The sequence below is a fragment of the Zea mays genome, chromosome 9 (assembly GCF_902167145.1).
Source record: "Zea mays cultivar B73 chromosome 9, Zm-B73-REFERENCE-NAM-5.0, whole genome shotgun sequence".
NCBI lineage: Eukaryota > Viridiplantae > Streptophyta > Magnoliopsida > Poales > Poaceae > Zea > Zea mays.
This window is the reverse complement of record NC_050104.1, coordinates 20,050,416-20,121,668: the sequence shown is the minus strand read 5'-3', so window position 1 is coordinate 20,121,668 and position 71,253 is coordinate 20,050,416. Positions and strand designations below refer to the sequence as shown.

At 45.2% G+C, this 71,253-nt stretch overlaps 4 protein-coding genes across 4 annotated transcripts; 3 read left to right on the top strand and 1 right to left on the bottom strand.

Moving 5' to 3' along the window:
- The first annotated feature begins 40,103 nt into the window (after window positions 1-40,103).
- LOC100501088 (Lipase-like) lies at window positions 40,104-42,271 on the top strand. Its single transcript, NM_001398821.1, has 3 exons — window positions 40,104-40,641; window positions 40,807-41,229; window positions 41,885-42,271. The coding sequence occupies exons 1-3, from the start codon at window positions 40,182-40,184 to the stop codon at window positions 42,100-42,102; spliced, it is 1,101 nt and encodes a 366-aa protein (NP_001385750.1). The 5' UTR covers window positions 40,104-40,181; the 3' UTR covers window positions 42,103-42,271.
- Window positions 42,272-42,855: 584 nt separating this feature from the next.
- Window positions 42,856-49,975, bottom strand: LOC100285906 (beta-1,3-galactosyltransferase 6). The gene is made up of 7 exons (NM_001158795.2): window positions 49,362-49,975; window positions 47,919-48,071; window positions 47,764-47,846; window positions 47,562-47,661; window positions 44,961-45,074; window positions 44,085-44,227; window positions 42,856-43,268 (listed from the first exon to the last, which is right to left on the bottom strand). Exons 1-7 carry the CDS (start codon window positions 49,760-49,762, stop codon window positions 43,168-43,170), a joined length of 1,095 nt encoding a protein of 364 aa, NP_001152267.1. The 5' UTR covers window positions 49,763-49,975; the 3' UTR covers window positions 42,856-43,167.
- A 2,587-nt stretch (window positions 49,976-52,562) lies between these two features.
- On the top strand, window positions 52,563-53,425 carry LOC103638063 (UPF0369 protein C6orf57 homolog). Its single transcript, NM_001328212.1, has one exon. The coding sequence runs from the start codon at window positions 52,678-52,680 to the stop codon at window positions 53,029-53,031; it is 354 nt and encodes a 117-aa protein (NP_001315141.1). The 5' UTR covers window positions 52,563-52,677; the 3' UTR covers window positions 53,032-53,425.
- A 4,239-nt stretch (window positions 53,426-57,664) lies between these two features.
- LOC100281457 (uncharacterized) lies at window positions 57,665-64,335 on the top strand. The gene is made up of 19 exons (NM_001154375.2): window positions 57,665-57,895; window positions 58,159-58,222; window positions 58,463-58,552; window positions 59,185-59,241; window positions 59,433-59,481; window positions 59,560-59,636; window positions 60,305-60,344; window positions 60,430-60,524; window positions 61,233-61,400; window positions 61,489-61,599; window positions 61,688-61,775; window positions 62,105-62,171; window positions 62,399-62,474; window positions 62,587-62,704; window positions 62,829-63,074; window positions 63,166-63,305; window positions 63,588-63,770; window positions 63,868-63,987; window positions 64,154-64,335. The coding sequence occupies exons 1-19, from the start codon at window positions 57,771-57,773 to the stop codon at window positions 64,187-64,189; spliced, it is 1,950 nt and encodes a 649-aa protein (NP_001147847.1). The 5' UTR covers window positions 57,665-57,770; the 3' UTR covers window positions 64,190-64,335.
- Window positions 64,336-71,253: the final 6,918 nt, after the last annotated feature.

Below are 71,253 nucleotides of genomic sequence, written 5' to 3'. Positions count from 1 at the left end.
TTAGGATTGTGTCTGTTCCTTAGGATGAAAGAGCATCACAGGGAACTTTGCAGTAAGATCCCACCATTGCTCCAAATGAAAATATCCTTGCAGGTAGAAGCCATCCTTTCTCGAGTTAAATTAAGGACAACCTCTAACCACAAGATCTAAGCAAGGCTAAGCATTTTTGTAAATCATATTTTGATACTTCACAGAAGTATCTATAAAGGTATGGATATCAAGGAAAGCAATGCATCAAAGGGTTTCAAGCAATTCCTATAAACCTAATGCACATTTCACTAGACTTAAAGTGTGCGAAAATTATTTAAAAACACAAGGAAAGGGGTTGCATGCACCGGGGCTTGCCTTTGTTAGTAGGTGAGTCAGGCTCGGACTCACAGATGTCGAAGTAGAGCCAAGTCCTTGCCTGAGATTCCAAAGGTGGTGATGTCTTCTCTTGAGTCACTTCACTCTCTTCTTCGTTTTCTAAATATAACCATATAGGTATATATATAAGAATGAATGCCATGTCATGCTCATGAGAATGCAAAGATAACATAAACTTATTATTTATGTCTTGAATACAACTTGCCTTCACAGAGTTCCGGGAACTTAGGGTTTCCGGAGTCGGTAAAGGAGTTCATAGGGCAGGGGGGTTTTAGGTTCTAGTTATCAAACAATGTTCAAATCAAACCAAACTCTACCTATGGCTTCTAAATAATGTGAAAAGCTCACATAAAAAGTTTGGGTAATTTTGGGATTATTATCTATTTTCTAAAAATCCAGAACTGTTAGTTTAAGCTATTTTAAATGCCTCAAAATTTCTTATTTCCCCTAAAAATCACAAACTTATTTTTATTAAATACTATGGAAAATAAGAAGCCTAGGAAAATTGGTCTCATATTTTTAGGATTTTCCTACCATTTTCTACACTTTTTCAAAGTTCTGCTGAAAAAGAAAAAGAAAAACCCTAAACAGTACTGGGCCACTTTAGCCCAGGCGGCCCAGCAACACAGGGAATAAGGAAGCGCCCGCGCCCGCGGGGAAATTTCTCAGAAAGGCCCTTGGGGTTTTAACTAACTGGAGATGTGTTTGGTTACTGTTGTACCGTGTCGCTGACAACTTGCAGATAAGGCCCTCGATTTCTATCTCTTCTCCAAGGAGCTCCCCGACCGTGGCGCGCTCAAGAACGATGATCCTGCTGCTCGGTCCGGCTAAGATCAGTAGTGGCTGCCTGATTTAACTACTGGGTGAGTGTTACGGGCGTGAGACAACCCTAGAACGAGTTTCAATTATGTAGCTACGGCCTTGGGTTTAGCCTAACCACGGTGGCGGAATAATACCGACGCGAGTTCATGTGTTCTGGTTGATTGATTGTGACTAAGTAAAAAGGGTCGGGCCGATGAGCATCAGTAGCGCATATAAATACTGGAACATGAATTAAACGAGCAGGAGCAGACCTGGGACGAGCTGTCCACGGAGCGCGGAGGATCCAAGCTCGCGGGTAACAGAAAAGGGGAAAATTGAAGCTGCAACGGTCTCGGTTGGAATTGGGAGGCAAGTTTAAGGCTACACGTCCGTAAAGGAGTATAGTTTCACCATGCACTATCAATTTTGGGAACGGTGGAGGGAATTTCGCGAATTTGGGCTTCTACTGAGCTTTACTGGTGGAGATGAAAGCACCTTGCCGTGACTCTGTGCTCAATTTATAGGCACGACGCCCAGGCTAGCTACCCGTGGTCACGAAACACGTCGCCAACGCATGACGACCACGTAGTAAAGGGGCACAGTGAGGTAGAATTGAGACGCGAGTGACAGCACGGCGAACTGCGCTGAGTCACGGCGGCCGTCGGTGAGTAACTCCGGCAGGGCTCGGGCGGTGGCGCCACGTAAGGGTTGTCCTGCCCCGACGTTATCCACCCCAATACTGTGCACGAACTCGGGCGGCGATCAACGTCGGCGAGGTGAGCTGGCATTCTAATCTTCTCAGCTACTGTTCCATGGCGATTGTTCTTCAGTCGCCAAAACCGACCATCTTCACCCATCTTGATCTCCGGATTTTTATTAGAAACAGAGCAATATCCTTTACTAAGATTTGTTCACCATGTATCAGCCTACAAACTAGCTATAGGATTCATGGGCTAAAACCGAATGGATTCAAAAATATGGCGCCTCAAACTTGGCCTCACCACACTGAGACCATTTCTAACCTAAGGTTCAGTTTCAGTTTTCTAATCCGGTTCTGACAGAGCAACTTTGCATCACTGGTTCTTTAATTTCTGTTCAATAACCTAGAAAGATGACTGTACCAAATTTATAGCTTGATAAACCGGCTACAGGTTTGTCACAGCCGCCATGGGCAGATTCGTACTGTATCATAGTTGAATCCATGCTCAAAGTCTCAGTGGTTGCACTGTTTGTCTGAAAATTCAGAACTTAAACAGCCTGACAGTCAAGTTTAGAGCTTAATTATCTTTGGATTTTTCTTAACAAATGAGCTCACAACCTTAAGCAAAGTTGTTCTCCTATGATTGAGCTACAAACTTGATGTGGTAGCCTAGGGCAAAATCTCCTTTGTTTAGAAGTTACAAGGTCACAAAGATGAGCACAATACACTGAAATTAGACTTAGTCAAAAGGGTATAAATGAGACTCTTTTGCAAATAAGTCCAAAACTCAGGGTTTGGCTCACAAGTCCACATATTTGTGAACCAAATGACTTAAAATACTTATTTGGTTTGGTTTTTGCACTTTAACCCAAAAGTGGGCTAATTTTGCACATAAGCCCCTAGGGTTTGGTTTCAAGGTTTTCCAGGGTTCCAATTAGGGTTTTTGGTACCCCAGGGGTATAAATGTGACTCAACTCTATTTTTGAGGTCATTTTATAACTTTTACCCTAAAGCTTTTAGGTTTTCTCGACTTGGGTTAAGTTTTACCCTTTTAACCACTATTTAGGGTTAAGTCCTTTAACCAGGGTTCTATTTGCAAAAACATTAAAACAATACAACTTGTTTGAATTTTTGCCTAGTGAATGCACTCTAGGTGTATCAAACATATGCAATGCCAATGCTTATGATGCCATGCTCAAGTTTTAGTTACAGTAACACCAGGGGTGTTACAGGCAATAAGAGTACATGAGATGAACTTGGAATAAGTTACCCTCTCATCGGAGTGCAGTGGAAGTCTTTCATGGTCCAAGTCCACCTTTTCCCTTTCAAACCTCCTTTGAGACTAAAACACGCAAACTCAAGCACATGGTTAGTCTCAAAAGGGTCAAGTTGTAACACATCTCCCCCTAAACATGTGCATCACTTTGCAACGGACTTGTGAGGTCCAGGGAGTGTTTGTACAACTTGAGCACCATAACTGAAGCAACAAAATGCATAAGGAACATGATCAAATGCATAAACACATGTATGCTATAAATCAATCCAAGTTCCGCGAATCTAAGACATTTAGCTCACTACGCAACCTGGAAAAGGTCTTCTCATCTAGAGGCTTGGTAAAGATATCGGCTAGCTGGTTCTCGGTGCTAACATGAAACACTTCGATATCTCCCTTTTGCTGGTGGTCTCTCAAAAAGTGATGCCGGATGTCTATGTGCTTTGTGCGGCTGTGTTCAACAGGATTTTCCGCCATGCGGATAGCACTCTCATTATCACATAGGAGTGGGACTTTGCTCAGATTGTAGCCAAAGTCCCTGAGGGTTTGCCTCATCCAAAGTAGTTGTGCGCAACACTGTCCTGCGGCAACATACTCGGCCTCAGCGGTGGATAGGGCAACAGATGTTTGTTTCTTAGAATTCCATGACACCAGGGACCTTCCTAAGAATTGGCACGTCCCCGATGTACTCTTCCTATCGACCTTACATCCAGCATAGTCGGAATCTGAATATCCAATCAAGTCAAAGGTAGACCCCTTTGGATACCAGAGCCCGAAGCAAGGCGTAGCAACTAAATATCTAAGGATTCGCTTCACCGTCACTAAGTGACACTCCTTAGGATCGGATTGAAATCTAGCACACATGCATACGCTAAGCATAATATCCGGTCTACTAGCACATAAGTAAAGTAACGACCCTATCATTGACCGGTATGCCTTTTGATCAACGGACTTACCTCCTTTGTTGAGGTCGGTGTGTCCGTCGGTCCCCATCGGAGTCTTTGCGGGCTTGGCGTCCTTCATCCCAAACCGCTTCAGCAAGTCTTGCGTGTACTTCGTTTGAGAGATGAAGGTGCCATCCTTGAGTTGCTTCACTTGGAACCCAAGGAAGTAGTTCAACTCGCCCATCATTGACATCTCGAATTTCTGCGTCATCACCCTGCTAAACTCTTCACAAGACTTTTTATTAGTAGAACCAAATATTATGTCATCGACATAAATTTGGCACACAAAAAGATCACCGTCACAAGTCTTAGTGAAAAGAGTTGGATCGGCTTTCCCAACCTTGAAAACATTAGCAATTAGAAAGTCTCTAAGGCATTCATACCATGCTCTTGGAGCTTGCTTAAGTCCATAGAGCGCCTTAGAGAGCTTACACACGTGGTCGGGGTACCGTTCATCCTCGAAGCCAGGGGGTTGCTCCACGTACACCTCCTCCTTGATTGGCCCGTTGAGGAAAGCGCTCTTCACATCCATTTGGAACAACCTGAAAGAATGGTGAGCGGCATATGCTAGCAAAATACGAATGGACTCTAGCCTAGCCACAGGAGCAAAAGTCTCCTCAAAGTCCAAACCTGCGACTTGGGCATAACCTTTTGCCACAAGTCGAGCCTTGTTACCACCCCGTGCTCATCCTGTTTGTTGCGGAACACCCACTTGGTTCCCACAACATTTTGCTTGGGACGAGGCACTAGTGTCCAAACTTCATTGCACTTGAAGTTGTTGAGTTCCTCCTGCATGGCCAACACCCAGTCCGGATCTAGCAAGGCCTCTTCTACCCTGAAAGGCTCAATAGAAGAGACAAAGGAGTAATGCTCACAAAAATTAACTAATCGAGATCGAGTAGTTACTCCCTTGCTAATATCACCAAGAATTTGATCGACGGGATGATCCCTTTGAATCATCGCTCGAACTTGGGTTGGAGGTGCCGGTTGAGTTTCTTCCTCCATCATATGATCATCTTGTGCTCCCCCTCGATCACACGCCTCCTGTTGATGAACCTGTTCATCGTCTTGAGTTGGGGGATGCACCATAGTTGAGGAAGAAGGTTGATCTTGCTCCTTTTGTTCCTAGGGTCGTACATCACCAATCGCCATGGTTCGTATAGCGGCCGTCGGAACATCTTCTTCATCTACATCATCAAGATCAACAACTTGCTCTCTTGGAGAGCCATTAGTCTCATCAAATACAACGTCGCTAGAGGCTTCAACCAAACCCGATGATTTGTTGAAGACCCTATACGCCTTTGTATTTGAGTCATAACCTAACAAAAACCCTTCTACAGCTTTGGGAGCAAACTTAGAATTTCTACCCTTCTTCACTAGAATGTAGCATTTGCTCCCAAATACACGAAAGTAAGATACATTGGGTTTGTTACCGGTTAGTAGCTCATACGACGTCTTCTTGAGGAGGCGATGTAGGTAAACCCTGTTGATGGCATGGCAAGCCGTGTTTACGGCTTCCGACCAAAAGCACTCGGGGGTCTTGAACTCTCCAAGCATCGTCCTCGCCATATCGATGAGCGTCATGTTCTTCCTCTCTACCACACCATTTGGCTGTGGTGTGTAGGGAGCGGAGAACTCGTGCTTGATCTCCTCCTCCTCAAGAAACTCCTCCACTTGAAGATTCTTGAATTCGGACCCGTTGTCGCTCCTTATCTTTTTTACCTTGAGCTCAAACTCATTTTGAGCTCTCCTGAGGAAGCGCTTGAGGGTCCCTTGGGTTTCAGACTTATCCTGCAAAAAGAACACCCAAGTGAAGCGGGAAAAGTCATCAACAATAACTAGACCATACTTACTTCCTCCTATGCTCAGATAGGCGACGGGTCCGAAGAGGTCCATATGCAGCAGCTCCAGAGGTCTTGAAGTGGTCATCACATTCTTGCTGTGATGTGCTCCTCCCACTTGTTTACCTGCTTGACAGGCTGCACAAGGTCTATCTTTTTCGAATTGCACGTTAGTCAAACCTATCACGTGTTCTCCCTTTAAAAGCTTGTGAAGGTTCTTCATCCCCACATGTGCTAAGCGGCGATGCCACAGCCAGCCCATGTTAGTCTTAGCGATTAAGCATGCATCTAGACCGGCCTCCTCTTTTGCAAAATCAACTAAATAAAGTTTATCGTCTAGTACACCCTTAAATGCTAGTGAACCATCACTTCTTCTAAAGACAGACACATCTACATTTGTAAATAGACAATTATATCCCATATTACATAATTGACTGACAGATAGTAGATTATATCCAAGAGACTCAACTAAAAACACATTAGAGATAGTGTGCTCATTGGATATTGCAATCTTGCCTGAACCTTTCACCTTGCCTTGGTTCCCATCACCGAATATGATTGAATCTTGGGAATCCTTATTCTTGACGTAGGAGGTGAACATCTTCTTCTCCCCCGTCATATGGTTTGTGCATCCGCTGTCGATAATCCAACTTGAGCCCCCGGATGCATAAACCTGCAAGGCAAATTTAGGCTTGGGTCTTAGGTACCCAACTCTTGTTGGGTCCTACAATGTTAGTCACAATTTCCTTAGGGACCCAAATGCAAGCTTTATCACCCTTGCATTTTGCCCCTAATTTCCTAGCAACTATCTTCCTATCCTTTCTATAAATAGCAAAGGAAGCATTTAAAGCATGATAAATTGTAGAGGGACCATTTATAACTTTTCTAGGAACATGAACAATATTCTTCTTAGGCATATGATGAATATTTTTCCTAGGCATACCTCTACCATGCATATAGGAAGAACTGGAAGCATACATAGCATAAGAGTCATAGGCATGTGAAAAAGTATTACAACTCCTATGAGACTGTCTTCTATCATTGTACATAAAAGCATGGTTCTTTTTAGTACTACTTGCCATAGGGGCCTTCCCTTTCTCCTTGGCGGAGATGGGAGCCTTATGGCTTGTTAAGTTCTTGGCTTCCCTCTTGAAGCCAAGCCCATCCTTAATTGAGGAGTGTCTACCAATCGTGTAGGCATCCCTAGCAAATTTTAGTTTATCAAAATCACTTTTGCTAGCCTTAAGTTGGGCATTAAGACTAGCCATTTCATCATTTAACTTTGCAATAGAAGCTATGTGTTCACTACAAGCATCAATATCAAAGTCTTTACATCTATTGCAAATACCAACATTTTCTACACAAGTTGTTGATTTACTAGCTATTTCTATCTTAGCATTCAAATCATCATTAATGCTCCTTAAGCTAGAAATCGTCTCATGGCAAGAAGATAATTCACAAGAAATCATTTCGTTTCTTTTAACTTCTAAAGCATGAGATTTTTGTGCTTCTACAAATTTGTCATGTTCTTCATACAACAAATCTTCTTGTTTTTCTAAAAGCCTATTCTTATCATTCAAGGCATCAATTAATTCATTAATTTTATCTACCTTGGTTCTATCTAGGCCCTTAAATAAACATGAATAATCTATTTCATCCTCATCACTAGATTCGTCCTCACTTGAAGAAGCATAAGTAGAGTTTCGACTACATACCTTCTTCTCCCTTGCCATAAGGCATGTGTGACGCTCGTTGGGGAAGAGGGATGACTTGTTGAAGGCGGTGGCGGCGAGTCCTTCATTGTCGGAGTCGGAGGAGGAGCTGAAAGGGAATTAGGCTTACACCTAGTCCCTAATTAATTTTGGTGGTTGAATTGACCAACACAAATAATTGGACTAACTAATTTGCCCAAGTGTATAGATTATACAGGTGTAAAAGGTTCACACTCAGCCAATAAAAAGACCAAGTTCTGGATTCAACAAAGGAGCAAAGGGGCAACCGAAGGCACCCCTGGTCTGGCGCACCGGACTGTCCGGTGTGCCACCGGACATGTCCGGTGCACCAGGGGGACTCAGAATCAATCTCGCCACCTTCGGGAATTCCCAGAGGCGACTCGGCTATAATTCACCGGACTGTCCGGTGTACACCGGACAGTGTCCGGTGCGCCAAGGGAAGTCGGCCTCAGGAACTCGCCAGCTTCGGGAAACTCCAACGGCTAGTTCGCTATAATTCACCGGACAAGGAACAGTGCATGTCCGGTGTGCACCGGACACCCAGGCGGGCCCACAAGTCAGAAGCTCCAACGGTCAGAATCCAACGGCAGTGATGACGTGGCAGGGGGCACCGGACTGTCCGGTGTGCACCGGACTGTCCGGTGCGCCATCGAACAGACAGCCTCCCAACGGCCACTTTTGGTGGTTGGGGCTATAAATACCCCAACCACCCCACCATTCATTGCATCCAAGTTTTCCACTTCCCAACTACTACAAGAGCTCTAGCATTCAATTCTAGACACACCAAAGAGATCAAATCCTCTCCAATTCCACACACAAAACCCTAGTGACTAGAGAGAGTGATTTGCTTGTGTTCTTTCGAGCTCTTGCGCTTGGATTGCTTTCTTCTTTCTTGATCCTTTCTTTGCGATCAAACTCACTTGTAATTGAAGCAAGAGACACCAATCTTGTGGTGGTCCTTGGGGGAACTTTGTGTTCCAAGTGATTAAGAAGAGAAAGCTCACTCAATCCGTGGATCGTTTGAGAGAGGGAAGGGTTGAAAGAGACTCGGCCTTTGTGGCCTCCTCAACGGGGAGTAGGTTTGCAAGAACCGAACCTCGGTAAAACAAATCTCCGTGTCTCACTTACTTATTCGCTTGGGATTTGTTTTGCGCCCTCTCTTGCGGACTCGTTTCTTATTACTAACGCTAACCCCGGCTTGTAGTTGTGTTTATATTTGTAAATTTCAGTTTCGCCCTATTCACCCCCCCCCTCTAGGCGACTATCAATTGGTATCAAAGCCCGGTGCTTCATTAGAGCCTAACCACTCGAAGTGATGTCGGGAGATCATGCCAAGAAGGAGATGGAGACCGGCGAAAAGCCCACTACAAGCCACGGGAACACTTCATCGGAAGAGTCCCGCACCAAGAGGAAGGAGAAGAAGAAGGACTCCTCCAAACGGAAGGAGAAAAAGTCTTCCTCTTCTCACCACAAAGAGAAGAAGGAAAAGTCTTCTTCCCACAAGCCGTATCGAAAAGGCGACAAGCACAAGAGGATGAGGAAGGTGGTCTACTACGAGACCGACACCTCATCAACATCAACCTCCGACTCCGATGCGCCCTCCGTCACTTCTAAGCGCCAAGAGCGCAAGAAGTATAGTAAGATCCCCCTACGCTACCCTCGCATTTCCAAACATACACCTTTACTTTCCGTCCCATTAGGCAAACCACCAACTTTTGATGGTGAAGATTACGCTAGGTGGAGCGATTTAATGCGATTTCATCTAACCTCGCTCCACAAAAGTATATGGGATGTTGTTGAGTTTGGTGCACAGGTACCGACCGTAGGGATGAGAACTATGATGAGGATGAGGTGGCCCAAATCGAGCACTTCAACTCTCAAGCAACAACAATACTCCTCGCCTCTCTAAGTAGAGAGGAGTATAACAAAGTACAAGGGTTGAAGAGCGCCAAGGAGATTTGGGATGTGCTCAAAACCGCGCACGAGGGAGACGAGCTCACCAAGATCACCAAGCGGGAAACGATCGAGGGAGAGCTCGGTCGGTTCCGGCTTCGCAAAGGGGAGGAGCCACAACACATGTACAACCGGCTCAAGACATTGGTGAATCAAGTGCGCAACCTCGGGAGCGTAAAGTGGGATGACCACGAGATGGTTAAGGTTATTCTAAGATCCCTTATTTTCCTTAACCCTACTCAAGTTCAATTAATCCGTGGTAATCCTAGATATACTAAAATGACCCTCGAGGAAGTTATCGGGAATTTTGTAAGTTTTGAGTGCATGATCGAAGGCTCGAGGAAGATCAACGAGCTTGATGATGCCACCACATCCGAAGCTCAACCCGTTGCATTCAAGGCAACGGAGGAGAAGAAGGAGGAGTCTACACCAAGTCGACAACCAATAGACGCCTCCAAGCTCGACAATGAGGAAATGGCGCTCGTCATCAAGAGCTTCCGCCAAATCCTCAAGCAAAGGAAGGGGAAGGACTACAAGTCCCGCTCCAAGAAGGTTTGCTACAAATGTGGTAAGCCCGGTCATTTTATTGCTAAATGTCCCATATCTAGTGACAGTGACCGAGGCGACGACAAGAAGGGGAGAAGAAAGGAGAAGAAGAGGTACTACAAGAAGAAGGGCGGCGATGCCCATATTTGTCGGGAGTGGGATTCTGATGAAAGCTCAAGCGACTCCTCCGACGACGAGGACGCCGCCAACATCGCCGTCACCAAGGGACTCCTCTTCCCCAACGTCGGCCACAAGTGCCTCATGGCAAAGGACGGCAAACGGAAGAAGGTTAAATCCAACTCCTCCACTAAATATGAATCTTCTAGTGATGATAATGCTAGTGATGAGGAGGATAATTTGCGTTCCCTTTTTGCCAACCTTAACATAGCTCAAAAGGAAAAATTAAATGAATTGGTTAGTGCTATTCATGAAAAGGATGACCTTTTGGATTCCCAAGAGGATTGTCTAATTAAAGAAAACAAAAAAAACATGTTAAGGTTAAAAAGGCTTATGCTCTTGAAATTGAGAAATGTGAAAAATTATCTAGTGAGCTAAGCACTTGCCGTGAGATGATTAACAACCTTAGAAATGAAAATGCTAGTTTAAATGCTAAGGTTGATTCTCATGTTTGTAATGTTTCAATTCCCAATCCTAGAGATAATAATGATGATTTGCTTGCTAGGATTGAAGAATTAAACATTTCTCTTGCTAGCCTTAGAATAGAGAATGAAAATTTGATTGCTAAGGCTAAAGATTTTAATGTTTGCAAAGTTACAATTGCCGATCTTAGAGATAAAAATGATATTCTTCATGCTAAGATTGTTGAACTTAATTCCTGCAAACCGTCTACATCTACTATTGAGCATGTGTCTATTTGTGATAGATGTAGAGATATTGATGTTAATGATATTCATGATCACATGGCTTTAATTAAACAACAAAATGATCATATCGCAAAACTAGATGCTAAAATTGCCGAGCACAACTTAGAAAATGAGAAATTTAAATTTGCTCGTAGCATGCTTTATAATGGGAGACGCCCTGGCATTAAGGATGGCATTGGCTTCCAAAGGGGAGACAATGTCAAAATTAATGCCCCTCCTAAGAACTTGTCTAACTTTGTTAAGGGCAAGGCTCCCATGCCTCAGGATAACGAGGGCTACATTTTGTACCCTGTCGGCTATCCTGAGAGCAAAATTAGGAAAATTCATTCTAGGAAGTCTCACTCTGGCCCTAATCATGCTTTTATGTATAAGGGTGAGACATCTAGCTCTAGGCAACCAACCCGTGCCAAGTTGCCTAGAAAGAAAACTCCTAATGCATCAAATGAACATAACATTTCATTCAAGACTTTTGATGCATCATATGTTTTGACTAACAAATACGGCAAGGTCGTTGCCAAGTTTGTTGGGGGCAAACACAAGGGCTCCAAGACTTGTGTTTGGGTACCCAAAGTTCTTGTGTCTAATGCCAAAGGACCCAAAACCGTTTGGGTACCTAAAGTCAAGAACTAAAATTGTTTTGTAGGTTTATGCATCCGGGGGCTCAAGTTGGATACTCGACAGCGAGTGCACAAACCACATGACCGGGGAGAAAAGGATGTTCTCCTCATATGAGAAAAACCAAGATCCCCAACGAGCTATCACATTCGGGGATGGAAATCAAGGTTTGGTCAAAGGACTTGGTAAAATTGCTATATCTCCTGACCATTCTATTTCCAATGTTTTTCTTGTTGATTCCTTAGATTACAACTTGCTTTCTGTTTCCCAATTATGTCAAATGGGCTACAACTGTCTTTTTACTGATGTAGGTGTCACTGTCTTTAGAAGAAGTGATGACTCAATAGCATTTAAGGGTGTGTTAGAGGGTCAGCTATACTTAGTAGATTTTGATAGAGCTGAACTCGACACATGCTTAATTGCTAAGACTAACATGGGTTGGCTCTGGCACCGCCGACTAGCCCATGTTGGGATGAAGAATCTTCATAAGCTTCTAAAGGGAGAACACATTTTAGGATTAACAAATGTTCATTTTGAGAAAGACAGGATTTGTAGCGCATGTCAGGCAAGGAAGCAAGTTGGAGTCCATCATCCACACAAGAACATTATGACAACCGACAGGCCGCTTGAGCTTCTCCACATGGATCTATTCGGCCCGATTGCTTACATAAGCATCGGCGGGAGTAAGTATTGTCTTGTAATAGTGGATGATTATTCTCGCTTCACTTGGGTATTCTTTTTACAGGAAAAATCTCAAACCCAAGAGACCTTAAAGGGATTCTTGAGACGGGCTCAAAATGAGTTCGGCTTAAGGATCAAGAAAATAAGAAGCGACAACGGGACGGAGTTCAAGAACTGTCAAATCGAAGGCTTCCTTGAGGAGGAGGGCATCAAGCATGAGTTCTCCTCTCCCTACACGCCACAACAAAATGGTGTAGTCGAGAGGAAGAATCGAACTCTATTGGACATGGCAAGAACCATGCTTGATGAGTACAAGACACCGGATCGGTTTTGGGCCGAAGCGGTCAACACCGCCTGCTACGCCATCAACCGGTTATATCTTCACCGAATCCTCAAGAAGACATCCTATGAACTCCTAATCGGTAAAAAGCCCAACATTTCATACTTTAGAGTTTTTGGTAGCAAATTGTGACACCCGGCTTTAAGGAACAAAGCCAGGTGCATCTCATACATGCGCCAAGAAGACAACATATATAATAACAGAGTGTATAGAGATAAATGTCATAAAACATCAGAGCATTTATTACATAGCGGAAGACTTATTACAAAATAAAAGAATAAACATAAAACGAACTAAGGATCGTCGGCGCCAATGTCAACTGAGAAACGCCACCTAGATCAGATCATACTCCTCGCCTTGTGGCTCCTCCTGAACCACCTGCTCTTCTCCTGTGGGGGGGTGTGAGACAGCAAGGGTGAGCTCACATACGTTCATCGCTCAACAAGTCGTGGGGAATAATGTGACATGAACTCACCAAAGGTGGGAGCTCATGGAGTGTAAGGCTTATCAAAGACAATGGTTAAAGCTGAGCATTGCTTTTAAGTAGTTGGTCAAAATTTTATTAGCAATTACTAAGTGTAAGTAAATACCAAACCTTAAATAAAGTAATAGAACAAATTAATAATAAACCCATGCATATGCAAATGACAAAATTGAATTTAAGTTCCATAATTTAAACATCAGAGAGTCCTGAGCTGCTCATGACCGTGAGCTCGGCTAGTATACCAGTTTTACACTCTGCAGAGGTTGTACCCTTTACCCACAAGTCATGCTACCCATCTGCCAAGGGGTCGCGAATCCCATACACCTCTACCTAGGAAGCGCGGCAGGGCAACACTACGAGGCCTTTACAAAGTTCCACTAGCTTCCGAAAACCCGCTACAGTTTATAGGAAGTTCCAATGCAGGGTTCCTGGCTGACCGCCATCGCAGCAAAATCAACCAGGGACCTCCCTACATTGACCACTCCCCTACTGCCCTTGCCCCTTTCGGGTAAGGTAGTCTTCCACTAGCTTTCCTAATTAGTCAGCCAAGGGCGTCCCATTAAACCCTTGTGGTGGCACGTGGTTCTCAAGTTAAGCTCTATGTTCCAATTAACATTAATGATCTCAACATGAACATAAATAGAATAACAAAAAGAATTGGAACATAGAGGTAATAAATGATTATCCCAAAACCATGTAAAGCAATAGCATAACTACCCATATGATTCAGGGGTAAACAAGGTAATGAGATAAACAATCTAGGGTAACCTATTGGGTCCCATCAAAATTAACCTATGCATGGATAAGTGATATTAAGGAACATTATTAGGTAAAAAGTGATCAAGGGCACAACTTGCCTTCAATGAGCTCCTGCTCAGCTACTTCGATCTGCTGGTCACCAGGATCCACAATAGCTTGCTCGTCTACTCGCATCAACACAATACATACATGGTATAACAGAAATTAACATTACACCAAACATGTAAATAAAATACACAATAATATTCTACACATTAAAATAAAATCCTAGGAACAGGAATCATAATTTTTGGAGTTATAGATTTTAAGTTATGAGTTTCCAAAGGCTTTATGTGCTTAAAATAGGATTAAGTGAGAAATAAATTTTCTTACTGTTTTCATGACATAACAGAGACTCTAAGTGATAAAGAATAAAATTACAAAATTTTAGAAACTGGAATGGAGTGATTTGGACTAGAGATGAATTCTCTACGAATTTTATAAGTTCTAGCAATTCTTTTTCTCATTAAAATCATTTTCAGATTTTATTTAACCATTTCTTATGAAATCTGGACTGGGCACACTATTACCAGAAAGATCAGGGGGTTCGGGGCAAGATGCCACAGACTCATACTACAGTCCATAACGGACGGCGGGTTGATTCCTATGAAGTTCAGGAGCTTTTCTGAATAACGTGCTTGCGAAGGGGTACGGGTGGTTCTCGTCCGCCCGATTAGAAATCTAGGGTCCCGATTAACTCACTAGGATGACTGTCGTGCCTAAACCGAGACCGTCGATCCCCGGATTGACGACTGAAAGCAAATCTCCCAGGGAACCGATGGATCTACAGCCTACGGTCGAGATCAAATTGCCCAAGTAATGTGCCAGAGTGCCAGACTCAATCACACCCATTCATTCCCAAACCGATGGTGGATAACCCTTTCTTCCTCCCGGTCTTCTGAGCGGCCAAGGGCAGAGTTCCACGGCGGCGCTCACCGGCGAGCACACCATTGAAAACCGATCCCGGCCCACATGCGTCGTATTCCTCCCTAGAAGGTGCTATATGGAGAACAGGTCATGGCTAATCGATCCTGCAAGCCTCTACTATGTTTATTGGTCCGGGGAATCGCATCCACATGAGGGGACGACCTGGCGGCCAGGCGCCATACCGACGGGCAATCGCCCGGTATCCGCATACCAATTCAACCCCCAATTCCGCTCTGATTGAAGCCGAGAAGGTCACAAGGGGGAATGAGAGAGTCCTTACAGGTGATTGATTGGCTCCGAGGGTAGCACACGAGGAGCGCGGTTTCCCGGCGGCGGACCCGCGCCGACGAAGAAATTGATGTCCTTCCGCAGTCGATTTTGATTCATTGACGCCACACCCAGCTTCCTTGTGCGCTGGCGAGCACCACTAACCCACTCACGAGGCCCCGCCGCCAGCAATTTCCCGGATTGACGATCAACGCCCACGCTCACCACTCCCTCACGCGCGGACCCTGATAATTGGTATCTCCGCCAAGCTGGGGCTTCCGGTCACGGCGCCCGAATTTATGCCCCTATGGCGCTCAGAAAGAGAACCTGTGTTCCCCCCGGAAGTGGCGGCGAGGTTGTTGCCCACACCCCGGCCGTTGCGGGCGCGAGCACTCCATCGGAACGGCACAGGAGAGCTCGTCCAGCTCTGGTTTAGTCCGACCAGTGGGGACCACTGACCAGCGTCACGCGCACCCAGCACACCTAACATCGAGGCCCCACATATCGGCGACTTCGGTAGAGAGTAAGGCGCACCACGGGCGAGCCGCCGAACAGTGGTCCCAAGCTGTCAGTGTCTGTTTCTGTGGTGGGCTGCACATGTAGAGGTTAGATGGGCCAGTTGCTTGAAATTCGGCCCATGCGGCTGAGTTGGGTTTTCTTTTGATTTTCTTTTTCTTCTATGTTTTATTTTATTCCTAACTAATTTGAATTTGAATTTCACCATTGAGTCAAGTATACAAATTCAAGCTCCTAGTGGAGGAATGATATATTTTTATTTACTTATTTTTATCCACAAAATTCTTATTTTCTTCTCTTTTCTAACTTCTACAATTCTTTTTTTTTGGATTTTAAATTCCACTTTGGATTTTAATATATTTCTTGTCACATTTATTATTTTATTTTGTCACAATGTGCACACAAAAGAAAACTCAGCATGATGCAATGATTTATCTTTGGGTATTTCTTGTTAATTATGTATTTGTGTAAGTAATATGTTCACATGAAATGATAAACATGGGTGACACATATAGATGCAAAGTAGTATAATTTCTCTTCTTAGACTTTTCTTACAAAGTGGGTGTTACAAATCCTACCCCCCTTAAAAATAATCTCGTCCTCGAGATTTAAGAAGATATAGGGAAAAGATGAGGAAAATCTATGCGAAGCTCTTCTTCTCTTTCCCAAGTTGCTTCATCTTCTCCATGGTGACTCCATTGCACTTTGCACATCTTTATCACCATATTTCTTGTAACACGAGTCAATGTATCAAGAATCTTGACAGGATACTCCGTGTAAGTCAAATCACCCTGAACACTGAGCTCTTCCATTGGTAACTGTTCCACAGGGACATGAAGACACTTTTTAAGTCGAGATACGTGAAATACATTATGCACATCAGATAGATTATCAGGAAGCTCGAGTTGATAGGCCATCTCTCCAACTTGCCTAAAAACTCAGAATGGTCTAATAAAGCGAGGGGACAATTTGCCCTTAACTTTGAATCTCCTCATTCCACGAAGTGGTGACACCTTGAGATACACATAATCTCCTTCTTCGAATTCCAGTGGCCTCCTTCTATTGTCAGCATAACTCTTTTGCCTGGTTTGAGCCACCCTCAAATTCTCTCGAATTATACGAACTTGCTCTTCTGCTTCTTGAATCAATTCAGGCCCAAAGAATTGTCTTTCTCCAGTCTGATCCCAATACAAAGGAGTCCTGCACTTCCTCCCATATAAAGCTTCAAAAGGTGACATCTTCAGACTGGCCTGATAACTATTATTATATGAGAACTCAGCATAAGGTAAACTCTTATCCCAACTTCCTCCATGCTGAAGGGCACAAGCTCTCAACATATCTTCCAATACTTGATTAGTCCTTTCAGTCTGTCCATCAGTCTGAGGGTGATAAGTCGTACTGAAATTCAACTTCGTACTCATGTTCTCATGAAAGCTTCTCCAAAATCTTGAGGTAAACTGCGAACCTCGATCAGACACGATCTTCTTTGGTACTCCATGTAGACACACAATCCGAGCCATATATAACTCTGCTAGCTGTGAACCTTTATAAGTAGTCTTGACAGGAATAAAGTGAGCCACTTTAGTCAATCTATCCACAATCACCCATATAGCATCATATCCTTTCTGGGTGCGAGGCAATCCAGTAATAAAATCCATACCAATCTCTTCCCATTTCCACTCGGGTATCTTCAGTGGATGCAGTAGTCCAGCTGGCCTATGGTGTTCAGCCTTAACTCTTTGACATACATCACACATAGCCACATGTGCAGCTACATCTCTTTTCAATCCATACCACCAATACTTCCGCTTCAAATCCTGATACATCTTAGTACTACCAGGATGAATAGAGTAATCCGAATCATGGGCCTCCTTTAAAATAGTCTCTCGAAGGCTTTTAATATCAGGAACACACATCCTGTCCTTGAACCATATAGTGCCTTGCTCATCTTCCGTAAATTCCGGAACTCGACCTTCAGTAATCAGATCCTTAATCTCTTTTATTTTAGCATCCTCAAGTTGACCTTTGCGGATTTCTTGCTCCAAGGTAGGTTCCACATCAATAGTGACTCCTTCAGTATGAGCAACTATCCCCAGGTTAAGTCTCCTGAAATCCTCAACAATCTCATCGGGTAGCTGGGCAACAATAGCTAAATGAACATGCTCCTTGCGACTCAAGGCATCTGCAACCAAATTTGCCTTGCCCGGGTGATAGTGAATCTCCAAATCATAATCCTTAATAAGCTCCAACCAACGGCGTTGCCTAAGGTTGAGATCCTTCTGAGTGGATATGTACTCCAAACTCTTATGATCCGTATATACTTGGCACTTAGTCCCCATAATATAATGTCTCCAAATCTTAAGAGCATGCACAACTGCTGCTAGTTCCAAGTCGTGAGTGGGGTAGTTCAATTCATGTTTCCGCAAATGACGGGATGCATAGGCGATCACATGTCCTTCTTGCATGAGCACACATCTCAATCCTTGGCCACATGCATCACAATAGATATCAAATCCTTTCTGTAAGTCTGGCATTACCAATACTGGTGGTGACATCAATCTTTTCTTCAATTGATCAAAGATATCTTGGCACTTCTCGTCCCACTTAAATTCTTTTCCTTTCTCCAAAAGTGAAGTCATAGGCTTAGCAATCTTAGAAAATCCTTCAATAAATCTCCGATAATATCCTGCTAATCCCAAGAAACTCCGAATCTCGGTAACTGTAGTGGGTACTCTCCACTCCATTATCTCCTTAACTTTAGCAGGATCCACTGAAATTCCTCCATTAGAAATAATATGACCAAGAAATGGCACTTCGCCAATCCAAAACTCGCATTTGCTAAACTTGGCGTAGAGTTGATTGTCTCGTAGCTTCTGTAGCACCAATCTCAGATGTTCCTCATGGTCACTTTCACTCTTAGAATAGATAAGAATATCGTCGATGAACACCACGACGAATCTGTCCAAGTACTCCATAAACACCTTGTTCATCAAGTTCATAAAATAAGCGGGTGTATTGGTTAATCCAAACGACATAACAGTGAACTCATATAATCCATATCGAGTCGAGAATGTTGTCTTAGGAATATCCGATGGTCTAATCTACATTTGATGGTAACCTGATCGGAGATCAGTCTTCAAGAATACCCTTGCATCTCTCATCTGATCAAATAAATCCTCAATGCGGGGTAACGGATACTTGTTCTTCACGATAACATCATTAAGGGACCTATAATCCACACACATCCTTTGCGATCCATCCTTCTTCTGTACAAATAGTACCAGTGCTCCCCAAGGTGAGTAACTCGGACGAATGTACCCAGCCTCTTGTAACTCAGTTAACTGTTTCTTAAGTTCCTTCAACTCTTCTACAGACATCCTGTATGGCCGTTTAGAAATAGGGGCAGTCCCGGGTAATAGATCAATAACAAACTCAACTTCTCTATCAGGTGGCATCCCTGGTAACTCCTCTGGAAAGACATCCGGAAAGTCTCTAACCACACGGATGTTGTCACCAACAAACTTCTCATCTACTAAGAATGCTGCTAGTTTGGTGGCGGTAGTTACTGCAATTCCAACTTCAAATATTTCTCCTTTGGAACTGGTGAGTTCTATGGTTCCCTTAGCACAGTGTATAAACTGTCTTTGCCTTTCTTAACCACGATATACCAAGGATCACGTCTATAGTGCTCTCTTCTAACACTATAGGGGTAGGCCATCTGGGTTAGGAACACAGGGTAAGAAAGAAAGGATTGTAGACAAGGCAGGTGATTACGAATTATGTTACTTTGGGGGATTCATTAGCTAAGTGTGTTGCCTACTAAGGCTAATTCATTACCTTATAGTGGTACATGCTAAGATGCCCAACTATAATGTTTCAATCAATCAAAGAAGCAAATCAAGCATTTATCATCAGAACAATCAACCAACATTTTTTTAAAAAATAGAGAAAATAGTTTTAGTTTTTGTCATAGGTCTCCTATCTCTTAAAAAGATCACAAATGTAGGATTCCCAGGTGTGAAATCCATCTTGTCTCAGAGTAGAAAAGATAAGATTAATCAGAGTAGAGTAGCAGAAGGTGAGACAAGATCAAGATGAGATAAGTATAGAATGAGTCAGAGTAAGGTAAGTAGGTAGGGGTTTTGTCCATTTCTATCTAGGTTTCGTCCTACAGTCAACATTTCCTCTGATACCACTTCTGTGACACCCGGCTTTAAGGAACAAAGCCAGGTGCATCTCATACATGCGCCAAGAAGACAACATATATAATAACAGAGTGTATAGAGATAAATGTCATAAAACATCAGAGCATTTATTACATAGCGGAAGACTTATTACAAAATAAAAGAATAAACATAAAACGAACTAAGGATCGTCGGCGCCAATGTCAACTGAGAAACGCCACCTAGATCAGATCATACTCCTCGCCTTGTGGCTCCTCCTGAACCACCTGCTCTTCTCCTGTGGGGGGGTGTGAGACAGCAAGGGTGAGCTCACATACGTTCATCGCTCAACAAGTCGTGGGGAATAATGTGACATGAACTCACCAAAGGTGGGAGCTCATGGAGTGTAAGGCTTATCAAAGACAATGGTTAAAGCTGAGCATTGATTTTAAGTAGTTGGTCAAAATTTTATTAGCAATTACTAAGTGTAAGTAAATACCAAACCTTAAATAAAGTAATAGAACAAATTAATAATAAACCCATGCATATGCAAATGACAAAATTGAATTTAAGTTCCATAATTTAAACATCAGAGAGTCCTGAGCTGCTCATGACCGTGAGCTCGGCTAGTATACCAGTTTTACACTCTGCAGAGGTTGTACCCTTTACCCACAAGTCATGCTACCCATCTGCCAAGGGGTCGCGAATCCCATACACCTCTACCTAGGAAGCGCGGCAGGGCAACACTACGAGGCCTTTACAAAGTTCCACTAGCTTCCGAAAACCCGCTACAGTTTATAGGAAGTTCCAATGCAGGGTTCCTGGCTGACCGCCATCGCAGCAAAATCAACCAGGGACCTCCCTACACTGACCACTCCCCTACTGCCCTTGCCCCTTTCGGGTAAGGTAGTCTTCCACTAGCTTTCCTAATTAGTCAGCCAAGGGCGTCCCATTAAACCCTTGTGGTGGCATGTGGTTCTCAAGTTAAGCTCTATGTTCCAATTAACATTAATGATCTCAACATGAACATAAATAGAATAACAAAAAGAATTGGAACATAGAGGTAATAAATGATTATCCCAAAACCATGTAAAGCAATAGCATAACTACCCATATGATTCAGGGGTAAACAAGGTAATGAGATAAACAATCTAGGGTAACCTATTGGGTCCCATCAAAATTAACCTATGCATGGATAAGTGATATTAAGGAACATTATTAGGTAAAAAGTGATCAAGGGCACAACTTGCCTTCAATGAGCTCCTGCTCAGCTACTTCGATCTGCTGGTCACCAGGATCCACAATAGCTTGCTCGTCTACTCGCATCAACACAATACATACATGGTATAACAGAAATTAACATTACACCAAACATGTAAATAAAATACACAATAATATTCTACACATTAAAATAAAATCCTAGGAACAGGAATCATAATTTTTGGAGTTATAGATTTTAAGTTATGAGTTTCCAAAGGCTTTATGTGCTTAAAATAGGATTAAGTGAGAAATAAATTTTCTTACTGTTTTCATGACATAACAAAGACTCTAAGTGATAAAGAATAAAATTACAAAATTTTAGAAACTGGAATGGAGTGATTTGGACTAGAGATGAATTCTCTACGAATTTTATAAGTTCTAGCAATTCTTTTTCTCATTAAAATCATTTTCAGATTTTATTTAACCATTTCTTATGAAATCTGGACTGGGCACACTATTACCAGAAAGATCAGGGGGTTCGGGGCAAGATGCCACAGACTCATACTACAGTCCATAACGGACGGCGGGTTGATTCCTATGAAGTTCAGGAGCTTTTCTGAATAACGTGCTTGCGAAGGGGTACGGGTGGTTCTCGTCCGCCCGATTAGAAATCTAGGGTCCCGATTAACTCACTAGGATGACTGTCGTGCCTAAACCGAGACCGTCGATCCCCGGATTGACGACTGAAAGCAAATCTCCCAGGGAACCGATGGATCTACAGCCTACGGTCGAGATCAAATTGCCCAAGTAATGTGCCAGAGTGCCAGACTCAATCACACCCATTCATTCCCAAACCGATGGTGGATAACCCTTTCTTCCTCCCGGTCTTCTGAGCGGCCAAGGGCAGAGTTCCACGGCGGCGCTCACCGGCGAGCACACCATTGAAAACCGATCTCGGCCCACATGCGTCGTATTCCTCCCTAGAAGGTGCTATATGGAGAACAGGTCATGGCTAATCGATCCTGCAAGCCTCTACTATGTTTATTGGTCCGGGGAATCGCATCCACATGAGGGGACGACCTGGCGGCCAGGCGCCATACCGACGGGCAATCGCCCGGTATCCGCATACCAATTCAACCCCCAATTCCGCTCTGATTGAAGCCGAGAAGGTCACGAGGGGGAATGAGAGAGTCCTTACAGGTGATTGATTGGCTCCGAGGGTAGCACACGAGGAGCGCGGTTTCCCGGCGGCGGACCCGCGCCGACGAAGAAATTGATGTCCTTCCGCAGTCGATTTTGATTCATTGACGCCACACCCAGCTTCCTTGTGCGCTGGCGAGCACCACTAACCCACTCACGAGGCCCCGCCGCCAGCAATTTCCCGGATTGACGATCAACGCCCACGCTCACCACTCCCTCACGCGCGGACCCTGATAATTGGTATCTCCGCCAAGCTGGGGCTTCCGGTCACGGCGCCCGAATTTATGCCCCTATGGCGCTCAGAAAGAGAACCTGTGTTCCCCCCGGAAGTGGCGGCGAGGTTGTTGCCCACACCCCGGCCGTTGCGGGCGCGAGCACTCCATCGGAACGGCACAGGAGAGCTCGTCCAGCTCTGGTTTAGTCCGACCAGTGGGGACCACTGACCAGCGTCACGCGCACCCAGCACACCTGACATCGAGGCCCCACATATCGGCGACTTCGGTAGAGAGTAAGGCGCACCACGGGCGAGCCGCCGAACAGTGGTCCCAAGCTGTCAGTGTCTGTTTCTGTGGTGGGCTGCACATGTAGAGGTTAGATGGGCCAGTTGCTTGAAATTCGGCCCATGCGGCTGAGTTGGGTTTTCTTTTGATTTTCTTTTTCTTCTATGTTTTATTTTATTCCTAACTAATTTGAATTTGAATTTCACCATTGAGTCAAGTATACAAATTCAAGCTCCTAGTGGAGGAATGATATATTTTTATTTACTTATTTTTATCCACAAAATTCTTATTTTCTTCTCTTTTCTAACTTCTACAATTCTTTTTTTTTGGATTTTAAATTCCACTTTGGATTTTAATATATTTCTTGTCACATTTATTATTTTATTTTGTCACAATGTGCACACAAAAGAAAACTCAGCATGATGCAATGATTTATCTTTGGGTATTTCTTGTTAATTATGTATTTGTGTAAGTAATGTGTTCACATGAAATGATAAACATGGGTGACACATATAGATGCAAAGTAGTATAATTTCTCTTCTTAGACTTTTCTTACAAAGTGGGTGTTACACAAATGCTTTATTCTTGTTAAAAGAGGTAGAAAATCTAAATTTGCTCCTAAAATTGTAGAAGGCTTTTTACTTGGTTATGACTCAAACACAAGGGCATATAGGGTCTTTAACAAGTCCACTGGACTAGTTGAAGTCTCATGTGACGTTGTGTTTGATGAAACTAACGGCTCTCAAGTAGAGCAAGTTGATCTTGATGAGATAGGTAATGAAGAGGCTCCATGCATAGCACTAAGGAACATGTCCATTGGGGATGTGTGTCCTAAGGAATCCGAAGAGCCTCCAAGTGCACAAGATCAACCATCCTCCACCACGCAAGCATCTCCACCAACTCAAAATGAGGATGAGGCTCAAGTTGATAAAGGGCAAAGTCAAGAAGATGAGCCACCTCAAGATAATGGCAATGATCAAGGGGGAGATGCAAATGATCAAGAAAAGGAGGATGAGGAAGAACCAAGGCCGCCACACCCAAGAGTCCACCAAGCAATCCAACGAGATCACCCCGTCGACACCATCCTCGGCGACATTCATAAGGGGGTAACTACTAGATCTCGAGTTGCTCATTTTTGTGAACATTACTCTTTTGTTTCCTCTATTGAGCCACACAAGGTAGAGGAAGCTCTCCAAGATTCGGATTGGGTGGTGGCGATGCAAGAGGAGCTCAACAACTTCACTAGAAATGAGGTATGGCATTTGGTTCCACGTCCTAACCAAAATGTTGTAGGAACCAAATGGGTCTTCCGCAACAAGCAAGATGAGCATGGTGTGGTGACAAGGAACAAAGCACGACTTGTGGCCAAGGGATACTCCCAAGTCGAAGGTTTGGATTTCGGTGAAACCTATGCACCCGTAGCTAGGCTTGAGTCAATTCGCATATTATTGGCCTATGCTACTTACCATGGCTTTAAGCTTTATCAAATGGACGTGAAAAGTGCCTTCCTCAACGGACCAATCAAGGAAGAGGTCTATGTTGAGCAACCTCCCGGCTTTGAAGACAGTGAGTATCCTAACCATGTCTATAGGCTCTCTAAGGCACTTTATGGGCTTAAGCAAGCCCCAAGAGCATGGTATGAATGCCTTAGAGATTTCCTTATTGCAAATGGTTTCAAAGTCGGAAAGGCCGATCCTACATCCTTTACTAAAACTCTTGAAAATGACTTGTTTGTATGCCAAATCTATGTCGATGATATTATATTTGGGTCTACTAACGAGTCTACATGTGAAGAATTTAGTAGGATCATGACACAGAAATTCGAGATGTCTATGATGGGGGAGTTGAAGTATTTCTTAGGATTTCAAGTGAAGCAACTCCAAGAAGGCACCTTCATTAGCCAAACAAAGTACACTCAAGACATTCTTGCTAAGTTTGGGATGAAGGATGCCAAACCTATCAAGACACCCATGGGAACTAATGGGCATCTCGACCTCGACACGGGAGGTAAGTCCGTGGATCAAAAGGTATACCGGTCGATGATAGGTTCCTTACTCTATTTATGTGCCTCTCGACCGGACATTATGCTTTCCGTGTGCATGTGTGCAAGATTCCAATCCGACCCTAAGGATTCCCACCTTACGGCCGTAAAACGAATCTTGAGATATTTGGCTTATACTCCTAAGTTTGGGCTTTGGTACCCTCGGGGATCCACATTTGATTTAATTGGTTATTCGGATGCCGATTGGGCGGGGTGTAAGATTAATAGGAAGAGCACATCGGGGACTTGCCAGTTCTTGGGAAGATCCTTGGTGTCTTAGGCTTCAAAGAAGCAAAATTCGGTCGCTCTTTCTACCGCCGAAGCCGAGTACATTACCGCAGGCCATTGTTGCGCCCAATTGCTTTGGATGAGGCAAACCCTGCGGGACTACGGTTACAAATTAACCAAAGTCCCTTTGCTATGTGATAATGAGAGTGCAATCAAAATGGCCGACAATCCCGTCGAGCATAGCCGCACTAAGCACATAGCCATCCGGTATCATTTTCTTAGGGATCACCAACAAAAGGGAGATATCGAGATTTCTTACATTAGCACTAAAGATCAATTAGCCGATATCTTTACCAAGCCTCTTGATGAACAAACCTTTACCAAACTTAGGCATGAGCTCAATATTCTTGATTCTCGCAACTTCTTTTGCTAGATTGCACACATAGCTCCTTTATACTTTTGATCATATATGCTATGACTAATGTGTTTTCAAGTCTATTTTAAACCAAGTCATAGGTATATTGAAAGGGAATTGGAGTCTTCGGCGAAGACAAAGGCTTCCACTCCGTAACTCATCCTTCGCCGTCGCTCCAAGCTTTTCTCCATCTTTAGGGGGAGAGTTCAAAGCAAAAGGACTTCGTCTTTGGGGGAGAAAGTAAGCCCAAAGCAAGAGGACTTCGTCTTTGGTATAATCTTCACTCATTCATTTATGTCCAAAGGAGGAGAAAGGAATTCTATGGGCTCTAATGATTCCGTTTTTGGCGATTCATGCCAAAGGGGGAGAAAGTATGAGCCCAAAGCAAAAGGACCGCACCACCACCAATTTCAAAAACTTAGTGCTTTCCAAAAGTATTTATCAATTGGTATCCTTTTGTGTTCAAAAGAGGGAGAAAGTAGTATTTCAAAAATGATATATCAAAACCCTCTTGAACACTAAGAGGAGGATTTCTTTTAGGGAGAGTTTTGTTTAGTCAAAGGAAAAGCATTTGAAACAGGGGGAGAAAAATTTCAAATCTTGAAAATGCTTTGCAAAATCCTATTCATTGACCTTTGACCATTTGCAAAAGAACTTTGAAAAGGATTTACAAAAGAGTTTGCAAAAACAAAACATGTGGTGCAAGCGTGGTCCAAAATGTTATATAAGAAAGAAACAGTCCATGCATATCTTGTAAGTATTTATATTGGCTCAATTCTAAGCAACCTTTACACTTACATTATGCAAACTAGTTCAATTATGCACTTCTATATTTGCTTTGGTTTGTGTTGGCATCAATCACCAAAAAGGGGGAGATTGAAAGGGAATTAGGCTTACACCTAGTCCCTAATTAATTTTGGTGGTTGAATTGACCAACATAAATAATTGGACTAACTAGTTTGCCCAAGTGTATAGATTATACAGGTGTAAAAGGTTCACACTCAGCCAATAAAAAGACCAAGTTTTGGATTCAACAAAGGAGCAAAGGGGCAACCGAAGGCACCCCTGGTCTGGCGCACCGGACTGTCCGGTGTGCCACCGGACATGTCCGGTGCACCAGGGGGACTCAGAATCAATCTCGCCACCTTCGGGAATTCCCAGAGGCGACTCGGCTATAATTCACCGGACTGTCCGGTGTACACCGGACAGTGTCCGGTGCGCCAAGGGAAGTCGGCCTCAGGAACTCGCCAGCTTCGGGAAACTCCAACGGCTAGTTCGCTATAATTCACCGGACAAGGAACAGTGCATGTCCGGTGTGCACCGGACACCCAGGCGGGCCCACAAGTCAGAAGCTCCAACGGTCAGAATCCAACGGCAGTGATGACGTGGCAGGGGGCACCGGACTGTCCGGTGTGCACCGGACTGTCCGGTGCGCCATTGAACAGACAGCCTCCCAACGGCCACTTTTGGTGGTTGGGGCTATAAATACCCCAACCACCCCACCATTCATTGCATCCAAGTTTTCCACTTCCCAACTACTACAAGAGCTCTAGCATTCAATTCTAGACACACCAAAGAGATCAAATCCTCTCCAATTCCACACACAAAACCCTAGTGACTAGAGAGAGTGATTTGCTTGTGTTCTTTCGAGCTCTTGCGCTTGGATTGCTTTCTTCTTTCTTGATCCTTTCTTTGCGATCAAACTCACTTGTAATTGAAGCAAGAGACACCAATCTTGTGGTGGTCCTTGGGGGAACTTTGTGTTCCAAGTGATTAAGAAGAGAAAGCTCACTCGATCCGTGGATCGTTTGAGAGAGGGAAGGGTTGAAAGAGACCCGGCCTTTGTGGCCTCCTCAACGGGGAGTAGGTTTGCAAGAACCGAACCTCGGTAAAACAAATCTCCGTGTCTCACTTACTTATTCGCTTGGGATTTGTTTTGCGCCCTCTCTTGCGGACTCGTTTCTTATTACTAACGCTAACCCCGGCTTGTAGTTGTGTTTATATTTGTAAATTTCAGTTTCGCCCTATTCACCCCCCCCTCTAGGCGACTATCAGGAGCAATCCGAGTCCCACTCTTTTCCTAGATGTGCCTCGCCCTTGGCCTTCTTGTAATTTTTCTTCTTTTCCCTCTTGCTCCCGTGTTCCTGGTCACTTTCATTATCGGGACAGTTAGCAATAAAATGACCAATCTTACCGCATTTGAAGCATGAGCGCTTCCCTTTGGCTTTGGTCTTGCTTGGCTGTCCCTTGCGACCCTTAAGCGCCGTCTTGAATCTCTTGATGATGAGGGCCATTTCTTCATCATTAAGTCCGGCGACCTCAATTTGTGCTACCTTGCTGGGTAACGCCTCCTTGCTCCTTGTTGGCTTGAGAGCAACGGGTTGAGGCTCATTGATTGGACCGTTTAGAGCGTCGTCCACGTACCTCGCTTCCTTGATCATCATTCGCCCGCTTACGAATTTTCCAAGGATTTCTTCGGGCGACATTTTGGTGTACCTGGGATTCTCACGAATGTTATTCACCAAATGAGGATCAAGAACGGTAAAGGACCTTAGCATCAATCGGACGACGTCGTGATCCGTCCATCGCGTGCTTCCGTAGCTCCTTATTTTGTTGATAAGGGTCTTGAGCCGGTTGTATGTTTGTGTCGGCTCCTCGCCCCTTATCATCGCGAATCGTCTGAGTTCGCCTTCCACCAACTCCATCTTGGTGAGCATTGTGACATCATTCCCCTCATGAGAGATCTTGAGGGTGTCCCAAATTTGCTTGGCGTTATCCAAGCCGCTCACTTTGTGGTATTCATCCCTGCACAAGGAAGCTAGAAGAACAGTAGTAGCTTGTGCATTTTTATGAATTTGCTCATTTATAAACATGGGACTATCACTACTATCAAAATGCATTCCAGTCTCAACTATCTCCCATATACTAGGATGGAGAGAGAACAAGTGACTACGCATTTTGTGACTCTAAAATCCGTAGTCCTCTCCATCAAAATGAGGAGGTTTACCAAGTGGAATAGATAATAAATGAGCATTTGTATTTTGAGGAATACGAGAGTAATCAAAAGAAAAGTTCGAATTGACCGTTTTCTTTTTCTCGTAGTCGTCGTCGTCCTTTTGGGAAGAGGAAGATTCGTCGCTGTCGTAGTAGACGATCTCCTTGATGCGCCTTGTCTTTTTCTTCTTCTTCCCGTCTTTGCGCTTGTGGCTCGAGCCCGAGTCGGTAGGCTTGTCATCCTTCGTCTCATTGAAGATAGACTCCTTCTCGTTGTTGACCACCATCCCCTTTCCCTTAGGATCCATCTCTTCGTGCGATTAGTCCCTTCTTGAAGAGAACGGCTCCGATACCAATTGAGAGCACCTAGAGGGGGTGAATAGGTGATCCTGTGAAACTTGAAAACTTAAGCCACGAAACTTGGTTAATCGTTAGCACAATAATTGCCAAGTGGCTAGAGAGGAGTCAAAACACAATAACCACAATAAATCAATCACAGAGATGGCACGGTGGTTATCCCGTGGTTCGGCCAAGACCAATGCTTGCCTACTCCACGTTGTGGCGTCCCAACGGACGAGGGTTGCAATCAACCCCTCTCAAGCGGTCCAAAGACCCACTTGAATACCACAGTGTTTTGCTTGCTTTTTCTCAATCCCGTTTGCGAGGAATCTCCACAACTTGGAGCCTCTCGCCCTTACACTTTTGATGTTCACAAAGAAGCACAGAGTAAGGGAGGGATGAGCAACGCACACAAGACTCAAGAATCAGAGCAACAACACGCACACAAATCGCAACAAGAGCTCACAACACAACTCAAGGAGTTCACTACTCAACTAGAGCTCTAATTGCTATCGCAAAGAATCAAAGGCGCGGAATCGATGTCTTGGTGCTTAGGAATGTTGTAGGAATGCTTGGTGTTCTCCTCCATGCGCCTAGGGGTCCCTTTTATAGCCCCAAGGAAGCTAGGAGCCGTTGAGAGCAATCTGGGAAGGCAATTCTTGCCTTCTGCCGTCTGGCGCACCGGACAGTCCGGTGCACACCGGACACTGTCCGGTGCCAGATTTCTTTCCTTAACAGACGCAGCCGACCGTTGCCAGACTTGGAGCCGTTGGCGCACCGGACATGTCCGGTGCACACCGGACAGCCCGGTGCCCCCTTCTAGCCGTTGGCTCGGCCACGTGTCCCGCGCAGATCGCGCGGCTGACCGTTGGCCCGGCCGACAGTTGGCTCACCGGACAGTCCGGTGAATTATAGTCGTACGTCGCCGGTGAATTCCCGAGAGCGGCCACTTCGCTCGATCCAGCCTGGCGCACCGGACACTGTCCGGTGCACCACCGGACAGTCCGGTGCTCCCAGACTGAGCAGATTCTTGGCTGCTCGAGCCAAGACATTTCCAATTGGATTTTTCCTGTTTCCAGCACTTAGACACAATACATTAGTCCATAAAACAATGTACTAAGTCTGAGAAACATACCTTTATCCTTGCTTTGTACTTTGTCCACCATTTTACATTTAAGCACTTGTGTTGAACACTAAATCACCAAAATACTTAGACATGGCCTAAGGGCACATTTCCCTTTCAGTTACTCCCTTGCTTATGTCACCCAGAATCTGGTCGACGGGATGATCCCTTTGAATCATCGCTCGAACTTGAGTTGGAGGTGCCGGTTGTGCTTCTTCCTCCATTACTTGATCATCTTTTGCTCCCCCTTGATCACACGCCTCCTGTTCATCATCTTGAGATGGGGGTTGCACCATTGTTGAGGAAGAAGGTTGATCTTGCTCCTTTTGTTCATGTGGTCGTACATCACCAATCACCATGGTTCGTATAGCGGCCGTCGGAACATCTTCTTCATCTACATCATCAAGATCAACAACTTGCTCTCTTGGAGAGCCATTAGTCTCATCAAATACAACGTCGCTAGAAACTTCAACCAAACCCGATGATTTGTTGAAGACCCTATACGCCTTTGTATTTGAATCATAACCTAACAAAAACCCTTCTACAGCTTTGGGAGCAAACTTAGAATTTCTACCCTTCTTCACTAGAATGTAGCATTTGCTCCCAAATACACGAAAGTAAGATACATTGGGTTTGTTACCGGTTAGAAGCTCATACGACGTCTTCTTGAGGAGGCGGTGAAGGTAGACCCTGTTGATGGCGTGGCAAGCCGTGTTCACGGCTTCCGACCAAAAACGCTCGGGGGTCTTGAATTCTCCAAGCATCGTCCTCGCCATATCGATTAGCGTCTTGTTCTTCCTCTCTACCGCACCATTTTGTTGTGGTGTGTAAGGAGCGGAGAACTCGTGCTTGATCCCTTCCTCCTCAAGGTACTCTTCCACTTGAAGATTCTTGAACTCGGACCCGTTGTCGCTCCTTATCTTCTTCACCTTGAGCTCAAACTCATTTTGAGCTCTCCTTAGGAAGCGCTTGAGGGTCCCTTGGGTCTCAGACTTATCCTGCAAAAAGAATACCCAAGTGAAGCGGGAAAAGTCATCCACAATAACTAAACCATACTTACTTCCCCCTATGCTTAGATAGGCGACGGGTCCGAAGAGGTCCATATGTAGCAGTTCCAGGGGCCTTGATGTGGTCATCACATTCTTGCTGTGATGTGCTCCTCCCACCTGTTTACCTGCTTGACATGCTGCACAAGGTCTATCTTTTTCGAATTGCACGTTAGTTAAACCTATTACATGTTCTCCCTTTAAAAGCTTGTGAAGGTTCTTCATCCCCACATGTGCTAAGCGGCGATGCCACAGCCAGCCCATGCTAGTCTTAGCTATTAAGCATGCATCTAGACCGGCCTCCTCTTTTGCAAAATCAACTAAATAAAGTTTGCCGTCTAATACACCCTTAAAAGCTAGTGAACCATCACTTCTTCTAAAGACAGACACATCTACATTAGTGAATAGACAATTATATCCCATATTGCATAATTGACTAACAGATAACAAATTATATCCAAGAGACTCAACTAAAAACACATTAGATATAGAGTGCTCATTCGATATTGCAATTTTGCCTAATCCTTTCACCTTACCTTGATTCCCATCACCGAATATAATTGAATCTTGGGGATCCTTGTTCTTGACGTAGGAGGTAAACATCTTCTTCTCCCCCGTCATATGGTTTGTGCATCCGCTGTCGATAATCCAGCTTGAACCCCCGGATGCATAAACCTGCAGGGCAAATTTAGGCTTGGGACTTAGGTACCCAACTCTTGTTGGGTCCTACAAGGTTAGTCACAATTGTCTTAGGGACCCAAATGCAAGTTTTATCTCCCTTGCATTTTGCCCCTAATTTCCTAGCAATCACCTTTCTATCCTTTCTACAAATTGCAAATGAAGCATCACAAGCATGATAAATTGTAGAAGGTTCATTAACTTTCCTAGGAATATTGACAACATTTCTCCTAGGCATATGATGAACAACATTTCTTCTAAACACATTTCTACCATGCATATAGGAAGAACTAGAAGCAAACATGGCATGAGAGTCAAAAGCATTATAAGCATTACAACTCCTATCATCATGAACATTTCTAGAAAATTTTCTATCATGGTACTTGAAGGCATGGTTCTTTTTAGCATTACTCGCCATAGGGGTCTTCCCCTTCTCCTTTGTGGAGATGGAAGCCTTATGGCTTGTTAAGTTCTTGACTTCCCTCTTGAAGCCAAGACCATCCTTAATTGAGGGGTGTCTACCAATTGTGTAGGCATCCCTTGCAAATTTTAATTTGTCAAATTCACTTTTGCTAGTCTTAAGTTGGGCATTAAGACTAGCAACTTCATCATTTAATTTTGCAATAGAGGCTATGTGTTCACTACAAGCATCAATATCAAAATCTTTACACCTATTGCAAATAACATCATTTTTTACACAAGATGTTGATTTACTAGTTATTTTTAACTTAGCATTCAAATCATCATTTATGCTCTTTAAGCTAGAAATAGAATCATGGCATGTAGACAACTCACAAGCAAGCATTTCATTCCTCTTAATTTCTAATGCAAGGGATTTTTGTGCCTCTACAAATTTATCATGTTCTTCATACAAAAGATCCTCTTGCTTTTCTAGAAGCCTATTCTTATCATTTAAAGCATCAATCAATTCATTAATCTTGTCAATCTTAGATCTATCTAAGCCCTTAAATAAGCATGAATAGTCTATTTCATCATCATCACTAGACTCATCCTCACTTGAAGAAGCATAAGTAGAGTTTCGAGTACTTACTTTCTTCTCCTTAGCCATGAGGCATGTGTGATGCTCGTTGGGAAAGAGAGATGACTTGTTGAAGGCGGTGGCGGCGAGTCCTTCGTTGTCGGAGTCGGACGTGGAGCAGTCCGAATCCCACTCCTTTCCAATATGTGCCTCGCCCTTTGCCTTCTTGTAATTCTTCTTCTTTTCCCATTTTCCACTCTTCTTTTCCTGGTCACTATCATTATCGGGACAATTAGCGATAAAGTGACCAATCTTACCGCACTTGAAGCATGAGCGCTTCCCCTTCGTCTTGGTCTTGTTTGAATGCTCCTTGCGACCTCTTAGCGTCGTCTTGAAGCGCTTGATGATGAGGGCCATTTCTTCATCATTAAGTCCGGCCGCCTCAATTTGCGCCACCTTGCTCGGTAACGCCTCCTTGCTTCTCGTTGCTTTGAGAGCGATAGTTTGAGGCTCTTGGATTGGGCCATTCAATGCATCATCCACGTATCTAGCCTCCTTGATCATCATCCGCCCGCTTACGAACTTTCCAAGTATCTCTTCGGGCGTCATCTTGGTGTACCTAGGATTCTCACGAATATTGTTCACAAGATGAGGATCAAGAACAGTGAAGGACCTTAGCATTAGGCGGACGACGTCGTGGTCCGTCCATCGCGTGCTTCCATAGCTTCTTATCTTGTTGACAAGGCTCTTTAGCCGGTTGTACGTTTGAGTTGGCTCTTCTCCCCTTATCATAGTGAATCTTCCGAGTTCGCCTTCCACCAACTCCATCTTGGTGAGCATTGTGACATCATTCCCCTCATGAGAGATCTTGAGGGTGTCCCAAATTTGCTTGGCGTTATCCAAGCCGCTCACTTTGTGGTATTCATCCCTGCACAAGGAAGCTAGAAGGACAGTAGTAGCTTGTGCATTTTTATGAATTTGCTCATTGATAAACATGGGACTATCACTACTATCAAAATGCATTCCATTCTCAACTATCTCCCATATGCTTGGATGGAGAGAGAACAAATGACTACGCATTTTGTGACTCCAAAATCTGTAGTCCTCTCCATCAAAATGAGGAGGTTTACCAAGTGGAATAGACAATAAATGAACATTTGTATTTTGAGGAATACGAGAGTAATCAAAAGAAAAGTTCGAATTGACCGTTTTCTTTTTCTCGTAGTCGTCGTCGTCCTTTTGGGAAGAGGAAGATTTGTCGCTGTCGTAGTAGACGATTTCCTTGATGCGCCTTGTCTTCTTCTTCTTCCCGTCCTTGCGCTTGTAGCTCGAGCCCGAGACGGTAGGCTTGTCATCCTTCGGCTCGTTGAAGATAGACTCCTTCTCGTTGTTGTTGACCACCATCCCCTTTCCCTTAGGATCCATCTCTTCGGGCGATTAGTCCCTTCTTGAAGAGAACGGCTCCGATACCAATTGAGAGCACCTAGAGGGGGGGTGAATAGGTGATCCTATAAAACTTTAAACTTAAGCCACAAAAACTTTGTTAGGCGTTAGCACAATAATTGCCAAGTGGCTAGAGAGGAGTCAAAAACACAATAACCACAAGAAATCAATCACAGAGATGGCACGGTGGTTATCCCGTGGTTCGGCCAAGTACAAAACTTGCCTACTCCACGTTGTGGCGTCCCAACGGACGAGAGTTGCACTCAACTCCTCTCAAGTGATCCAATGATCAACTTGAATACCACAGTGTTTTGCTTTTCTTTTCTTATCCCATTTGCGAGGAATCTCCACAACTTGGAGTCTCTCGCCCTTACACTTTTGATGTTCACAAGAATCACGGAGTAAGGGAGGGATGAGCAACTCACACAAGACTCAAAAATCAGAGCAACAACACGCACACAAGTCGCAACAAGAGCTCGCAACACAACTCAATGAGTTCACAACTCCACAAGAGCTCTATATGCTATCACAAAGAAACAAATGCGCGGAATCGATGTCTTGGTGCTTAGGAATGTTGTGAGTATGCTTGGTGTGCTCCTCCATGCGCCTAGGGGTCCCTTTTATAGCCCCAAGGCAGCTAGGAGCCGTTGAGAGCATTCCAGGAAGGCAAATCTTGCCTTCTGTCGCCTGGCGCACCGGACAGTCTGGTGCACACCGGACACTGTCCGGTGCCAGATTTCTTTCCTTAAATGGCGAAGCCGACCGTTGGCAGACTTGGAGCCGTTGGCGCACCGGACATGTCCGGTGCACACCGGACAGTCCGGTGCCCCCTTCTAGCCGTTGGCTCGGCCACGTGTCCCGCGCAGATCGCGCGGCCGACCGTTGGCCTGACCAACCGTTGGCTCACCGGACAGTCCGGTGCACACCGGACAGTCCGGTGAATTATAGTCGTACGTCGCCGGTGAATTCCCGAGAGCGGCCACTTCGCTCGAACCAGCCTGGCGCACCGGACACTATCCGGTGCACCACCGGACAGTCCGGTGCTCCCGGACTGAGCAGAGTCTTGGCTGCTCGAGCCAAGACAATTCCAATTCGATTTTTCCTGTTTCCAGCACTTAGACACAACACATTAGTCCATAAAATAATGCACTAAGTCTAGAAACATACCTTTTGACATGATTTGCACTTTGTCCACCACATTGCATAGATCAACACAAAAGCACTTGTGTTGGCATTCAATCACCAAAATACTTGGAAATGGCCCAAGGGCACATTTCCCTTTCAAACACTCCTATACCGAGTGGAGTTCTCTGGTAATAAAGGCTCTCCATCTGTTAGAGTAATCTTTTTAGCGGGAACCATTGGTGTAAAAACAACACTAGCATCAAGCATATTAGTCCGGAAAAGAAGATCATGAATGTACTTGTGTTGTGTTAAGGTGAGATCGTCGATATGATGATGTACTTCAACACCCAAAAAAATAGCTCAGCGGTCCAAGAAATCATCTCTAAGTTGCCGAATCAAGCGATCAATGGCTAAAGAAGAGGAACTAATGATGATTACATCGTCAACATTTATAAGAAAACGGATCTTAATGCCACCTTTGTTAAAAAGAAACAGAGATATATCTGTTTTTGAGGCCGAAAACCCTAGGGCAAGTAATGTTGTGCTTAGGCGAGAGAACCATTCACGGGGACCTTGTTTGAGGCCATACAGTGACATATCAAACTTGCAAATATACTCTGGACGAGCGGAATCCTCAAAACCAGGTGGTTGCTTCATATATACGTCTTCATCAAGAAAATCATGAAGGAAGGAATTTTGAATATCGATTTGTTGAATAACCCAGCCATAAGAGACAACCAATGATAAAAGAAGTTGAATTACAGTGAGCTTTACAACCGGACTGAAGGTGTCATCATAATCCACACCATATTGTTGTTTGAATCCTCTAGCAACCAGTCGAGCCTTATAGCAACCAACCGAGCCATCAGTTTCTTGCTTTATTTCGAAGATCCATTTGCAATCGACCACGTTCAAACCAGGTCGATGAGGAACAAGGTGCCAAGTAGCAGTTTTAATGAGAGCACAATACTCATCATTCATAGCCTGTCTTCAAAGAGGATCATTAAGAGCAACAATGTGAGAAGTATGTATTGATTAAACCTTTAGCTCTGATACTGTATCAAATTGCATTTATCAATTAATTCAGCCCAAAAGCTTAAATTTATAGAAAAAAAATTGGATAATTCAGTTGTATTATATTTTAACGGTAGCTGTGCCAGTGCCAGTCCGCATCGTCGCCGGCCTTTCCTAGCTTGCGGGCTCGGGCCTCGGGGTTCACAATAGTCTGGCCGCCGCGGGCGCGCGCGGGGAGAGGATAACGATGGGCTGAGTGCGCTGGCGTCGGCGTCGGCGTCGCGCTCGACAGCAACGCGGGACCGAACGGAAGCGCGCGCAGTGCCGTGCGGAGCAAGCCTCTTGTGCCGCCGCCGCCTCCGCCTCCGCCTTCTGGCTCTGGCTGGCTGGCTGCTGTGGCTACCCAGATATGCATGCCCAGCCCAGCCCAGCCCAGCCGTATGCCGCTAGCTAGCTCGCTGCTGCCGGGCGCCGGCGGCGAATCGGACGCTGCTAGCTCTTCATCCGTCGTCGTCGTAACTCGTCCGGAAGCTAGCTAGCGGGAGAGCGCGAGTGTTCGACCGATGCTGCTGCTGGTGGTGAAAGCAACAGGACGATGCCGCCACGCACGCGCGCGCGGGCTTGCGTTAAGTGCGTGTCGCTGTCTCACACAGCTAAGATGGCTTGCGACTTGGGTGTGATGTTGCCCGTCCCTCTCGTCGTCTCCTTCCGTTAATTGTGGGCTAATTGCACGTTAGTTGCCGCGCGCTGTCATCTCGTCTCCAGCGCGGTTAATAATTAAGCTAAGTAAATATAAGGCTGCCTATTTTCAGTCTATATTGTATCTTGACACAATGTTCAAAACGACTGTCGTGTCATATCAACTTACGTGTTGATAACTATCCCAATATATGATACATATATACCATAGATGAGAGTATTAAATGCTAGTATATATGAGAGTATGATGATGTGGGTCATCACTTGGATCGTTACAATTTCAACACGTATATATGGTTCCCATGTCGAAGTAGTATCTTCCTCAAAATACATCATTTATTCTTCTCTTTTTTTTCTCTCTCTTAATTCTCTTGCCACATCATAAAAAATGTCTATATAGCATGTATTAAATATGTACGATACCGTAAATTGGTTAGTGTAGCCTAATCGGCCAAAGTCGTCGAGCGTCGTTCCACGGAATATACTAGGAGAGAGAAGAAGAGTAGAAGAGACGATATGATGGTGGCGTTAGGATTAGTGGGTCGATCATATATAGTGCAATGATGATTTGATTTTGATCGATGAAGGGAGTAGTGGAAACTAGCTACTAGCTAGGCTAGGGCTAGGCTAGGTTCGTTTTCGCGGCATCAATGCATGGTACGTACCATGCAATATACTAGTAATCTTGTTGCATGGGCCAAGCACTTTGGGCAGCGAATTGGCACCGGATAACGTGCATGGCCAACAAAAGTTTTAGTTATTTGTCCGCATCCATTCCGTCTACAGCTACTACCACACACGTACACTCAACTCAGAGGAGCGATCTAGCTCCCTAGCTAGCTAATTTCCGTCGTGAATGATCTTGTGTGTGTGTGTGTCTATATATATATATATAATATCTAGTTTTAAATATTTTCATTCTCTATTTGGCTAGCTCTCTTGGGAGTTAAATGTCAAAAAAAAAGAGAGAGAGAATTTCCATGTCGTGACTGCACAGTAGTAGTACGAGTGGATGCATGCATGTGGTGGTGGTGGTAGATATAGTGGTGAATTAAGTTGTTGCACGGTGGGCTTATCTTTAATCGACTGATCGAGACAGAAAGCCTGCTAGCTAATATATATAGTACGTGCACGGCCGTCGTCTGTGCATCGATCGATCACCTTGTTAATAAAGTGTGTAACCACTAGAGTATGTTGCATATATATCTCTAGCTGCTAGGCCCTAACATAGTAACAATAGAACCTACTATTTGCTGGTGGTGCATGCTGGTCACGCACGCACGCATGCACTTGCACCTGTTCCGCAGCATCTCGGAAGTGCATGGTCCGGCCGGTCGGTTAATTTGGGCCTGCTTTTCTCTCATCTCTGGGAGAGCACACGGACACAACACAAAAGAATGCGCTGATGCGTAGTAGTAGTACGCTAGTGCGGATCCCTCTACATCTACATGCATATGCTTCAATCAAGGTCAAGGCAGCGACACAACGGCAGGTTTGAGTTTAATGGTGGTGATCATCGTGGTGCAGGGCCCCTAGCCTCCTCCCATCACCAATCTCCATCGGGTTAGGTTTGTTGTGTGTGTGTGTGTTGCCGTGTTGGCACCCACTGGCATAACAGTGCTCGAGTTTAAGGCACGCCCTCCTGTACATGCACGAACGTCCACGGTCCACCTATACTGTAACGTGCTCCTCTGTTTTGGACTAATCTGGAAACACTTGCGATGCAAGCATGCATCGACAAGGAAATTAATTAATTAATTAATTAATTATTAGAGCAGGGCGCAACAACGCTCGATTCCCAGCGTGCCCACGTCGTCCATATTATTTTCTAACGTAGGATGCAGATCCATATTATTTTCTAACGTAGGAAAAACTATAAGTACCAGCACTGGTTAGGACTCAGAATCACACATGTATATATTCAGGATTCAAACATCATCTATACGACGACTACGATCGAATTACAAGTTCGAATTGTTGTGCTAAGGGAGACAGTTTTTGTAGTCCACCGCCGTACGCTGGTGCTACGACCCGCCGGAGCAGACAACTCGTGTCAGTTTCGTGGAACCGGCCGGCCGGGGCGGAATCAAGCAAGGGGTGGTAGAAGAACAGCAGCATCGGTACCGTACCATATGCCGGCAGGCTGCAGACGCAACCTGCTGCTCATGTACATTTTCCCATGCACGCGACGCGACGCGACGCGACACCACCACAGCTAGCGTATAGTTGGTGCAGGTTCCCTTTTGAAAGTTAGGGCGAAGGAGGCGCGACGAGTGCCGCCGGGTCACCCACGTCTGCTACCAATTCTAGATGACCCCTGCCCTGCCCTGAGAGACTGAAAGCAGCATCTACTACTACTACTACCAGCCCAAAGTAGGTGCGGGCCGAGTCTTCTCGTCAGAGAAGCAAAGGAGAGGAGCAAATCCACCGGCTGCTTAATCGCGGGATTAGCAGGCCGGATGGAAGAAAACTCACGTCGTTCGCCCGCCTGATTATTGGTTGGGCCCCTAGCAGCTTCCTTCCTCGCACGGAACCGCCCATCATTGCCCACCCGAAAGGCGGCGATCACATGGAAGTCGCTGGTGTGGTGTCGTGTGTGTGTGTGTGATGTGTGCCGTGTGGATCGCAAAGCGGCCGAAGAAAAAGGACGGCAAACAGCGCACGGAACGAATGCGCTCGTCCTCGCCGGAGCGCGCAGCCGGTGCCGGTGCCGGGGCAAAGGCAACCACCGGACGGCCATCGGGTCAGCCGCGCTGCGTGACTGCGTGTCTGCGTCTGCTTGCTTGCTTGCTTGTTTGTTACTACTATACGTATTGTTCAATGGAATGAGTGAATGACGACATGTGGTTAGCCAGGTTGACAGCGGACGGTGGAGATGGTGGTGTAACGGCCGAATCACGCCCGGCGCGTGACCCTGCACCGTTGGATAGCGATCGGGTCGGGTGGGTGACGGAGTGGTCTGGTCTGCCATGGGAGCACGGGACCCCAGGTCAGGTCCGGATGGTCGCCGCCCGGCCCGGCCCGGCCCGGATGAGATACCGGCGGCGCAAAAGGCGAGGCGCGCAGCGCGCGCTGGTGTACATGCAAATACTCCGTGTGTTGTGTCTGCGCTAGGCAGACGGGCGCGACGCAAAAAGCTTTGTTCTCAGCGGAAGGGCCTCAGCCTCACGGGGGCGAGGCCGCGAGGCGAGGCTATAAAACGCTGCCCCACCCAAGCCAACCGCCTCGTCGTTCCATCCAGCTCTCCCAGCGCGCTGCTCGACTCGACTCGACTTCCTCTGCAACGCGTGTCCGGTGTAGGCTGAGAGAGTGAGTGAGAGGCGAGATGAGGAGCGGGCGGCTGGCGGTGGCGGTGGCGGTGGCTCTGGCGTGGGCGTTCGCGGCGTCGGCGGCGGCGGCGGCGCAGAAGTACAATGCCATCTTCAACTTCGGCGACTCCATCACCGACACCGGGAACCTCTGCACCAACGGGAGGCCGTCGCAGATCACCTTCACGCAGCCGCCCTACGGCGAGACCTACTTCGGCACGCCGACGTGCCGCTGCAGCGACGGCCGCGTCATCCCGGACTTCCTCTGCTCCAGGTTCGGCCTGCCGTTCCTGCCGCCGTCCAAGTCCACGACGGCCGACTTCAAGAAGGGCGCTAACATGGCCATCACCGGCGCCACGGCCATGGACGCGCCCTTCTTCCGCTCGCTCGGCCTCTCCGACAAGATCTGGAACAACGGGCCCATCAGCTTCCAGCTGCAGTGGTTCCAGCAGGTCACCTCCGCCGTGTGCGGGCAGGGTGAGTGAGTAGGAGTACACTACACCCCCATCCCATCCCATCCCATGCGTGCCAGGACGAATGAAAATACTAGCCTGTCTGTCTCTCTCTCTCCTGCCATCATCTCTCTGCTAGCCTCTGTTCCCTCACTGACGACCATCAACCATCATCATCACCCGCACGCAGACTGCAAGAGCTACCTGGCCAACTCGCTGTTCGTGTTCGGCGAGTTCGGGGGCAACGACTACAACGCCATGCTGTTCGGCAACTACAACGCGGACCAGGCCAGCACGTACACGCCGCAGATCGTGAGCGCCATCGCGGCCGGCGTGGAGAAGCTGCTGGCCATGGGCGCCACGGACGTGGTGGTGCCGGGGGTGCTCCCCATCGGCTGCTTCCCCATCTACCTCACCGTCTACGGCACCTCCAACAGCGCCGACTACGACGCGCTCGGCTGCCTCAAGAAGTTCAACGACCTCTCCACCAACCACAACGCCCAGTTGCAGGCCCAGATCTCCGCCCTCCAGGCCAAGTACAAGTCGGCGCGCATCATGTACGCCGACTTCTACTCCGCCGTCTACGACATGGTCAAGAACCCCGGCAGCTACGGTACGTCTACATGAACATCTCCCTCCTCGTCCATGACCTCGTGAGCAGTAGACTGTAGACGGAACGCTAGCTAGCTCGTCCAGGCGGCTACGGTACCTCGAGCAAGTGCCGGCTTGGCGGGTACTGCCCGGCGCTCAGAGGCGAGGCCGTCAGCCCGTCACGTGTGTAAACCAGTCGAGGCCGCAGGCGCAGCATGCATGGCGTACCATGTGCACGACATGGTTCAGTCGGGCCTGCAGGCTGCAGCGGCGAGACCGCGAGACGATCAGACGACATGACCGTTGCTCGGGCGCTGCGGAAGAGTGGGCGTGCCGTGCGGCGGCGAATAGAAAAATGCACCGGTCCCGGCCCGTCCGCGCTCGTGACGGCCGCCTGCAACGGCGGGCATTTGTTTTAGGCGCGGAGCGGCAGACCCCCGGCTCCAGCCCCAACAAATGGTGGCAGGCGGACGCACCTGCTCGGCGTCGCGGCCTGTGCGCGTACTATGTTCCCCAACTTAACGCGTGCGAATTGAACGCCTGCCGGCCGGGGCCGGGGGCACTGTTCCTGCACGTTGCGGGAACGCCCACGGCCCACGCATCACTGCCCGCCCGTGTGGTTTCCTCTGTCTGACTCCTTTCTCTCTCTCTCTCTGTGTGGCGCGGCCTACCTGCAGGGTTCAGCTCGGTGTTCCAGGCGTGCTGCGGCTCGGGGGGCGGCAAGTACAACTACCAGAACAGCGCGCGGTGCGGCATGTCGGGCGCGTCCGCGTGCTCCAGCCCGGCGTCGCACCTCAGCTGGGACGGCATCCACCTCACCGAGGCCGCCTACAAGCAGATCACCGACGGCTGGCTCAACGGGCCCTACTGCCGCCCCGCCATCCTCCACAGCTAAGCTAAGCGAGGGGAGGGCGATTAATTTTTTATTGTTGCCATGTTATTTATACCTGTGTTTACGTTGCCGGGAAAAAAGTGTCCCGGCAGCTGCATGCATGTGTTGCCTCTTGTAACTTGTTATACTGGTGGTCTTCATTTACAAATCAAATGGTATAGATTTTTCATGGAACCAAGGCATGTGGTCGGGGCTTTATAGAGAACTTTTGCAGCAATCACTCTCCAAGGTAGCCTGTCTGCTGCGACTTATTCGGAAACGGCTTCTACTTTTTCTACCGTATTCTGTCTTTATAAATTGCAATTAAATTGCAACTGCAACTGAGCGCTAGTCCAAATATCTGAACAAAGCGCTATCCGTATCGCCCGTCAGGAGGGCCCGTGATAGGGTCTTTGCGCTTGGCTCCAAGCCTCCAACGCACCATCACCAAGTCCTTGCAGAAGATATATCATAAGAGCCCTCCAAGCATCTGTTTCTTTGCATCCATATCGCCGCTACACCATCACAACAAACCTTTCGGTGTCCGGACAGCGAAGGCTGGTTGACCGGTGAACATGAGCACTGTTTCAAACAGATGAAATTAAATGCAGCAGAGCAAAATAACGACCAAGTTGCTGGTTCCAAGTAGAATGGTGAGAAAGCGGCTGCTAGAGTGATCACCCTCAAGGCTCAGCTTTGCTCACTTAGCTATGGATGGATCAGGCGAAGCAGACGGCTCAGATTTTACTCCAAAAAAGAGAACCTCAGGGAATATCCCTAATTCCAGCCGATCACAGCTAGGTGTATGCATTGTCTATCAATCGCCGATGCATCCATTCCTTCTAGTTTCTATACAACAAAATTCCTTTTTTGCTACGGTACAGGATGAACGTTCCAAACGTCGATCGCGGCTCCACTGCAAAAAAAAATGCAATGAGTGGCTTTGCTACAGTGCTGCCTTGAGCAGCGCTGCCACATTGATTGCACCTGATAAATGAATGAATCAAACGAATACTCCAAACGCATCTACTGAGTGAGGGCGGAGGTCAACTATCGGATCCGTTAGTTTGTGTTCCAACCGAGAAATCATCAGTCCTCGGACTCGGACACCTCGGCTGCAACGGTTGGACCACCTGTGCATTCTTTTCTTTGATGAAGCTCTAGCATTTTTACCTCTGGGTGGCATAGCCCTGCGTCACATATTTGGACATTAGCGAAGCTCCAGCTTGGTCTTTAGTGATTAAGCTGTAGACGTTTTGAACTGATAAATGTCTAATAAGAAAGGGTATGAAGATCAGCTTCTATAAAAGCACCCCTAAAATTATTTATCGTTTATGAACTAACAGTAGTACCTGTAGAACCTATTTACAGTTTAGTTTAATTGATGCTTACTATTTTTGGCCTTCATATGTAACATGTGATAAAAGATTCTAATGTACAAGTACAATGTGAAAGTGCCAGGGCGCCTAAGGTAGGTTAGATAAAGATAAGACTAGTTTGAGATAAGATTAGAATTAGAGATAAAATTAGATGATAAAGATAAGGCTAGTTTGGGATAAGATTAGAATTAGAGATAAGATTAGATCTAGTGCTTAGATATCAAGTAACCCTCTCTATATAAGGAGAAAGATTGTATCAATTGAAGGTAAACAAGAGATTAGAAGGAAATCCCTTCTCTCTTCCTGGCCGTGGGGAAATCCCTGCGGCCGACCTCCCCAACGCCCCTAACCCAAGCCGTCGCCCCCAAACCCTCGCAGGCCACCCAGTGAACAGCACTGTTCATCCGCGTGGCGCTGTTCATCCGCTTGAACAGTACCTCGCCTCCCCATCCAACCGCCCGACGGCGCCCAAGCGTCGAGGTCCTGGTCCTGGACCCCAAACCTACCACTCGTACTACCTCCGTAACCCTATATCCTAACAGAAATATGCATGTTAGTCAAGTCATTACAAGGGGCAAGAAAATGTACAAGTTTCGATCTAATCTAAGAAATAAGAAAGGGAATGACCTGAGCATTTTGGAATGTCCCAAACAGCAACTGAAGACTCCGTGCAGTCAGGTTCACAGAGCGCATGTGTGTTCTCATGGTTGACGTTCATAGCAAGCATCCACGATCCAATTGTAACGTCCTCGTTGCTAAACATACGGAAACTGGAGAAAACATATGCAAGGTTTGACAGGATTTAACAATGCAAGTTATGCAAATATATGAGAATTGAGTCTCACAAAATCTTCTGGTGTTTCTTAATCTAAAAATGTCAGTTTCCTTGCTGTTCCTGTAGCAGTTCTACCCCAGGCTCCAGGGTTTGTGACTTCAATATAGCATTAGCAACCAATGATACTTGTCCATTGCCATAGTACAGCTTTGACAGAGACAGATTACAGGAAACAGAGAATAGCTTAACGCTACAACACAGATTTATACATTATTATAGATGAAAGAAACATGACCATGTATCATACTGATTAGCAGGTCCAGGTTTCAGTTAAAATTCCTCATATAAATTTGAAGAGATTGTTATTACGCAATGCTTTGACCATGATTTGTTTCTCAATCTTGCGAGAGCAATGCTTTTACCATGATTTGTTTCTAAATTTCACACACACACGTAATATAACCAAAGATGTTTCAGGTATATTTGCCAAGCAAAAGAATTTTTTTTTGGCAAACATTAATACAGGTATTCCAGTTATACCAGCCAGTACAGTTCCCCAGAAACTAGTGCATGAGTTTGAAAGACTAATTTGGTGGTAGTACAAAAGTGGAGACAAACAACCATATTTGCTAAGTACAATTAAGAAACATGTGTAGAAAATAATTGCAAAAAAAGGTAAGTTTGTGTTTATGAATTATGATAAGGGTGGAACATTCACTGCAACTCACCTGTTGTTCCTCAAAGCAACCAAGCTAGCCACCACGTCAGCTGATAAAGCATAAATTGGCCCATATGCATGAAGAAAGTATTCTGATCCGAGTAAGAAGGATTGGGGCTCATACCTGCATCTCTCAAAAAAGCAGAATCAATCAACATAAGTAGATGTTGTCTAATTGGCGAATGATAAAACTAATAGTTTTGCCATGTTGAGCATTTACAGGTCCAAACAACAAATTGAGCAAATTGCACTCAAGGCCCACAAATTTAGCTAGCTTCGTCCCTGGATATATATAAGTTTCCACCATCAGCCTGAGCCAGCACAATAACCTACCAATTCAATTGATGCCATCCAGGGGGGCTTTATGTACAGGCAACTGCCATGCCCTCAGGCACAACTGAACACATACAGCTATATATGTGTGTTTGTTCTCATTCATTAAGATCCAAAGTCATTCCCTACATATTATATTTGTCTCAGAGTGCATGTTAGCCAAATAGTTGTCGCATTTGTTGACCATACTACCATAACATGCAATCATGCAAATAGTACTTTACATAGCAATTTTGCAACCACTAACAGTATGAGATGCTCAGGAAGAGCAATCAGGGCAGACTAAGTATGTTTCTCATCTGGCTAATTATTGTTACAAAGCTAGACATAAAAGATTTTCAAGCACACCAGCCCCTCCTATAAGACACTTAACTCCCCTTGGACATCACTTTTCTAATTTAAGAAAACTTTCTTAATTACCTAAATTCTTACTCAATCCTTTTCAATGTTTTCAAGTCGTCCGATTAATTGTCTAAGTCGGTTTGGAAAAATCGCGATTAATCGCCAAGTCGTCCGACTAATCATGATTAATCGCGATTAATCGCACAAGTAGGTCAGCCAGAACGACCAGCAAGTCGTCCGACTTGAAAACATTGATCATTTTCGCTAGTAAACTAAAAATACCCTGTTTCCTTCTCCCATGATGAGTACAGTCTCCCAGACAAATATAAGACCTCCTGGTTGCTTGCCTCTTGCACCAAAGACCACAGCAGCTAGTAATGTCGAAAATCATGTAATTTCAAGTTCCAAGGTTTGATATCCAGAGACATAATCAATCAAATAATAGATTTGGATTCAAGAAACTATGAAAAATTACAGGCATGCCCTACAAAGTTGAAACTTGCAAGAATGGCAATATGCAAGTTTAGGTACCTATCACCCATTTACTGAAACACATATGTTTGGGCATTTCGTGTGTAGCTTCGATCATGTCATATTTGGCCATTCATATATCTGGCCCATGTGAACATTTTTTACTGTTATGTGTTGTGTATGTACCTGATCTAATTTTAGCGCGCAGGGGGATGCCATACTAGTATGGCAACCAAGGGATTGTGGGGGAGGATGGCAGGCCACAAAAGAAAAGAAAAAAAGACAAAAGCAGAAAAGGAAAAATGCCATCAGGTAGTGGCAAATCTAGCCGAGAATATTGTCGGGGTCAGCAGCGTCAACTTTGCTATATGATATAAATTTTCTTGAACTTTAACAGTGTTTTGCTAAAGGATTTATAAATTTTATCCCCGATAAACCCCTCTAAATTCGCCCCTGCCATCAGGCCATGTAACCCATAAAAGCCCACAAACCTAACTGCCTAGACTTAAGAGAACAAAAAACGGCAGCAGTCGTCTGCTCTTCGTTGCTGGAGGGAGGCAGGTGCCACTGCTGGAGCATGCGCTGGAGACTACAGTTCCTTTGTGATGGAGTGTGGATCAGAGGCAGCAACCCCTGTTACTATAGCACAAGGCAGCATCTCCTGACTCCTGCTGCTGAATCGACTAGAGGTGGCCACTGCCGCCAATACTGCTGGATCAAGGGAGGACAACAACGACTCCTGGGCAGTATCACATAATATTCTGTCTTGCATTCTATTTCTCCCCCACTCCCTATCTGTCTGTCTCACGCCAGAATCTCCTGTTGTTTGCCCCCTTCTCCCACCCCCGCCAAGGGCACCTCATATGGCTCCTGACACAATTGATTTCCGTAGATTTGGACGCCAAAGCGACGGTGGTGACATACATATGTAAGGCATTTCGACGGGCATGGTGTCAACCCTTAATAACCATGGTGCCTAGGATTGGGCATGGGCATTTTGCCTATGTCGTATGTATTTTGTTCTCTTAGTACAACGGCAGGCGGTTGTCCTAAGTCATTCGAGAGAGAGAGAAAAGGACAATTTTGTTTCTTAACCACAGATATGAGCCTAAGGAGATGGAAATGTTAGTTTCCATCTTTATAATACTTGGAAAAGCTATATCTTGCTGGTGCGTACAACCATATCATAACACAGTACTTTAGATGGCAAAATCTGCCCTCTTGAATCATAGAACTTTTTGAATTAAAGATATATGGAAATGAAATTAACATATCCAGATGTCAAAAAAGCAACGAGTGGAAGCAAAACTATTTCTAGCACCCCTTAGGTTGTAGAAAGAAAGATATAAATATTTACACATTTGGGTCAATTATCACTTCAAGGCACATAGACAACCCTTCCATTTTCCAATGAAAACCGTAAGAAGATTGTTAAATCAAATCGCACCAAATCACAATAACTAACCATTTCAACTTAGGATCAGTAAAAACAGGCCCCTTCTTCATGCATCCAATGTATGTTTGTGGATGTGACCGCTCTTTAGCCAGAAGCAAGGAAAGTCTATCTGCATGAAGAGAAGTAAGCAATGTAAGCATCAACATTTCAAAAGAAAAGAGGGCTATTACTCATCAGTTACTAAAAGAATACTTGGGATACTTTTACTCACCTGGTCGCAAGTAAATGTCATCATCCGCTTTAACATAGAAATCAGAATCAAACAATGCATAGGCAGCCTTAAAGAAAGCTAACCTAAAACATAAGACAAAATAAGCATCCTGAATAGAGACAACATAGTGATATGTAATACCTCTAATTCCTTACGTTTTGTACGGGAGCCTGCTATACTCCTCTTCGAGATCTAAAAGCACAAAATCATCATATTCTTCAACTTCTCTATTAAGAGCGGCCATCTTGTTCTTTGAATTGCTTTTTCCAATCACGAACCGGAATGCCAGACCAGTAGCTTCCTCCAACCTGCAATGCAGATAATAAGTGGAAGTGTGGAACCACTGTAAGGGATATAGACAGCATCACCACCAGACGAAAACAATACTATAAAACCAAAGACGGCAATGCCAAGCCTCATGGTCAGAACAATTGGAAAACAAAGTGAAATTAAAGAAAATTCATGTTGCTTGTATATCTTACATCTGTTGTGGGGCTCATTTACCACAGGTAGGCGAGATTCGTCACTGAAATCACTATAGGCTCCAAAGAGCATAACAACTATACCTCAAGATTCAAACTAATGAATTGCCAATGGGAGTGTCAAGTTTCTAAGAGCTTAGGAGTGTTGGTGTGTGTTGTAAGGGTTTTTGCTCCGATTTCTTCCTAATAAAAGTTATGCAGCTCTCTCAAGAGAGAGAGAAAGGGGGGGGGGATGGAAGTGTCAAATGAGAACAATTACAAATACAACAAAGGGTGAACTAGTTCATGTGGAACAACAGCACAGTCCATATTCCTGGAGAGTACTAAGCACTAGGAGAGTGGCGTCTATGGTGTAAGTGGCCACCGTTTGGAAGTACCACTAAAACAATGCATATTTTAGCAAAATCATCGGATTCCATCACAAACAAAGAACATCATTGCAAATGAACTAGCACACAAAACACCATTAAAAAGGCATTTCAGAAACGGCAACGACTGCTATGCAAGCAGTCATTCTGTGCAAGCGTGAAAGCAAACCATCTGATCCATTAGATCGTGATCCAACCGTAACTCACATTTAACACTTAAACCCTTCCACTACTAGCTCAATAATCTTTATAAAAAACCCCATAACAAACCATGGTTGTATCTGTGGTTGGATCGTAATCTAATGGATTAGATGGTTTGCTTGCACGCTTGCACAGAAGCACTGCTTTCATAGCAGTCGTTGCCTTCAGAAACGCAGTTATAGAGAAAACCAGATAGAAGTCTGCTACAATATAGTGATGTCTAATTTGAAAAATGTTTTATCCACATTGACCAATACAGTAATTCATTTAGAGGTAGATCATCGGTATTTGTTATTTTGGAGATGCGATCTCTGAAAACAAGTTGGCAGAACATTGAGTGAATCACAGTTACATCTAGATATAAGAAATATCAAACCAACTCCCATATTAAGTTTGCAACCAGTCTCACCATATATTATACTACTGCTATGAGAGCAGCAGGCTAGAAGCAACGAAATACATCGACAGTCCGAACTCTAAAAGTCCAGCTAGATCTCGACCGGCAGAAGCGAAAACGAACTAACAAGCCGTGATACCAGCGACTGACCGAAGTAGACCCTGGCGATCCGCGGGTAGCCATGTCCGGCGCAGCGCGCGGCGGCGGCCGATGGAGCCGAACCCGGTGAAGATCCCGACGAAGGCCATGACCTTGTGGCGGCCGCGCGATCCAGTGGCGAGCGAGGCCGGGAGCTCCGCGGAGCCCCCTGCGGAGCCATCCCCTGGGCTGCGGTCCCACGCGACTGAGACGGAGAGCGGGCGCGAGGAATCGGGGCAGCGGCTGTGAGTGACGGACGGGGAGCGCGAGAGGGCGAGCGCGGCGGCGACGAAGCCGGCGAGGCCGAAGAGGAGGCAGGCCGCGGAGAAGACCGGCGTCGAGAGCAGCCGGCGCAGCGACCCGGAGCGGCGCGAGGCGGAGGAGGCGAAGAAGACCTTGGGCGATCCCGGCATGGCGGCGGGCGGGCGGGCCGGCCGTCCGGCCGGTCCTCCCTGCGCGCGATGCCGGCACGACGGGGAGGGAGGATCGGATGGAGCTCGAGGAGGGACCGAAGTGGCCTGAGGCGAGCCCACGGCCGTTTGGATTTGGAAGCCGAGCCAGAGGTGGGGGCCCGCCGATTGGTGCAGAATTTCTCTTGGTTCTTGGAGCCTCGTGGGTATGACAAAGAATAAGTAAAACCAGCTGCATATCACTTGTCAAATTCATATCTAGAAAAAATATGTCAGCTAAAAAATTCATACCTATAATAAATATAAAATTTTGTCAAACTCATGTATATGCCGGTTTTAGATATCCAACAAGTTTTTCATAGCCACTAACATCAACATAAAAATAATTTATCAAATAAATGACAGTCAATATATTAATAACACGGAATAAAAGAAACAGATATTACTAATTTTAGCTTAAACATTGTTACATAGAGTTTATTTCCAAGTATAACATATTCAGTTAATAATATTATAAGACATATTTATAAGACATTGATTTTAAAGCGTGTTTTAAAAACACATGGATTTGCGGGTATGGATATTGAAAGAACAAACTTATACACACGTCTCCATTGGGTTCCATCTGAACCCAACCCATGGATAGAAAATTGTCTCAAACCCATACTCTAAGGGTTAGTTTAGAAATCATATTATTTAAGGGATTCACATTTTACCAAGAAATGTTAGTTTATTTATCTTGAAAAAAATAGAAATTTCTTTAAAAATAGAGTTTCTAAACTAGCTTAGGCCCTGTTCGGCTGCCTGGGATGTATTCCAGGCCGGAAACGGTTCCAGACTAGGAAACAATGGTCCATTCATTCCAGCCTAGGAACAAAACCAGCTGGAATGATTTGCAAATGTAGTTCAGTTTCATTGGATGAGTTTCTGAATAATATCTATCCTCTCACCCAAAAGCAAAATCCAGAATCAAGAGCAAAAACCACCATACCATACTTGAGCTGCACAAAATGAGATTAGGCTGATGCACCAGTGAACAACATAGCACAGACCTCGGTCATCTTTGACTTAACCACACAACTGATTGTGCTACTAGTCTACTACAGCGAGGAGTACTGTTTCTAATAATTAGAAGCACTCTGAAGAAGGGGTATGCCTAGGGGAGTTGAGCACTAGGAGAGGTAACGCCACCCACATACATATGCATGCACCCTGCACAACTGCTGCTTCAGTGGCAGTAGAAAACTGAGGTAGCCAGCCGCCCAGCTCGGAGGCATGGCGATGGCTGTGCCTGTGCCTGCCAAGAGTGGCGTGCCCCACGGCCATGGACCACAGCTCGCCAGCACAGGATTTGGGATGGCCGGACGGAGATTTGTCGGGATCATGTACGACGCGCGTGACTCTCACCTGCGTCCGGAAAGCTTGGTCAAATAAATGGCGGCGGCCACCACTGGCTAACCTGCCCGACTGCCTTGACCGACGAGAACGAGGAACGCGTGGGGAGTGGTGTAGAGGGTCGCCGTTCGGGCTGCATTGCCACTTTGCGCCGCCGCCTATTCGCCTTGTCCACCGCTAGCTTTGCGCGTCTCACTGTGTCGCTGCCAAGATCCAATCCAGAGGATACGAGACCAGGTTTCGTACCGGGCCGTGAACAACAGACAATCTCCAAACCAGGTGGCTTTTATTTTTGATCCAAGTTTAAACGAACGACTGTTTCAATCCGGGCCGAATTCCAATCGAGGCTATTTCTTTCCACCTCGAAGGAGGCTAGGAATGGTCCAAACTAGCTGAAACGAACGGAGCCTTAATAGAACAAAAACTAGCAAGTTTCGGATAACAGAAACCCATTGTCATCTCTATCTACGACTAGGAGGCCAGGAGCTCACGACAAAGAGGTCATGGCCCATGTGGCGGATCATGGGAGTATATTGACTATTGAGCAACCAGCTGAGGAGAAGTCGGAATGCAATAGCAATGTAGCATGAAACTCGTATGAAGCGGTAGAGTACGGTTCCGTACAAGGTGTGCGAATTTTCATCGAAGTGTCCTTAACGATTTTAATGACTATAGATTTGCACTAGCAAAATGCTCGTACGTTGATAAAATTTTCAGTAGTACTTGATTATAGAGTAGAAAATACAAAGATATGTATGTTTAGAGTCAATAACCGTAGTTCAATTATATGTTTGTACATAATTTTAGCTTTTTATCGATTAAATGTGAATCTAACCAAGATAGAAGGGTAGCAGGTTGATTAAAAAAGATATAAGCGTTTTTTTTTGTAAAAGTAGCGAAGGTGGAACCATAGAACCAGAAAAGTTGTGTTTTAGGGTCTGTTTGGGAGGACTTCACTTCAATAATTTCACCTTCAATTTTTCAGATTCACCACAAAACAACTTCAACAAATTATTGAGGTGGATTCAAGGAATGTTTGGCTTGTAAATAGACTTTTAGCTTCTATGATACAATTGCTTTGTGTGAATTTTCTTAATTACTCTTGATGATTAGTGAGCTGTCATTAGAGAACCGCGGTATGTTGTGTATCAGTTACACGTGGCTAATTTTCGTATAACTTCTCGTTTATTGAAAACAAAAAAAAATCAACCGCTTCTGAACTGAGGCAGGCGCAGGCCTCATCGTATCGACGACCTATCTGAGCCCAGCATGGGTCCATGCACCCGCCCATGGGCCCCGAGCTGGTAGTTCGCAATAGGCCAGTCAGAACTAACTAAGCCCATCTCTTGGGCCTTGGCCAGAGAGAGGCCGCGTCACATACTCACATTGCCTGCTCACAAGCCACACCGAGCGGCGCACGCGGCACCCTGTTGGATCGCGCACTCGAGAGACGACACGACGCGAGAGCCGTGCCGGGGAAGAGAACGCGCCGCACCGGACAGCGAACGCGACCAAACCAAGCCATGGCAGCCAACCCCAACCACTGCCTCCGCCGCCTCGCCTCAGCTCTCTCCCACGGTCCCCGGCCTCCGACTCCTCCCGCGTCCCTCCTCTTCCCCCGCCTCGCGCTCTCCAGCTCCGGCCCCTCCACGGGCCCGACGCCGCCGCCGCCGGATGCCGTAAGGAAGGGGGAGGGAGAGGAAGCGGCGGAAGCCAGGGCCGCCGAAGCCGAAGCCGAAGCGGGGAAGGAGGAGGAGCATGAGGACGACGGCGGCGCGCACGTGAGCAAGGCCACCGGCGAGGTCGGCGGCCCGCGGGGGCCCGAGCCCACGAGGTACGGTGACTGGGAGCGCGCCGGCCGCTGCTCCGATTTCTGAACCGCCGCTGGCCGCGAGGTGAGGCCGTCAGCGTCAGCACGGAACCTGTGGATGTGGTTCCGTATCGTACTGTTGGATTTGTCTGTCGTGTGCTAGTAGTGTGCCTGTTGTCACCTGTGCAAAGGGCGGCGTTAAATTTGCGTTTTGCTTCGTCTTCTGGGGAATAAACAGAGTTGACAGTACTCGGCTCAAAAAGTTCAGATCGACTCAGTTGTTGTTGTTTTTTTTTTTTGCCTTGATTTTTCATCTCGCTCAGCTCGAGTGAGCAGGTTCTGTTGTTAGGTTGCCTGATCTTGGTTATCACCGGACGTAATGAAACAATGGAACGCAGTGCACACATCATTGTGACTTCTTAGAATTCCGCACAAGCAAAGGATGAAAGTTCCTTCTTCCCTGGTTCCCGGTTTGGAGTTGCGAATTGGGATTACTGTTTGTAGCGTTGTTTCAGATCGAGGCTATTTGTAGCGCTGTTTCAGATTGGGGAACCGAAGGCTGTTGATAGTAGATGCGATAGAGGACCAGATGCTGTATGTAGTGTTCTTTAATTTGGATGATTCATCAGATGTTATTTAGCTATCTGCAATGGCAAATCTTGGATGTTTGGATATGTAACAACCGGGTAAAGCTGTACCCTTGACACTGTCAATACGTCTTCCAAAAAGGCTCGAGGAGGACCTGGCTGATCAGGGGCGAACCTATCCATTTTAGGGGTGCATCATCACCTAAAAAACACAGAACTAGTAGTTATAATAAGTAAATGTTGACCTTATATACACTTCTATTTAAAATTCACTCTGCGAACGGTACATTTCACAGTGTAAAATAGTGGTTTAGATAACCATATAAGTAAACTACTGGACACAATAAGTGTGTTTGGTTCAGGTTTCTAAACCGATTCGTTGCGAAAAATCTAAAACCTTAACCAAAATGGGCATAACAGCATAATAGATTCTTGAAAATCTATGGATTTCTTTAGTTCAATTTAGAATGGTCTCCTACCTTTTTGAAAATCTATAGATTTCTCTACTTCAATTTAGAATCACCTCCTACCCCAGACTTTCCAGATTTCTATCATCCATGTCATGTTATAAAGCTATCATGCTCTTATAGTTACTATAGATAACGATTGTTTCAACCAAATAAGTTTCGATTTTTTCACAATTGTCAGCTCATAATAGATTTCTCACATCTCACGGTTAGAATCAGATTTTGAGAAATCTACAGCTAGACCAAACAGACCCTAAGTGTATTGGGAAGAAGCATAGCCAAACAAATACCCTGTCTTAGCTAAGCCCTCAAGTCTCAATGTGGGACCTGTAAGGAAAATGGACCCCGGGCCTTTTGGCTAATTGAGTTTTGGTGTTTGATGAACAACACAATCCGTGAACTAATAAGTTTTCTAGTGTTTGTGTTTGTAGTTCACAGGATGCAAAGAGAATTGGACCAAGGCAATGAGGATGCAACACCTCAAAAGAAGACATAAAAAGATGCATAGGAGTCCAATACTCAAGAACAAAGAAGCCCGAAGAAATCAGCGAAGAAATCCAAGATAAGGGCTGTCAGCCAGCGCCTGGTGGCGCACCGGACATTGGTGTCCGGTGTGCACCGGACTGTCCGGTGCGGCACCGGACAGTCTGCGCAGAGAGGCCGCAGACAGGCGCTCTTTGGCTGTAGCACCGGACTGTCCGGTGTGCACCGGACTGTCCGGTGTGCCAATGGGCAGACGGCAACGGTCGGATCCAACGGTCGACTGCTACAGGCGCCAACGGTCGGCTGACGTGGCGTGCACCGGACATCCACTGTGCAGTGTCCGGTGGTGCACCGGACTGTCCGGTGCACCCGACGACAGAAAGCTGCTGCTTTCTGTCCAACGGCTAGTTTGGGATGTGGAGGCTATAAATACCACCCCAACCGGCCATTCTCAAGTGTGGGAGCCCAAGAAACATACCAAGGCATATTGTAGACATTTCTAAGTGCTCAAACACCCAAGTGCTTAATAGAATCACTCGGTGATTAGCGTAGGTGCTTTGTGAAGTGCTTAGGTTAGTTAGACCGCATTAGCGCTTGCTCTAGGTGAATCCTAGTTAGTTGAGTGAGTTTTGTAAAACCACACAACCCCTCGGCTCTTGCGTGAGTCGTTGTAATTGTACCGAGTGGGGCGAGAGTCTTGCGAGACCGTGACAACCGCGTTTGTGTCACAGCCGCCACCGTGTACCGGAGGGAACGAGGCCCGCGGCGTTTCGGCCGGAAGCTCGATAGTGGAGACGGCGGGGAGCGTCCGAGAGGAGCTGGAAGCGGAGCACCACTTGCGTGTGGAGAAGGCCCGCGGCTCTCTACGGAGTTACTCGACCGTGGTGCTTGGCCCTCGCGTGGGCTTCCCTTTGCGTAGGGGCACTAACGAGGATTAGTCGGGACCTTGCGTGGTTCCGGATACCTCGGTAAAAATACCGGCGTCATCCACGAGAGTTTGCTTCTCTACTTAGCTCTTTACATTCCGCATTTATATTAAGCATTTAAGTTTCAATCTTGTAGTCATACTTATCTAGTGTAGATTGAAACTTAGCCTTTGCGGTAGAGATAGCAACACTTAGACAAAACCTAGTTTGCATATTCTAGTTATTTGCATAGGTTTTGCTCTAGGGATTTAATTGTGGCCTAGTTTAGTAAAAGTTTTAGAAATCCTAATTCACCCCCCCTCTTAGGCGTCACCCGTTTCCTACAGGACCTAATCTCAAGACTCTGGTTCTTTGTTGCTCTCTCAGTAACAACATCCTTCAGTTTAGAAGACGAGTCATAGGGTTCTCTAAGGCTCTAACAACATCCTTCAGTTTAGAAAACGAGTCATAGGGTCCTCTAAAGATCTAACAACATCCTTCAGTTTAGAAAACGAGTCATAGGGTCTTCTAAGGCTCTAACCATCCTTAAGTTTAGAAACATCATCCTTCAGTTTAGAAAACGAGTAATATGGTCCTTTAAGGCTCTAGGACTTCTCCATCTCGCGGGGCTCTCTTTGAGCCACCCGGACCTCCAAGGCCCCTAACATCATAATCCTAACATCGAATTGTGGGCTATCTTGGTCTCTAATTCCCTTCATATGAAAAGCCAAGCTCCCTGCTCTTCTATGTGCAGGAGCCCTTGCGAACTAAGGAATACAATCAGGTATGGCCTCTAGACAAGATGGCCTTGGGGAGTACAACCATAGTGTCACATTGTCGCCTTTGTCTCCACTCATAACATTCTTGTGGTACTAGCAGTCTCGATAAGGCTTATGTCCATAGAATTAAATGTGATAGTTGATATTGTGGTCGACGAGATGCATTGTAGCCATGACAAAGGGCAACAGGCGTACTTGAGGCCTCTATGCAGTGTGTGCCACCATGTTTATAGTCGCATCTAACATACTAGCATACAAGTAGGAATTATAAAGTACAGGCAACTATAATATTTACCTGCTACGTTATAGCCAACAGCGTGGGCTCTGACGTCAATGTGATAGGACATATGTGCTATTATGATAGGACATACATGCTACAATGATAAGACACATCTTCCCTACAGCAAGATGAGCTCAACGTTGTCATGTCATGACCAACGCGTGCATCATGTATGGATCCACAATTAGGCGTGGACATTTTCTCACCCAAACCGAACCGAAATTTTAAAACTCGAACCTAAGTTTCGGTGTTACGTTGTTCGGTGTCGGTTTTGGTTCTTAGGGGCTGTTTGGTTCTATATGTATGGTGCCAAAAAATTACCACACAATCTTATACCACACTTGCCTAAGGTGCCTAAGGTTAGGCGCTTAAATTCTGCGTCGCAGTTTGCCACGCCTAAGAGAATCTTGACACACTTTTACCAGTTATTGACGAGTGGGGCCTACGTAGCAGGAGAAAAATCTTGCCACAACTGTGGCTTCAAACCGAACACATGCCTAACTTGGTTAAACTTGCCTAACCTTAGACGTGGCAAGTTAGGCAGCAAACCAATCAAGCCTTTAGTTTTATGAATTTAGGTCTACGGTGTCTAACAACCATGTAACTCTCTTCTCCTTTGTGCCATAAAAGGAAGTAGAGCAACATGTAAGGAGATCAAAGGTAGGTAAGACAGTTAGGACCTTTTAGATTCTTTTTTAGAATCTTGGTGTCTTTTGTAGTTTTGTACCATAAGAGAGGTAACAGAGATAGCGATAGATAAAAAAATTGTTTTGCTCTCGGGGTTCTACAGTTCTACTAATAAATTCTGTTTAGTAGACCAGTACTAGGGCTCTTTGAAAACAAAACAAAACAAAAACTTTTTTTTTTGTGATCGACATGTCCCGTGATCCGTACGCAATTATTTTACACATAAGTATAGGTTACGAGATTGTCGCAAAAGTATGGTTGTGTGCTTGTGCAAGTCTTGGACGTAGCTCGTTATGCCCAAGTCCACGGTGCGTTAATTTATTCCGTTCATGAGCAGAGCAGAGAGGCAGGGTTAACTTGCGCTGCATGTCCGTACCTTTCTTCTTCCGGCCCTGGCCATGTGACTTGTGTGATTGTGACAGAGAGGCAGGCAGGTCAACGTTCAGCGCGCGTACATAACGTAGAGGACCACAGCCCGCAGGCCGCAGGGGAGGGACTGGGAGGCATCGTCGCAAGCAAAGCAAACCTCTCGGGGACAGAGAGGCTGTACGCTGTGCACCTTCTTCTGTGTCTCGTCTCCGACGTACTCCTCTGTCTCGTCGGAGAAGAAGAGAGAAGATGAAGCACCTGGTGGAGGTGGAGGCGGCGACGGCGACCGCGGGGCCGGCGTACCGGAACGCGCGGGCGAAGGACGGCCTCCTGCAGGCCCCGGCGGGGCTCCACAGCTGCTGGGACATCTTCCGGTGAGCCATATCCATCCATCCATCCCTCTGCAGCATCCAGCTCTCTAGATGATCGATCTTTTGCCGCTCTAGTCTCGGCCTTTCCTCGATCTCCACATACACCCTAGCTGCCAGCTCAACGTACGCCCGGCATGCTAGCTAGCTGCTGGCCTGCTGCTGCTGCTGCTGCTACCGTACGTGCATGCATGTGGCACGATTGTTGTTCTTCTGATTGTTGTCGCATGGTTTGCTTGATCGATCGGGCGGGGTTTGTGACTCGGCAGCGCGTCCGTGGAGAAGTACCCCGACAACCAGATGCTGGGTCGCCGGAGAGTCGTCGACGGCAAGGTAAGAACAAAATTGACTTGTTTGTTTCCTCTTCCTTCTTCCACCCAACAACCCACTTGCTGCTGGGAGAATTAATTTACCCGGTCCATTGCTTCTTCGCCGCCCTCTCTAGCTAGTCGTCGTCTAGAAGGTAAAACAAGTAGCATTAATAATATAAATAACAATATCACTACTACTACTACTACTAATCTTGTGCTTACGTATAATATTGGTTTTGTAAATAAAACTGCATGCATGCAGGCGGGCGAGTACACCTGGTGGACTTACAAGGAAGTCTACGACGTCGTGATGAAGCTCGCTGCATCCATGGACAAGTCCGGGATCAAACAGGTACGTACTGCACGCAATAGTCACAGGCATTGCTTCTCATCTTCGATGATGATCTGCACCAGCTGGCGCGTAATAAACACACACACACACACAAGATGAACGTACTACAACATATGGAAGCATCCATCATGCATGCGGATTCACGTCAGCTTGTCTGGCTCACCACTCACATAATCACATGCATCATTAATGTGTGGTTGCTCTTTTGGTTGGATGCATGCATCATGCATGCATATGGCTGGCTGCTGGGGCCTGGGGGAGACCTGATCGACACCTGCCACTGGGAGCGGTAATGGTCTCTAAATTTTAACCTATTAAATTTAAGGAAAACAAGCAACTAATAAGCAAGTATAGGAAACAAGCATGAAGCATGTATAGAAAACAAGCAAGTTGTCGTGACTCGTGATCTTTGTCTCATCCCAATCCCAATCTGTTCCATCAGACAGATATATATAGTAATTGCAGTTAACTAATTGCAATTAATGGGATGTCGTCTAGCAAAAGTGTCGTCCCATCCATGACCCTTTCGCCAGGTTATTTAATTATACTACGTACTACTAGCTAGAGGATCGATTGACCAAGTCAAACATACACCTGATGATGGGCTGGTTTATCAAAACTCAATCCGCCAGGGTGAAAGCTGCGGCATATACGGCGCGAACTGCCCCGAATGGATTGTCAGCATGGAGGTAATAGTTCTATTTTTCATCCAAACTGCCTTTTTTTTAAAAAAAAAAAACAATCCATTCAAACTGCCTGCTTTTTTCTTAGACAATTCAATTCAAACCGCCTTAGCTTACCGAAACGATAAAACTGTGCCTTGGCACTTCTGACCTCGCTCTTGTGCGTATACTATTCAATCTGCTTCTATGGTTGGTAGGCCTGCAACGCGCTTGGGATCTGCTGCGTCCCCCTCTACGATTCTCTCGGTAATAAACAAATGACTCGCATCGGTCGTCACTGCTTACCGTTGATCCCTATCTTGTGTTGTGTCGACTCGTACGTAGGTGCTGGGGCGGTGGAGTTCATCATTTGCCATGCCGAAATACAGATCGCGTTCGTGGAGGAAAAGAAGATCACAGAGGTAGGTAGGGCAGCTTGCTCGGTCGCGTTTCTTACTTCTCCAAAATTTAATTCAATTCATTTACTAACATTCAATTAATCAGATACAAGATTTTCATGGACGTTAGGTAGTAAGCTGACACTGACATGATGTCATAGTATAAATAAAAAATGTTAAAATTTTGTAGGAGTAAAACTTAACTGTTTCTGACTAAACCTACGACAATGAAAGTTTGAAACCTCTACTGAGATTGGCCTGTCTACATCTTATCAAAAAATTTAAAAAAATCTATCTACAAGAGAGAGAGAAAACCATTTACTTTTACCGAGCGTCGTCGGTGACGTCGCGCCGCCGCCGTGAGCCCCAAGCCCCCAAAGCCACCCCCACGTGAGGGAGGTGAGGGCGGTAGGTTCTGCCCTACCGGCGGCCCCGCGCAGCCTGACCGCGAGTACTCTGGGTCGACGAACTGAAACGGCGGGGTGAAATCTGATCTGCAGGTGTTGATTTTCCCCATTTTTCACTCCAATATTCCATACTCCAATAGCATGTGCAACAGGTGGAAACGTGCGCCTAGTGGTTGTTATTGCAGTGCAGAGTAGCATTGCTTTTTTTTTCTAGACTAGCTCTTTAGTTAGTTTGTATTTATGTTTGACCGTACCGTGTTTGTTGATTACTTTCGACGACGACAGCTCCTGAAAACTTGCCACGCCACTTCGAAGTATCTGAAAAGTAAGTGCCTCCCTAGCATGATGTTGGTTGGTTAGGTAATTCGTCACTGTGGAAATCATGGTTTTTCTTTCGTTTCATCTGCCAGCGGTCATAAGCTTTGGAGGAGTCACAAATGACCATAAAGATGAAGCTAAAAAGCACGGCCTGTCTATTTTCTCTTGGGACGAATTCCTGGTCATGGTAAGCATTGGGCTTCTTCAGCTTACTTTATAGATTACAGGTGTTCCAGTTGAATGGTATGGCAATAAGTGCTACATGAAACCTTTTTTCTATGTAAAATAATCTACATTACTTTTACAAAAGTGGCTGAAAAAAAGCTGGCAGTTTTGCCTTATCTGTATCTTATTATTCTTGGATGGCTAGTTTTCATATGTGGTAAAGGCATTCACAGACAAGTGCTATGTGAAGAACAAGAACCACATCCCAGTTGAGGAGGAAGCTCAACTTATCAGCTAAAATGTAAAACTTCATGCCTAGAACAAATACTAGCACATGTGCAGATATGCGGTGTCTTTCATGGAATAATATATACGTATTTGTGTCTCCCTTTTATACCTGGAAGGCTAGAAGTCCACAGTAGAACCTTTAATGCAAAGGCCAAGACTGATTTTACCAACTTGGGTTGCATATTATATGATAGAAGTTTGTATGGCCTCCATAATTTTGCTGTCATGTTGTCTACTAGGAAAAAAGATAAAACTTGTGTGAGTGCTTGGTGCTTCTAGTGTTCAAATCCATCCACAAAACGATAACTTTTTTGAAATAAATGGTATTTGTATACATCACTCAAGCAAATATCTTTTTTGAAATAGAATCACTCAAGTAAATCTCATGCCTCAAATAGTATCATATGATTCACAAACTCTTGACAATGCTGTATGCTTATAGGGTGGCTCTCATAATTTTGATCTGCCTGAAAAGAAGAGATCTGACATCTGTACAATAATGTACACAAGTGGCACAACAGGAGACCCTAAAGGAGTTATGTTATCAAATGAAAGCCTTCTTGTAAATATTGCAGGCCCTGATTCTGTACTTCAGTATCTTGGTGAAGCTGTAAGTAGAATCTCGAAGTTTCTTTGTGAAAGAACTCTGATGTCCTTTTGCAAGCTCATTTGGGTTCCTCTCCACTCTCTTATTGCAGTTTGATCAAGACGATGTCTATTTGTCATATCTTCCACTAGCCCATGTCTTTGATAGGATGTTTGAGGAAGTGTTCATTTACCATGGGTCAAAAATAGGATTTTGGCGTGGGGTATGGTTCTTGGTTACTCGGTACTCCTTGTTTCCTTGTTGACCTTTAGGCAGTAATGCATATTGATATTTATGTTATGTATCTGTAGGATGTCAAACTTTTGGTTGATGACATTGCAGCACTAAAACCAACAGTATTTTGTGCTGTTCCACGTGTGCTAGACAGGATATATTCAGGTAAATTCTATATGAGTGTTAAAACATGAATGTTTAACTGATCAGTTCTTATGCCAATTAACTGAATGGGTTTGGTTGCCTATAAAGTAAACTGAATTACGATTCTTTTCAGGGAATGAAACATCTCTCTAATTGATTCAATACCCAGATATATCCTAGTTCTGTTATGGCATCATGTTTAGATTACAATGTTTCTTATGGTTTCTTATTCCCAAAGGCATTCATAAAATTCATGTTACAGATTATGCATACCCAAAACAATTTGCAGTAGTCCTTTTTATAGGTTGATTCGTTGATAGTGAATTTACTTTATTATGTTTATTATGCAGGTCTTACAACTAGGATATCTTCTGGTGGTATGCTGAAAAAAACTTTATTCAACATTGCTTATAAGATGTAAGTGCACATTCAGTTAGTACCGAGATTACTATTTTCCTTTGAGAGGAGCTCAAAACTTTCTGGATGGCTATTTAGTTTCTTACACTCTTGTTATCTCATTCTACATTGTTTGTGATTCTATTGTTTCCTTAGTTTTTATTATGTCATGCCTCTGCTTGCATTCTGTAAACTTTGTTACATGCACTATTCAAATTTTGAGTTACTAGAAATTAGCATATCACCAGGAAACTGGGCAACATGAGGAAAGGAATTAAACATGAGAAGGCAGCCCCATTCTTTGACAAATTAGTTTTCAGCAAGGTACAAGTTGATAACTCAGTAGCAACATTTCAGTAACTCATAAGATGTAATTGAAAATGTCGGTGCAGCTTCGGCAGTACATTGTTATTCTAACTTAATGCTTATCTTTAAGGTGAAAGAAAGGCTTGGTGGGAAATTAAGAGTTATTGTATCTGGAGGTGCTCCTCTAGCTGTACCAGTAGAAGAATTTTTAAGGGTTGTGACATGTGCTTATGTTGTTCAAGGCTATGGTATGCATCTTTCAATGTTGTAGTTCCTTTACTTAGTATAATGAAGCACCTGAGGACATAATCCTTTTGTGTTGCATGCATATGCATTGATATTTAGATAATAATTGCACGTTTCGATGTTTAGGACTGACGGAAACTTGTGCGGGATCTATAGTTTCGATACCAAATGAACACTCCATGCTTGGGACTGTTGGTCCACCTGTCCAACATATAGACGTACGTCTCGAGTCAGTTCCAGAGATGGGTTATGATGCTTTGTCTAGTGTCCCGCGTGGAGAGATATGCATAAGGGGAAGTGTTCTGTTCTCTGGATACTACAAAAGAGAGGACCTTGAGCAGGAAGTCATGATTGATGGCTGGTTTCACACTGGTTAGTTATTTCCGCAACTTCAACACAGATGGGGGTATTCATGAGTTTATCTTGGAATAATCGTTCTAATTAAAATAGTCTTGTGATGCAGGAGATATTGGCGAGTGGCAGCCAGATGGATCCTTAAAAGTGATTGATAGAAAGAAGAATATTTTCAAGCTTTCGCAGGGGGAATACGTTGCAGTGGAAAATCTAGAGAATGTGTATGGTGTTCTTCAAGATATAGATTCGGTATGTAACAAACTCACTGGAAAATGCACGGTCTTAACTTTTTTTCCCCATGTTGCAACAGAATTTTTTATATTCGTTTCACCCATGCTTAAGGTGCTTGTGGAAAAACGAAACTATAGGGAGGGGGGGATTCTCTTGTATGCCTGATTGCCTGTCTCTCATGTCTGCTTCTAACCGTGTGTGATAGGCATCCAATATGTAATTTGTTCTCTGGTGTCTCTTTTGTATCCGGTTTTTTTGTCCCATACGCTTTTTATTTATGTTTCTGCTAATCTATTTCAGATATGGGTATACGGGAACAGCTTCGAATCTTCTCTCGTCGCCGTCGCCAACCCGAACCAGCAAGCTCTCGAGCGCTGGGCGGAACAGAACGGCGTCACCGGAAGCTTCGCTGAGCTGTGCGAGCATCCAAGGGCCAGAGAACATATTCTCGCAGAGCTCACCAAGATCGCCAAGGACAAGAAGGTGAGCTACGTACCCGGAATCACGACTGCTACCATATCTGTTGCGTTATCCAGGTGTTCTCTAAATGGTTGTGTATTTTTAATCTTGGATTTGCCAGCTGAAAGGCTTTGAGGCCATAAAGGCTGTCCATCTCGACCCTCTGCCGTTTGACATCGAGCGCGACCTCATCACCCCGACGTACAAGAAGAAACGGCCGCAGATGCTCAAACACTACCAGGTCAGACGTCAACCGAACACGATTACACCCACCCTCTCCCCCCCGACCCAACAAAAAAACAGACAAACAGATGGATTTGTCGGTTTATTTGTTTACTGATGTTTTGGTTCGTAAGGACAGACGAATCTCAACCGGTTTCATTTAAATTCTGTTTGAAATTGTTCAGGGAGTAATCGACGCGCTCTACAAGGGCATGAAGTGAGACGGCACGTTTGCAGAGTCGCAAGGGGTACTGTTGTGAATTGTGATGCACATATTTGTCTATATGTTGTTTCAGTATCTGTGGTGTGTGGAGTCACTCGGAAGGTTGTGTATTGTTGTATTGAGATAAGGGGAATATAAATAAAATAAAAATTAGTTTGGGTACGCAACGCGCGGTGGAGAGCGTGCGCACAGGCTTTTTGAGCTGGACAGTTTGTATTGAAATTACATAAGCGATCAGACAACGTTAAGCGCTAGGCACTGGGCTGACCAAGATTAACTCAGCTGAGGGTATTAAATATCTCTCTAGTCAAAATTGAATAGAAGACGATTTAATCCCTATCAATCCTCTTTATCAAGACGGACAGATATGTTTGTTTGATTTTAATCTGTATTGGTTTCTACTGTTTCTACCGTGTTTGTGTATCTATAGATTACAGCACCAGCCGTCTAACACAGTCGGTTTTAATCTAAAGCAAACAGGCCTGCAACCGAACACGATCTGAATGGGTACACTGATCAGCGATCAGCCGTGAGTCGCTGTGTAGCACTAGCACCATGGAAAATGGAATTGAGTTGCTCCGAGGAACATCGCCTGATGTGCCGAGCGCGCTGTATATTCTGTATTGTTGGTCCAACGCCAGGAAAAGGGATCCGTGTAACAAAGGTCTAAAAGAGAAATTATATTATTTTATATCTATAATTTACCAATATTTATCATTTCATGTGGACACATTACTTACACAGATACATGATTAACAAGAGATACCAAAAATAATACATACATTATGCTGGGATTTTATTTTTGTGTGTATTTTTTGACAATATTACAATAATTTAAAAAGAAAATATGTTAAATATCTAAATGGGGATTTAAATTCTAAAATAATCCTAGAATTAAGAAAAGAGAGAAGAAGAGAAATTAATAGGTGAATAAAAATAAGTATAAAAAATATATATTATTTTTATACATATTGGATTTTGAATATACGACTCAAAGGTTAAGTCCACATGAGAGGATTTAAATTCAAATTTGGGATTTAAAATAGAAAGAAGACAAAATAGGAAAAGAAAACAAAATAAAATAAAAAAGGGAAAACGACGCCTGGGCCAACTTCACCATTTCGGCCCAACTCGCTTTTCTCTCATGCGCAGCCCAATCTACTTCATTCCTCTGCGCAGCCCAATTGCCCGCGACCGCGCCTCGCTGCGCTCGGGGTCCACTTGTCTGCCGCTCCTCCGCGCGGCGCAACCAGCCCTCGCTGCGCGCTGGGTGAAAGGGAATTAGGCTTACACCTAGTTCCTAAATGATTTTGGTGGTTGAATTGCCCAACACAAATAATTGGACTAACTAGTTTGCTCTAGTGTAAAAGTTATACAGGTGCCAAAGGTTCACAACAAGTCAATCAAAAAGACCAATGTTGGGTTCAAAATAGAGAGCTAAAGGCATCCCGAAAGGCTCCCTGGTCTGGCGCATCGGACTGTCCGGTGTGCCACCGGACAGTGTCCGGTGCACCAGGGGACCTCGCGCTAAACTCCTCAGCCTCGGGAATTTTCAGAGCCGACGCGCTATAATTCACCGGACATGTCCGGTGTACACCAGACAGTGTCCGGTGCTCCAAGAGGACGCGACTCTGGAACTTGGCAGCCTCGAGAATTTGCAACAGTTGCTCCGCTATAATTCACCGGACATGTCCGGTGTACACCGGACTGTCCGGTGTAACAACGAGGCAACGACTACTTCGGCGCCAACGGCTACCTGCGGACGCATTAAATGCGCGCCAGCGCACGCAGAAGTCAGGCACGCCCATGCTGGCGCACCGGACACTCTACAGTGCATGTCCGGTGCGCCACCGGACATCCAGGCGGGCCCAGCGTCAGAGCTCCAACGGTCGGAACCCTAACGGCTTTGGTGACGTGGCTGGTGCACCGGACTGTCCGGTGCACCATACGACAGACAGCCTCCACCAACGGTCATGTTTGGTGGTTGGTGCTATAAATACCCCAACCACCCCACCATTCATTGCATCCAAGTTTTCCACTTCTCAACCACTTACAAGAGCTAGGCATTCAATTCTAGACACACCAAAGAGATCAAATCCTCTCCAATTCCACACAAGGCTTTAGTGATTAGCGAGAGAGATTTGCCGTGTTCCTTTGAGCTCTTGCGCTTGGATTGCTTCTTTTCTTTCTCGCTTGTTCTTGTGACCAAAACTCCATTGTAATCAAGGCAAGAGGCACCAATTGTGTGGTGGCCCTTGCGGGGAAGTTTTGTTCCCGGTTTTGATTTGAGAAGAGAAGCTCACTCGGTCCGAGGGACTGTTTGAGAGAGGGTAAGGGTTGAAAGAGACCCGGCCTTTGTGGCCTCCTCAACGGGGAGTAGGTTTGCGAGAACCGAACCTCGGTAAAACAAATCCGCGTGTCACACTCTTCATTTGCTTGCGATTTGTTTTGCGTCCTCTCTTTCGAACTCGTTATTATTTCTAATGCTAACCCGGCTTGTAGTTGTGATTAATTTTGTAAATTTCAGTTTCGCCCTATTCACCCCCCTCTAGGCGACTATCAATTGGTATCAGAGCCCGGTGCTTCATTAGAGCCTAACCGCTCGAAGTGTTGTCGGGAGATCACGCCAAGAAGGAGATGGAGACCGGCGAAAAGCCCACTACAAGCCACGGGAACACTTCATCGGAAGAGTCCCGCACCAAGAGGAAGGAGAAGAAGAAGGACTCCTCCAAAGGGAAGGAGAAGAGATCTTCTTCACACCACAAAGAGAAGAAGGAAAAATCCTCTTCCCACAAGCCGCATCGGAGTGGGGACAAGAAAAAGAGGATGAGGAAGGTGGTCTACTACGAGACCGATTCTTCATCGGCATCCACCTCCGGCTCCGACGCGGCGTCCGTCACTTCTAAGCGCCAAGAGCGTAAGAAGTACAGTAAGATTCCTCTACGCTACCCTCGCATTTCTAAACATACACCTTTACTTTTCGTCCCATTAGGCAAACCACCAACTTTTGATGGTGAAGATTATGCTAGGTGGAGTGATTTAATGCGATTTCATCTAACCTTGCTCCACAAAAGTATATGGGATGTTGTTGAGTTTGGTGCACAGGTACCATCCGTAGGGCATGACAACTATGATGAGGATGAAGTAGCCCAAATCGAGCACTTCAACTCTCAAGCCACAACCATACTCCTCGCCTCTCTAAGTAGAGAGGAATATAACAAGGTGCAAGGGTTGAAGAATGCAAAGGAGATTTGGGATCTACTCAAGACCGCGCACGAGGGTGATGAACTCACCAAGATCACCAAACGGGAAACGATCGAGGGGGAGCTCGGTCGCTTCCGTCTTCGCCAAGGGGAGGAGCCACAAGATATGTACAACCGGCTCAAGACCTTGGTGAACCAAGTGCGCAACCTCGGGAGCAAGAAATGGGATGACCACGAGGTGGTTAAGGTTATTCTTAGATCACTCATCTTCCTTAACCCCACTCAAGTTCAATTAATTCGTGGTAATCTTAGATACACACTAATGACTCCCGAGGAAGTCATCGAGAATTTTGTGAGCTTTGAATGTATGATCAAGGGCTCAAAGAAGATCAACGAGCTTGATGATCCCTCCACATCCGAAGCACAACCGGTGGCTTTCAAGGCGACGGAGGAGAAGAAGGAGGAGTCTACACCAAGTAGACAACCAATCGACGCTTCAAAGCTTGACAACGAGGAGATGGCTTTAATCATCAAAAGCTTTCGCCAAATCCTCAAGCAACGGAAGGGGAAGGATTACAAATCCCGTTCCAAGAAGGTTTGCTACAAGTGTGGTAAGCCCGGTCACTTTATTGCTAAATGTCCATTATCAAGTGACAGTGACAGGGATAACTACAAGAAGGGCAAGAGGAGAGAAAAGAAGAGGTACCACAAGAAGAGGGGCGGCGATGCCCACGTGTGCCGCGAGTGGGACTCCGATGAGAGCTCCACCGACTCCTCCGACGACGAGGACGCCGCCAACATCGCCGTCACCAAGGGACTCCTCTTCCCAAACGTCGGCCACAAGTGCCTCATGGCAAAGGACGACAAGAAGAAAAAGGTTAAATCTAAATCCTCCACTAGATATGAGTCCTCTAGTGATGATAATGCTAGTGATGAGGAAGATAATTTGCGTACCCTTTTTGCCAACCTTAACATGGAACAAAAAGAAAAACTAAATGAACTAATTAGTGCCATCCATGAGAAGGATGATCTCTTGGACTCCCAAGAGGACCTCCTAATCAAGGAAAATAAAAAACATGTTAAGGTTAAGAATGCTTATGCTCTAGAGGTAGAAAAATGTGAGAAATTAACTAGTGAGCTAAGCACATGCCATGACATTATTACCAACCTTAGAAATGAAAATGCCAAATTAATTGCTAAGGTTGATTCTCATGTTTGTAATGTTTCAAATTCCAATCCTAGAGATGATAATGTTGATTTACTTGCTAGGATTGATGAGTTAAATATTTCTATTGCTAGCCTTAGGACAGAGAATGAGAAATTGCTTGCTAAGGCTAAAGATTTTGATGTTTGCAATGCTACTATTTCCGACCTTAGAACTAAGAATGATATATTGCATGCTAAGGTTGTAGAATTAAAATCTTGCAAAACCTCTACATCTACCGTTGAGCACACTTCTATTTGTACTAGATGTAGAGATGTTGATGTTAATGCTATTCATGATCACATGGCTTTAATTAAACAACAAAATAATCATATAGCAAAATTAGATGCTAAACTTGACGAGCATAACCTAGAGAATGAAAAATTTAAATTTGCTCGTAGTATGCTTTATAATGGGAGACGCCCTGGCATCAAGGATGGCATTAGCTTCCAAAGGGGAGACAATGTCAAACTTAATGCCCCTCCTAAAAGATTGTCTAATTTCGTTAAGGGCAAGGCTCCCATGCCTCAGGATAACGAGGGTTACATTTTGTACCCTGCCGGTTATCCCGAGAGCAAGATTAGGAGAATTCACTCTAGGAAGTCTCACTCTGGCCCAAATCATGCTTTTATGTATAAGGGTGAGACATCTAGCTCTAGGCAACCAACTCGTGCTAAGTTGCCTAAGAAGAAAACTCCTAATGCATCAAATGATCATGGCTTCTCATTTAAAACTTTTGATGCATCATATGTTTTGACTAACAAATCCGGCAAGGTCGTTGCCAAGTATGTTGGGGGCAAACACAAGAGCTCGAAAACTTGTGTTTGGGTTCCCAAAGTTCTTGTTTCTAATGCCAAAGGACCCAAAACCGTTTGGGTACCTAAAGTCAAGAACTAAACTTGTTTTGTAGGTTTATGCATCCGGGGGCTCAAGTTGGATCATCGATAGCGGGTGCACAAACCACATGACAGGGGAGAAGAAGATGTTCTCCTCCTATGAGAAAAATCAAGATCCCCAACGAGCCATCACATTCGGGGATGGAAACCAAGGTTTGGTCAAAGGATTGGGTAAAATTGCTATATCTCCTGACCATTCTATTTCCAATGTTTTTCTCGTAGATTCATTAGATTACAATTTGCTTTCTGTATCTCAATTATGCAAAATGGGCTACAACTGTCTCTTTACTGATGTAGGTGTCACTGTCTTTAGAAGAAGTGATGATTCAATAGCATTTAAGGGTGTGTTAGAGGGTCAGCTATACTTGGTAGATTTTGATAGAGCCGAACTCGACACATGCTTAATTGCTAAGACTAACATGGGTTGGCTCTGGCACCGCCGACTAGCCCATGTTGGGATGAAGAATCTTCACAAGCTTCTAAAGGGAGAACACATTTTAGGAGTAACCAATGTTCATTTTGAGAAAGACAGGGTTTGTAGCGCATGCCAAGCAGGAAAGCAAATTGGTGCCCATCATCCACACAAGAACATCATGACGACCGACAGGCCGCTTGAGCTACTCCACATGGATCTATTCGACCCGATTGCTTACATAAGCATCGGCGGGAGTAAGTATTGTCTTGTAATAGTGGATGATTATTCTCGCTTCACTTGGGTATTCTTTTTGCAGGAAAAATCTCAAACCCAAGAGACCTTAAAGGGATTCTTGAGACGGGCTCAAAATGAGTTCGGCTTAAGGATCAAGAAAATTAGAAGCGACAACGGCACAGAGTTCAAGAACTCTCAAATCGAAGGCTTCCTTGAGGAGGAGGGCATCAAGCATGAGTTCTCTTCTCCCTACACGCCACAACAAAATGGTGTAGTGGAGAGGAAGAATCGAACTCGATTGGACATGGCAAGGACCATGCTTGATGAGTACAAGACTTCAGATCGGTTTTGGGCCGAGGCGGTCAACACCGCCTGCTACGCCATCAACCGGTTATATCTACACCGAATCCTCAAGAAGACATCTTATGAACTCCTAACCGGTAAAAAGCCCAATATTTCATATTTTAGAGTCTTTGGTAGCAAATGTTTTATTCTTGTTAAAAGAGGAAGAAAATCTAAATTTGCTCCTAAGGCTGTAGAAGGCTTTTTACTAGGATATGATTCAAACACAAGGGCATATAGAGTCTTTAACAAGTCCACTGGACAAGTTGAAGTTTCTTGTGACGTTGTGTTTGATGAGACTAACGGCTCTCAAGTAGAGCAAGTTGATCTTGATGAGATAGGTAATGAAGAGGCTCCATGCATCGCACTAAGGAACATGTCCATTGGGGATGTGTGTCCTAAGGAATCCGAAGAGCCTCCAAATGCACAAGATCAACCGTCCACCTCCACTCAAGCATCTCCACTGACTCAAAATGAGGATGAAGCTCAAGTTGATGAAATAGAAGATCAAGCAAATGAGCCACCTCAAGATGACGGCAATGATCAAGGGGGAGATGCAAATGATCAAGACAAGGAGGATGAACAACAAAGGTCGCCACACCCAAGAGTCCACCAAGCAATCCAACGAGATCACCCCGTCGACACCATCCTCGGCGACATTCATAAGGGGGTAACTACTAGATCTCGTGTTGCACATTTTTGTGAGCATTACTCTTTTGTTTCCTCTATTGAGCCACACAGGGTAGAGGAAGCACTCCAAGATTCGGA

Excerpts from the sequence above, each read along its gene's own strand:
- LOC100501088 (NM_001398821.1), top strand. The coding sequence starts at position 40,182 with ATGAGGAGCGGGCGGCTGGCGGTGGCGGTGGCGGTGGCTCTGGCGTGG. Across the intron at positions 40,642-40,806 it reads CTCCGCCGTGTGCGGGCAGG|ACTGCAAGAGCTACCTGGCC; the intron begins GTGAGTGAGTAG and ends ACCCGCACGCAG. Across the intron at positions 41,230-41,884 it reads CAAGAACCCCGGCAGCTACG|GGTTCAGCTCGGTGTTCCAG; the intron begins GTACGTCTACAT and ends GCCTACCTGCAG.
- LOC100285906 (NM_001158795.2), bottom strand. The coding sequence starts at position 49,762 with ATGCCGGGATCGCCCAAGGTCTTCTTCGCCTCCTCCGCCTCGCGCCGC. Across the intron at positions 48,072-49,361 it reads GATCGCCAGGGTCTACTTCG|GTTGGAGGAAGCTACTGGTC; the intron begins GTCAGTCGCTGG and ends TCTGCATTGCAG. Across the intron at positions 47,847-47,918 it reads AGCAGGCTCCCGTACAAAAC|GTTAGCTTTCTTTAAGGCTG; the intron begins GTAAGGAATTAG and ends CTTATGTTTTAG.
- LOC103638063 (NM_001328212.1), top strand. The coding sequence starts at position 52,678 with ATGGCAGCCAACCCCAACCACTGCCTCCGCCGCCTCGCCTCAGCTCTC.
- LOC100281457 (NM_001154375.2), top strand. The coding sequence starts at position 57,771 with ATGAAGCACCTGGTGGAGGTGGAGGCGGCGACGGCGACCGCGGGGCCG. Across the intron at positions 60,525-61,232 it reads GGGACGAATTCCTGGTCATG|GGTGGCTCTCATAATTTTGA; the intron begins GTAAGCATTGGG and ends GTATGCTTATAG. Across the intron at positions 63,075-63,165 it reads TGATGGCTGGTTTCACACTG|GAGATATTGGCGAGTGGCAG; the intron begins GTTAGTTATTTC and ends CTTGTGATGCAG.